At 32.7% G+C, this 72,089-nt stretch overlaps 3 protein-coding genes across 3 annotated transcripts in view; 2 read left to right on the top strand and 1 right to left on the bottom strand.

Moving 5' to 3' along the window:
• LOC110092719 (chloride conductance regulatory protein ICln) overlaps positions 1 to 136 on the bottom strand; it is a 30,271-nt gene extending 30,135 nt beyond the window's left edge. Inside the window, exon 1 of the mRNA XM_028697361.1 lies at positions 1 to 136. This exon is cut by the window's left edge and continues 234 nt beyond it. The gene's annotated coding sequence lies outside the window, so the exon portion shown is untranslated.
• Positions 137 to 10,513: 10,377 nt separating this feature from the next.
• On the top strand, positions 10,514 to 13,677 carry LOC110092712. Its single transcript, XM_020817372.1, has 3 exons — positions 10,514 to 10,723; positions 10,808 to 11,009; positions 11,267 to 13,677. The coding sequence occupies exons 1-3, from the start codon at positions 10,514 to 10,516 to the stop codon at positions 13,675 to 13,677; spliced, it is 2,823 nt and encodes a 940-aa protein (XP_020673031.1).
• A 19,110-nt stretch (positions 13,678 to 32,787) lies between these two features.
• On the top strand, positions 32,788 to 44,559 carry LOC110092705. Its single transcript, XM_020817363.1, has 5 exons — positions 32,788 to 33,290; positions 33,375 to 33,911; positions 34,080 to 35,478; positions 35,599 to 36,000; positions 44,260 to 44,559. Exons 1-5 carry the CDS (start codon positions 32,788 to 32,790, stop codon positions 44,557 to 44,559), a joined length of 3,141 nt encoding a protein of 1,046 aa, XP_020673022.1.
• The last annotated feature ends 27,530 nt before the right edge of the window (positions 44,560 to 72,089 follow it).

The following is a 72,089-nucleotide window of genomic DNA, read 5'->3' on the forward strand; positions in this document are numbered from 1 at the left end:
AAAAGCCCGTATTCTCACTCCAATTAAAGAACTGAGGCATTTAGCAACTATTAAAGAGGTTCCTAAAAAAGATCAACTATTGGTGGGGCATCCCCCTTATTTAAATGATGCAATCAATGCTATAATGAAATTGCTGAGAAGCCCGCAAGAAGCAAGGGGCTATCAATCAGATTTGGTTCTGAATGTAGGGTGCTATTGCAGTTATTTGGCTGCCTTTGTGTGGATCATTCAAGGATGCTAGTTTGGTACTTCCTAGATGTTTTATTGTTGGCTTGATAGTGGGATCCCATCCCATCAAAGCTAATGGATGGTAGTGTTTTGTTCTTTGAAGTTCAAGTCTTATGTGTAGTAGTAGATTTGAAGAGAGTGGATATTTCAGGTACATGAGCAATAAAATTGAGAAGTTTCTATGTTTTCAAATGGCTGAAGAATTAGATTTTTAGGTTATTGTAATCTTTATGAATAATTGTTGTTCTTCTTTGAGCAAGGTTTTATCTATTAAGGGGAAGCCCAGTTTAACAAGCATTGAGCTCTATCTCTTAAGGGCTATTGAAGACTTATCTAGGATAAGTGATAAAGTGGTTGTGTTGGTTAGAATGTTGACTTCGATGAGGAGTATCAATATATGTGGTCCTAATAGGGAAGAAGTGGCAATATGGCTGCTAGGATTGGATGGTTTCAACTTATTTTTTAATTTGCATTATGAAATTAGAGTAAGAGAATTTGGGAATCTTCCTAGTTTTCACTTTTCACATAACTGAAAACTCTGAGATACTAGCCAACATATTTGGTTGTTTAAAATTTGGTGTTCCCAACATCTAAATTGGTTCAAAGTGATGAGTAGTGGATCTTATTTCAATTATGATATTTTCATTTTTGCTAATACTTTTTTATGCTTAGTTTGCTCTTCAATAATGTATCATTTCCCAATGTTAAGATAGGAAAGCCTTTTAGCTTTATGTATTTTTTAGTTTGTAATAGTTTTTTCCTTATCTTAATGCAATTTACATTTCTTCAAAAAATAATAATAATATTAGAAACTTGCGAAGGCAAGTGAATTTTTTTAATTGGATTTATTTTTTTTTTATGTCTTTTCAGTCATGTCGATCTGACCCAACTCATATTTTTATACATTTTTAAAGAGGGGTTAGGGTTGGTGCTCCATTTTAAGAAAAAACCTATGAAATCTCCCAAATTCAAATATTTAGGAATTCTGATACTTTTTAGAAAGAAAAAAAATGAGGTCCAACATTTCTATATTCGTAGAGATGGAATGCAAATGACATGAAGGATGAAAGGGGGTTTGGAAACATTCAGTAATCGTAAGTTAATTTGGCTAGAACTGCTGAGTGTTTCAACTTATCAGTAAAATTCTACATCATCCCAAGTTATTTTAAGGGTTTCCAAAGCTTTTATAAATTTATAGAGTTCTAAAACAAAGATGTGTAGAAAAAGGTACATTAATGCTCAGTACAAGTGTATACAAGTGCGTAGAAAAAGTAAAATAACACTATGCTTTTGCTACTGCACTTTCTTTGTGGAAGCGTGTTTATCGTACGCTTTCCCGGCTCCTTCTATGTGCTTTTGTTTCTCTTAGGCTACGCTTTTTGGGTGCTTTTGTTGAGCTTTTGATATTTCACTACACCTTCATTATGATTTAAATATATTTTCACTGCACTTTTTAACTAAGAAATGTGCATAGCAAAATTGCAGTAAAAGCACAGCAAAATGCATCAAAAGTGTAGTGAGAGCGCAGTAAGAGCCCACTAAAACTCAGTGAAAGCCCACTGAAAGCGCAGCAAAATCAGTCATTTTTAATAAAATTTACCTTAATTTTTTATTAATAAAGAAAATTTTCTAGAAAATTATTATAACATATTTCAATAATCGTGCTTTCATTGCACTTTCTGGGTGCTTGCAATACTCTTTTAAGTGCACTTTCACTGCACTTTACTTCGTATTACATACTGCTCTTTTGATGTGGTTTTGTTGTGCTTTTTCAACCATTTTGTTAACTTTCATTGTGCTTTTGTTGCATTTTGGTTGTGTTGTCACTACACTTTACTTCATATTACATGTTGTCTATAAAGATGAGAAAGAAGCATATGATGCTTATTATCGTTATGGCATAATACTGGCTTTAGTGTATGCAAGGATCATAACAATTACTGGCCAAATTCTATTAAGATTAAATCTACAGACTTTGTATGTTCAAAAGTTGGTTTCAAAAAGAGATTTGAATTGAATTCCTATGTGAAGTATCAAAAATCAGAGACAAGAATAGGTTTTCCATCTTTAGTTTGGTTTGTGATTAATAAAGTAGGAAATTGGAATATGAAAAATTTTATTGAATCACACAATCATGATATATCTAGGCCAGAAGATTTACACCTCCAGAGATCATGTAGGAATATTGATGATGAGAAAGCTTCAGTTCTAAAATCAAAGATAAAAGTCGGGATAAGAACGTTGTTTCATTTTCCTACCTTGTAGAGGAATTTAAAGGTATTGAGAATGATGGATTCTCTAAGAGGGATGCATATAACTTTATTCAGAAGAAGAAAAGAGTAAAGATTGAATTTAGAGACATGAATTCTTTGATTCAATTATTTAAAGATCATCAAGTGGATGACATCATGTTTGTAAGGGATGTCTAAATTAATGAATTTGATATATTATTAAAATTTTCAGGTTGAATGGATGGGTAGGATAGATTATGACTATTCTGAAAATATTATGATTTTTTATATTTACTATAGACTAAATAAATACATTTAGTTTATGCAAAATTTGTCGGTGCTAATAATTATTAACAAAACATTTTGCTAGAGATGGCCTTTTTAGTCAAAGAAAAAATTGAATCATTTATATGATTGTTTAGAATATTTTTATGAATAATGGATGATAAACATCTAATGACTATATTTATTAATCATGACTAAGCAATGACTAGGGCCATAGAAGTTTTATTACCTTACACTCATCATAGACTATACCAATGACACATCTCCAAAAAAGATCCATCAAAAGTTGAAAGCTTCAATAACAATAACAAAATTAGAGGATTCTTCTATAAGTGTTTGAGCAAGTGTGACTCTACTGAGGAATTTGAAAAAACATGGGCTGAAATGATTATGGAAGGGAACCTCCATAATTATGATTGGTTGGAGGATCTTTATAGGATAAGGAATAAGTGATCAATAACATTCAACGAGGACTATTTCAATATGGGTATTATATCCATGCAGTATAGCTAGTATACTAATAATGTGTGTCATGACATTTTAAAGCCAACAAGTTCTATAACTAATTATTTTCTAGACTTAGAAAAGGTGATGATGACTTGGTGCTGGAATGAATAGGATGAGTACTTCAAATACAGTCAGTCAAAAATAGTTCATGTAATAAAAAGCCGCTCAATATTAAAATAAGCTACTATATTTCACTTAAAAAAACTATATTTATTTTTTGAGGAATAATTTTGACTAAGTGTGGGTGAAATGAGTATAGACCTCGTCTTAAGTGATTCTTTGAAGTTTTTAGTCAAGTACATAAAGAATAAGGACCAATATATCCCTTAGGTTGTTGATTTTGATGACACAAAAGGTATCATTTAATGCATTTATATGAAGTTTGAGATGATAGGTTTGTTATCCTCTCACTACATGAGAGTTTTAAGGGAGCTGGATATGTGAAAATCCTTGAGAAGTACCTAATGTTGTGATGGTTAGCAAGAGCTCAAAAATATATATATTTAGATCACAATGGCATAGATATATAAAACAATAATTCTTAAGTAGGAAGTGGATTCATATTCAAAAATCATCTTATAGTAGATTTACATATCAAATTAGTACACGAGCGCGAGGAAATGAGGAGGCTGAGTAGTACATTTTGGCTGCAATAAAGGATATGGCTATAAATATAGACTTCATTCTTGATGGCAAGATAGAAAATGATAAGTTTGTTAGAAATAAATAAGGTGGTAGTGCAAATTGAAAGATCTACTAAAGCGTAGGCCTAAAGGCATATCTAATACAAGATTGAATGGCAATCAAGAAAAGAAGAAGAAGCTTAAGAATAAGATTTAACATCCTCACAATTTTCTTTACATTATATTTTATGCGATAATATATGTTTTATTAAGTCTAATTTTTTCAACAGAGAAACATTGCATCACTGAAAAAATAACATAAATTGATAATCCTTCAAAACAGATGAATTTATCTAGCATGCTTGAATACTTTGGTGAGTAATTCGTAATCGGGGCAATAACCATATAGCTAGGGCCTGAGTACATGAGCATGAGGATTGATATTATTTCTTCAGCTAATTATATTAAAATTTAATTGTAATAATTAATTATTATTTATTAAATAAAAAATAAACTTGTATTAAACTCAGTATTTCTATTAAATTTAGAATAATAAAATTAGATTTAATTTTTAATTCAATTCATGCTAGTAATATTTTTATAATATATATTCATTTAGTTCATGCTAGAATTTTTTTAACAATATACTTTTGATTAATGTATAAAATATTAACACTAGTAAAGAAGTGAAAGCATAGTAAAAGCATAATAAAAGTGCAGTTAAAGCTTAGTTAAAGCATAGTTAATCTATACTATCATTGAACTACATTTTTATTGTGCTTTTACTATGCTTTTGATGCACTTCAACTACACTTTTGCTCCTTTTTTATGCACTTTATTTCAACTAAGTGCGCTTTGGCTGTGCTATAGTGAAAAGGCTGTAAAATTAATTAACTGTGCTTTGGTTGCTTTATAGTGAAAACACAATTAATATAAATTAAAGTAATTTTCTAAAAAAATTTCCTTAATTTTAAAAAATTAAGGAATATTTTATAAAAAATTAATTAACTGCAATTTTTGTGATTTAGCTACACTTTTGTTGTAATTTAATAGTAACTATTAAATATAATTTAATTTTATTTAGAGGAAAAGCTTAGCAAAAGTTTAGTGAAAGCCCAATTAATTGTAGTTCTATCATTGAATTACGCTTTTGATGCACTTTCAATGTGCTTTTACTATGCTTATCTGGTGCTTTCAATGCGCTTATGTTATGCTTTTGATACGCTTTTGCAATGAAATTCCATCAAGAGTGTGGTAAAAATGCCTTTAATGACCACCTTAAGTGCAGTTAATATAAATTATAATAGTTCTTGGATGTGCTTTAGGTTGCTCTTTCACTGTGCTTTTACTACACATTAATTGCTCTTTTGTTGCACTTTCACTGTGCTTTTGCAAGTAGATATAATTTTATTAAAGAAGAAATCAATCAATACAAAATAGAATGAATAATTGATTCATCATAATAAAAGAATTCAAAATGTACAAAATTTATCAAGGAATATCAAGTATATACAATATTATTTACTATTTATTTCTTAGTTGAAAGGAAGAGAGCGTAAGCAAATTTGTCCTTAAATTTTAGCATTTCATCTTGCCAATTTTTCTATTCTACCCAATCCACTTTCCTTTTGAAAATAACTTTTTCCATATATTTGTAGAGGAACATTCTGCAATCAACACTATTCGTCTAGCTTGGAACTCCATGAACAGATTGTGTTTTTCATTTTGTTATATTTGAATCAAAGGACCCTTTCCTATCCTCATATATGTTTTTTATTTGAACAAAGTAAAGAACAAAAATTACTTCACTAGCCACATCGAGAAAAGAATTAAACATACTATAATGTTTTAACTTATGCCTGTTTGAAGAATTTTCTTCTGTTGTAGATTGGGAAAGGAATCATAAAATTTCCCAACTTTTTCCTTAAACCTACCTACAAGAAAGTTCCAGTGCTTATTGTGGAGGATGGGTTGAATTAGAAGATTACTTTCCTTCACCGAACCCTTATTAATATGTTGGAAGTATAATTAAGCAGAGTGATGGTATTCTTTGTATACATGTAAGAAGTCAATAAGGATAATGCTAACATATGAGAAAATAATATTATATATAATATTAATACTAATAATGTGCATCAGAGAGATGTATAAGAAGGGTTGTAATAAGTCAGTTCTAAGCTTAGTCTTTTCAGAGAACAACAAAGCAAAAACATCCACATGGTTGCTATATAAGAATTTATTAATAATTAATTTATCAAGATCAGCTTTCCATATCACAATGTTACTATTGACCTCATTTTTATACAAGGTTATTAGAACCAACCCAAATATTTACCCATTGATCTAATGGTTGACAAGCATTTAGTTGTCAATTATCCAGAGCATCAGTTCAATCTCAACAAAGGTGGATGAGATATTTTGCTAAACCTTTTAATGAAGAATGTGAAAATATGATTGGCTGTAGTGATCTTAACACCCTAAATGAAAATAAAGATTTCTATTTTTATTAGCGTATTAGTAAAATCAAAGATAGAAAGGCTTTAAAGAAAATGAAGGGTGAAAAAGTTGTTGGACCTGATGATGTTCTAATAGAGGAGTGGAAATGCTTAGGAGATGAAGGAATTTCTTGGATTAATAAACTCTTTAATATTGTTTTGAAGACTAAAAAGATGCCAGATGAGCGGAGAATGAGTGTGTTAATTCCTATTTTTAAGAATAAAGGTGATGCACATGTATGTGCCAATTATAGAGGAATTAAGTTAATGTTGTTGAAACTTGATTAGGTTGTTAAACCTAAACTAATGTCCCAAGGCTAACCAAGAGGGGGGTGAATTGGTAATTTTAAAAATTTCTCTGGGATTTAAAATTTGAAAGTTGTTGATTCTCGAAGAAAGTTAATTAAAGTTTCAAATAACTTTTCAACCACAAAAAAAACTTACAGTAAATAAATGTGGAAATTTAAAAGATACAAAAATGTATAGTGGTTCAGTCAAACACGACCTGCATCCACTCCCTGAAGACACCATCTTCAGGTATTATATTTTTACCAAAGTGTCTCTCCTTCTGCCTCCACAGCAAGGTGGAGAAATCTTTATAAAACCTCTCTTACACCAATTCCTGGTGCGGTAGAGACCCGTCGTCCTTTCACACTCTCCAAGTGTTGGCAGAGAATCATCATCCTTTCACACTCTCTAAGTGTCAGCAGAGAACCTTCATTCTTTTACACTCTCCAAGTGCCGGTAGAGAACCATCATTCTTTCACACTCTCTAAGTGTCAGCAAAGAACCGTCATCCTTTTCACACGCCCTCCATGTGTCGACAAAGAACTGTCATCCTTTCACACTCTCTAAGTGTTAACAAAGAACTGTCATCCTTTCACACCCTCTAAGTGTTAGGAAAGAACCGGATCTTCTTCAAAGATTTTCTCCCGAATAATCTAGAAAGATAAGAGGAAGAGTGAGAACAAAAATCACACAGAGATCCTTAACTTTGAGTAACTTTGTGAACCCTTCACACTCTATTTGCAAGAAATCTCTCTCAAACACTCTCTCACACTCTCTCTTTCAATTGCCCTTTAAAAATCATGAAGACAAGACTTTTCATGTCAGTTTTAGTGGACCTTTTATACTAAAGACACAAAAAATTATCCAGAAAACTAAAATTTTTAATTTTGAACATACACAATCGTACAGTACAATCGGAGTTCGTACGTACGAACAATTCAAAAATTATTGCGTACGAACATGTTGTGAAACAGTACGAATCAGTTCATATATGATCATCATCCAGTATAAAACTAGTTCATCTAGTATGAATAGTTAGAAAAGTTTCATATTCATCGGGATGAAAAGGGACCTCATAATTTCATATTCTGGAAGGCATGTACGAATGGTGATCATATAGTATGATCCATACTTAGAATAAATATTTTTTGGTCGAACAGGGACTCGTCCATTGTGTACTCCAAAAGGCATGTAAGAATTGGGTTCGTACAGTACGATCCATACTTAAAAAAAATATTTTTGAGCAAACAGGGACCCGTCCATTTCATACTCTGGAAGACATGTACAAATTGGGTTCGTATAGTACGATCCATACTTAGAAAAAAATATTTTTGTGCGAAAAGGGACCCATCCATTTCTTACTCTGGAAGGCATGTATGAACTGGGTCCATACAGTACGATCCATAGTAAAATTTTTAGTTATGTTCGTTTGACTGCTCGTTAGAAAAATAATTGAACAAATCATTCCATACAAAGTTCATTCATACAATACAAATAGTTTAAAAATGGTGAATTTAAGCTCTCCCCCGATGTGTGTGTACTCAATTACAATCACACTCTCTCAGGCCCAAGAAAAATAAAAAATATAGACGTCAATTACAATAAATTCTAAATTGATCTTGATTTTATGTCTTCAACAATTCAGAGTATGATTTCCCTGAAATGTTTGTACACACAAGAGCAATACAATTCTACCAAAATATATTAGGAGAAATAATAATCAAAGTAATAATATTTAGAATCATCAAATGCATACAAGTTGCAAGAATATGACTAAACAAGAATTAAATAGCAACTAACTCAATAATATCCCCCTTTTTTATGATCCCAAAATAATTATTATTTGAATAAAATTAAATACCTTAAATTTCTCCTTAACTCCCCCTAAATGAATAAACTGTGAATATAAGGGAATTTCTTTAAAAACAAATCATTTTTTTTAATTTTTCATAAATGACAATGACAAAACATAAAAGAATAAATAACCAAAAAATAATCAAACACAGATAATATTTCTCTCCCTTTTGACAACAACAAAAAAAGGAAGAAGGGAATTTTGAAATGAAAGAAGTCATAAAACCTTTAATAATTGATCTTGAAAGAGATTGAACAGTCTGATGATAGAATTGTGGTTAAACTCAATCCAGTTTTGGAAGCTAAGAATTCAGATGTGCTAAAACATTCGGTCGTGATCAAAGTCCTAGGAAGCAATGTGCCTTTCTCTGTCTGCAGCATTGAATTGAGAAGGCAATAGAATAAGTTCGGTGGATTCCATATGACTTCAATTGGCATGAATTGGATTGTCTGCTTCTTCAAGACAAATGAGGCTGTGGAAGAAGTTTTGAATGGGGGGCCATGGTATGTAAATGGATACATTGTCCGTATGGATAGGTGGTCTCCAGCCTTTGATCCGTATTCGTTTAAAGGGATTTCAGCTCTTGTTTGGATCAGACTCTCATGCTTGCCTCTGTATTGCTGGGACGAGGATAATCATGTGAGAATTGCCTCTCGTTTTGGCACACCTATGTATCTTGATGGAAATACTTTTAGGTGGGGAAAAAGAGAATACGCCCACATCTGTGTTAAGATCGACCTAGAGAAAAAACTTCCTAATGGAGTTTGGATTGATGGTCTTGCTGGTAGATTCTTCCAACTGGTGGAGTACGAGAAGATTAATTTGCTTTGCTATCAATGTGGTCGAGCGGGACATGGTGTGATTGAATGTCCTGAGAAGGTGGTTCTAGGTATCAAAGATCAGATGCTGGAAAAAATTGAAGTTGTAACAGGGAATGCGGAGAATGCTGAAGGTGATGCCAAGCCTTATGTGAATAATTCTGAATATGGGCCTTGGATACATGTCAAGTTTAAGAACAGACGTGTATATAGAGGAGGAGCAGTTAATAAAAGTAAAATCTATAAAAATGTGAACCGGCCTATAAACAGGGGAAGTATGAATCAGGAGAATGTTATGCAAGAGCAAACTATAAGTGGGAAGGAGATTGCTGATAACATGGAGAAATTAGTTTCGTGTCCAGAGATTAATCCAGATAAAGGAACAGCTGCTGAAAATAGTAGACCAGATATTTGTTTGAACAACTCATTTGCCGTTTTGAATGAAGATAGTGATGTAGACTATTTGGGGAAGCCTGAAGAGTCTGTTAAACAGCTGGACAAGGATAAGGAAGTTCAGAATGTTGATGCTGTGAATTATGCTAATTCCTATCTTAGTGGTTCTGCTAGAGTTAGACTTGCTAAGGAGTTGAAATCTTTGGGGACGTGTGATCCTGAGTATAAGAAGAAGAAAAGAGATGGAAGGATGACTTCCTTAATTGGGGTGAGTTCCCCTACACTTGCTTAATGTCTTCACTTTTATTTTGGAATTGCAGAGGGGCTAGGAAGAAAGAGTCTGCTCTATATTTGAAAGAAGCGGTAAGAGATCATGATATTTTCTTCATTGGGCTAATGGAGACTAAGATGACAAGTATTAGTATGAAGGATAATGATGGCCTTATTGTGACGGATTGGGAGTATTTTCATTTTCCTGCTGTTGGCCTTTCAGGTGGGATCTTAGTGCCTTGGAATATGAAGGTTGGGAATTTTGTGGTCAGAGAGACTTCTTCTCAGATGATCACCGGAGATCTCTCTATCCCTCAATTGGGGATGTGGAGGATTGGTACTGTTTATGGTAGTAGATGCTGCAAGGAGAGGGAGAGTCTTTAGAGCTTGTTGGGAAGCTGTATGGAGAGTTCTACTTCTATCATTGGTGGGGATTTCAATTGTGTGTTAAGCAAAGAGGAGAAGAGAGGTGGAAAAAGGTTCCTTTTTTTCTAAAGGATCTAGAGATATGAAGTGTTTTATGACTAATTTTGATTTTCATGATGTGGGAAGTATTAGACCAAGGCTCACTTGGTGCAATAATAAGGAAGGAGCATCCAGGATATGGGAAAAGCTGGATAGGTGTCTTCTGAATTCAGCTACTCTCCAATTGCTTCCTTCGACTGCTATTAGACATCTAGCAAGGGTGGCTTCGAATCATAGTCCTATTGCCTTCAAGTTGGATGACAAGGTGCGTATAAAATTGAGAACCATTAGATTTGAGGATACTTGGAGGTCTTATCCTGCAGCTAAAAGCATTGTTTATCATTCTTAGATGAAGAATGATTTTGGAGATAAAGGTATGGTTCTTCAAAGGAAGATTAATAGAACTTTAAAAGCTCTATTTTTCTGGAGTAAAAACAAATGTAAAGACTTGAATGAGTTAATGGAAAGGCTGAAAAAGGATATTATGGAGCTTCAGCATAAGGAAGCCATGGGAGTTAATTGGTCAGCTCATGATCTTCTTTTACTTAGAAGTAAAACCATGATCTTAATGTAACCTTGAAAAGGTTATCCACTTGGTGGAACCAAAGGGCTAAAGCTAAATGGCATGAGGAAGGTGACACTAACTCAAAAATGTTTCACAATTTTACTACGGCTAGAAGGAATGGCAATAGAGTGAATCAAATCAAAGATACACATAATGTGGTGTAAGTAGAAGATGAGGAGATTGAAAAGGTCTTCATTCAACACTTTGAAGCAAAGTGGAAATTTAGAAATTGTGAATTAACAGGTTGGCCTGAAACTTTGGCACATCAGAAGCTGATTCCTGAGGAAATCACGGCCCTTAGCACTGATTTTTCGTTGATGGAGTTACAGCATTCAGTCTTCCAGCAAGGGAATAATCGATCTCCAGGTATGGATGGTCTCACTTCTTCTTTCTACAAGTATTATTTGGATATTGTGTGGAAAGATTTATGGAATGCTATCAATAGCTTTTTTACATCTGGTTGTATGAGAAAGGATTGGAAGGATACTTTAATAGTGCTGATTGATAAGGTGAAAAATCCCTTGCTTCCATCCAACTATTGTCCTATAAGCCTTTGTCTGACTAATTACAAGATTGTAGCTACAATGCTTGTGAACAGTTTGAAGACTTGTATTCCCAAGTTGATTACTGAAGAGCAAATGGCTTTTATCCCAGGGAGATCGATTTCAGAACATTGCCTTTTGGCTCAGGAGATTTTTCACATGTTCAAAGTTTCCAAAAATAGAAAGGGGCTGATGGCTTTGAAGTTGGATATGGAGCAAGCATACGATAGCATGGGGTGGCCAACTCTTGATCATGTTCTTAAATGGTATGGCTTCCCTTCTATATATGCTAACCTTATTATGGAATGTATTGTTGATGTGAGATTTTCCATTATTATTAATGGGAAGAATTCCAAGTGGATCATTGCTCATAGTGGTTTCCGTCAAGGGTGTCCACTATCCCCTTATCTTTACATCATGTGCTCTCAATTGATGTCTAATTCCATAGAACAAAGGGGTCAAAATATTGGCATCCAAATCTCCCCTAGAGGACCAAGGATCACTCACCTTTTGTATGCTGATGATGTGCTTATCTTCTCACATGTTTCCAAGGAAATAGCAAAGGAGGTGAAGGGTATTGTTGAAGACTTTTGCAATTGGACAGGGCAGAGGATCAATGTCAATAAATCTCATATTATATTCGGCCATGGTGTTAGCAATCCTAGGAGAAATAAGATTGCTAAAGTTTTTGGCTTCAAAGTAGTCAAGGAAATGAATTATCTTGGGATAAAGATATCTCTTAACAGGTTGAAGGCTGATGACCTTCAGGATCTTTTAACCAGTGTTATGGATAGGCTTAATGCTTGGGGTAAGAAGTTTCTTTCCATGGGTGGTAAGATTACTCTTATCACTAGTTCTCTTTTTTCTATGCCTAATTTTCTAGTTACACATTCTTTGATCCCAAAGAGAGTGTTGGTTACATTGGAAAAGCTTTGTAGAGATTTCATTTGGCATAAACCAGATGGCAGCCATAGTATTCACTATGTTGCTTGGGATGATCTTTGCAAGACGAGAAGTATGGGAGGGCTGGGTTTGCAGTCTCCTGTGATGAAAGCTGGGTCGTTGAGATCAAATTTGGCATGGAATTTTTTACAAAAGCCTGATACCCTTTTTCACATAACAATGAAAGCCAAATATGGGAAGAATTTTATGAATGGTACTCATAATAAGATCACTTCTAAGGCTTGGCAGATTATATTAGATGGTGAAAGACACCTCAAAAATATTACCAGATGGAAAGTAGGCAATGGTGAGGAGATAAATGTATTGAATGATTTCTGGATTTTAGACAGATGTTTAAAACAATGGCCAACCTTTGTTGATTGTGTTGCTTTGGAGGGAACCTGTGTTCAGCAGCTTATTCTGGAGTATGGTCATTGGAATTTTCCCTTGCTTCAGGAGGTTTTTCATCCAGAACTTATTATGTTGATAAATCAAATTCAGTTTGATTCCAGCAGGGAAGATCGGTTGGAAATGCAGAAATTTTGTTCTAAAAAGACTATTTTTGCCATGTCTTTTGATCATGTGATAAGATGTAGGTTCAACTTAAGAGATGATGATTACTGTAAGTGGCTAAATAAACTCATGCTCAACAAGAAGGTGGAGATGTTTTGGCAAAGACTTGGGAAATCTTCTATTCCTACGAACCTCTTCCTTAGGAACCATAAGATATCGGGGATTGATTCCTGTGCTAGAGGTTGTCAAATGGTGGGGAGCTATGAACATATTATAGTTCAATGCAAGTATTTGATTGAAATCATTATGCAGGTGATTGAATGGGGTATCTCCATTCCTGTCTTTCATTCCTTGGACAATTACTTAAAGGAACTTAGGAGAATATCAACAAGTAATCTGGGCATAGTGAAAATTTATTGCACCATCATTTACTTATCTTGGAAAAATAGAAATGATGTTAAGCACAGCAAAGCTGCACTTCCTTGCTATGTGGTTGCAGCAAATGCTCTCTCCATGGCTATTACCAAGACCTGTCCTTATCTTTCTAACTGGGGCACTAATCTCCTTAGGGAGTCTCAAAACACTTGGTGCCCTCCACCGAAAGACTGGATGAAAATTAACGTTGATGCTTCTTTAATTAGTTCAGGCCATGCTTGAATTGGTGGTGTATTCATGGATTACAAAGGCAGATTCATCCTTGCATTTAGGAAGAACATGGTTCATTGGGACATAACTCAGCTTGAGTTGGAAGCTATTCTCTCAGTGAAGGAATATGTTAGAAGCTGAATGGTTGAATATAAAGGGGTGATTGTGGAGAGTGATAACATCAATGTTATTACTTACATCCAAAATTCTTTAAAGCAAAATAAAGGGCTTATGGACATCAACTCGGTAAGAGATTCCTTCTTTTTGAATGATTTCAATAAAGTTGTTTTTCTTCATGCTTATAGAAATTGTAATAAGGTAGCCAACTTGTGTGCTACTTTGGCTTTAGAAAGTGGTTTTTACTTTGATAGTTTTTCTTTTGATGATATTCCTTCCTTGATGTCTAATTTAATCAAGGAGGAATGTCATTCTTATGATTTTTGTAATTAGTTCTTTTTTCTTCTTAATGCAATTTGCACTTCTTCAAAAAAAAACAGAAGAAGAGATTGAACTATAATTACAATAATAGGATTAATGTCCATTAGATAAAAATAAAGATTCAAAATATTTAAATTAAAATATAACATAGACAAAAAAATAGATTAAGGTCATGAAGCATTATAGACAATGAGATAAAGATAATTATTGCAAAAGTGATGAAATAAAGATTAGATAATTTCAATTTTCACTATAAAATATAATTAAAAATTAGATTTATTTGAATTTTAAGATTAAAAGGTAAAGGAAAGAGCATCTTGAATTGTCAATATTGCGCATCTTTTCAAATATTTTTGACACACTTTATGCATCTTTTTTAATTTTAGCTAATTTTGTTCCTCTTTTCTTTGCGAACCATTGCACATTCTTTTGATTTTTTGTACACATTATACATTTCCTTTTGAAACCCCCTTTTTTTGAAATGATCTTTCCAAAATCAATAATCTATTAACTCAATTTTCTCTAATTACAAAAATAATTATATTTTTTTTGAAAGAAATGCTGAATTTACATTTAAAAAACCAAAGAACTACAAATCAAACCAATCCTAAAGCATCACATTCCTCCTTCAAGCAATATAAGAAAGAAGGAGGAATCATAACATCATGAAGATCTTCCCATAAAAAAGATCTCACAAGAGCCAAATTAGCACAAATATCCGCTAATTTGTTCCCATTCCTAAAAGAATGGGAAAAATACAATTTGCTTAAACTCAAGTAAGAAAGCCAAATTCTCATCAATTTTTCTACTAACCTTCCAATCTTTGACCGATTTTTTTAGTATTTTGATGATATTTAAGTTGTCTCCTTCAATGATCACTCCTTGAGCCTCCAACATCCAACATTTGACCACATTCTTCAGATCGAGAACAGCCATTAACTCCAAATGTGAAATGTCCCAATGCAAGGAATTGTTGCCAAAAGCCATCAAAAACCTCCCCTTTTCATCTCTGACAACGCCACCTATACCTGCCAAGTGATTCCTTTTAAGAGCTGCATCTATATTTATTTTAATCCATCTGGGAGGAGGAGAATGCCAAGGAGAATTCAGCAAAAGCCGGTTAGCACCCTAGTTTTCCGGTTGGATATTAATAAAGTTGCTTCTCACGGCAAAAGAAATATCATTAGCAGCAATGTAGTTTTCTGAATCCTCACAATTAACATGAATAAACTTGCACCTGCTCTTCCAAACCAAAAAAACCGTATTACAAAAAATATTTCCCGAAAGCAGATTTTTCCGCACGTCATTTTGTTGGCTGTGTAAATAGTCTTCAAAGCAGTGAAATATAGGGATGTTAAAGCCCCAACAATTCAGTAAATCAATTACTTTCCTGATTTTGGAGCAATTCCCAACTAAGTGATTATTGTCTTCTTCTTCCCCACATCCTCTAGGACACCCAGAAAAATTACTTGACTTTCTTTTGACCAAAAAAGCGTTAGAAGGAATAGCATCATAACAAAGTCTCCACCAAAAAAGTTCAATTTTCGGCTTCAACTTTAATTTTTTAAACCACTTACAGTGAACAAACTCCTCCTTATGATTCAAAGTAGCTTCATATGCCAATGCTATAATCGATTTCCCAGAGAATTTATCATTTAAAACAACAGAATCAGAATTTCTATCAGTCCAGATAGGGATTTTAAGTATAAGATTTAATAGATGTTCACCAAAAGCAATCTTCAATTTGTCCGTATCCCAATGGCAATTGGAAATAAAAGATTTAAGAAGTAATTCAGAATTATCCTGAGTGTTGATAAATGTCAGCCAAGAAGCAAGACTTCTATCTAAAATCCAAGTGTCCTGCAGCCAGTTGATAGATTTACCGTTGGATACCTCCCATCTAACAATTTTTTTAAGGAAAAAAGCACCCATCGTTATAATTTTCCAAGTCGGAGAGCAGCATTGCTTCACTGTATCCGACCACATATCTCCACCATATTTAGCTTTGAGAATGAGATTCAATAGAGAATTAGGCTTGATTAAGAAATTCCAAGCAAACTTGGCACGTAATGGACCAACCATTAAGGTAGCTGAGAATAATCCTCTACCCCCCTCAATTTTTGGTTTGCATAATAGATCCCAAGAAGCATAGTGATGACCGGCTATACCATTATTTTTACTCCATAGAAACCCTCTACACATCTTGTCAAATTCTCTAAGAATACTCAAAGGAACCAGCGAAAGAGTACACAAAAATAGAGGAAGAGAAAGGAAAGCTGATTTAGCTAAAATCAGTTTACCCTCCAAAGGAATACACCTTTTACCCCATGTGTTCAATCTACTGGCTGCAGCTTCCAATAAAGGCTGAAAATCTGATGCCACCATTCTTCTTAGAGTCATTTTAATTCCAAGATAGTTAATCTCCATAACAACAGTGAATTTAAGTAGATTAACAATTTTACCTTGGGTTCTTCTCCTTGTATTCTTTCCAAAAAGAATCATAGATTTAGAAGAGTTAACCTTTTGCCCCGTCCAACTACAATAGTTAGAAATAATTTTCTTCAAATCTTTCACCACTTTCATCCTTGCCTCCGCAAAAATTAATATGTCATCCACATAAAGTAAGTGGGAAACTCTCGGAGCTGAAGCATAAATCGAAATTCCCCTTCCATTCCGTCTTAAAAATAAAGCGTCAGACAAAATTTGAGAACACAATATGAATAAAAATGGAGATAAAGGGCAACCTTGCCTAAATCCACATTTCCCTTCTGTCCAATTCGTCTTCTTACCATTAATCAAAATGCAATATTTGGGATCTAGCACACATTGTAATAAAAGCTCCATAAATCTATTAGGAAAATTAAAATGAATGAGAAGTTGCCTAAGTGTTTGCCATCCCATGCTATCATAAGCTTGCTCCATGTCAAGCTTAATTGCTAACATCCCTCTTCTAGATTTAAACCATCTGAATTTGTTAAAAATTTCTTGAGCAATCAGCACATGATCCGATAAAGAACAACCTCTAATAAAATCTGCTTGGTCCACCGTGATTATTTTAGGAATGACTCTTTCTAGTCTGTTTAGCAACATTTTGAAAGTTCGTTCGGGATGTTAAGCCCTATGAACTTAGTCCCAAGCTAACCAAGAGGGGGGGGGGTGAATTGGTATTTTAAAAAATTCTTAAGACAAAGAAATAAATTCTCAAACCAAATCACACCACAAAAAAAAAATGCGGAATTTAAAAGTGCGGAAGCAAAAATAAGAACACAAGATTTATAGTGGTTCGGTCGACTAGACCTACGTCCACTCCTTGGAGGCACCCTCCAAGTATTGCACTACCAAACGTGACTCTCCTTTATCCCCCACAGCTAGGCGGAGAAGCCCTTACAAGAAACTCCTTTTTGCCACCCCGGCAAGGCAGAGAACCTACCTCCTTTTGCTTCCTCCTGAAGCTGGCAGAGAACCACAACCAAAAGAAAAAAAGAATCCTTAATTTAGACTATCTGTTTTAAGCCGATCGTCCCGGACGATATAAATATTGGCCGGGCCGATGTGGGCAAAAACAGAGTTTCTAAGCCTCTCAAGTGTGTGTGTGAAGGGTTACTTAGCATCAGTCTTTTTGATTATTACAAGTAGACTCAAAAGATGAAAAATAAAATTACAGACTGACTCAACCCTAAACTTATGCGATCCTGGACTTGGCTTCCTCTTGATTGTCCGATCTTCGATTCCTGAAAAGTTAGAAGCAACAAGTAGTCCAAGAGAGATAGTGTTTGTCAATCATCAAAACATAAGCCATAAAAATAGTTTGCAACACATTTTTGCTATGATTTTATAGATGGACATACACAAGCTGATAGGACGGAAGTGAGTAGGCTCAAGAGGACTTTTTATTTTTGGGATCAAAACAGTCAAGGTCTCTTTCCAAGATCGATCCATTGCACCAAAAATTAGAAAATGATTAACTGCAAGACACACATCCTCATTAAAAATTTCCCAAAAATCTTTAAAGAAAGAGAAAGTAATCCCGTCCAATCCTGGAGAGATGCTTCTAGCAGAATTTTCCACAACCATCTGAAGATCCTCTTTAGTGAATTCAGCATCAAGCAAAGTTTTGTCAACATTACTAATGACATTAGAAGAGTTCGGCCACCCCTCCAATGAGCACTTTCTTTATTGCCATTTCAACTTGAAAAAATCTGAGAAAGTTTTTTGGATCAAATCAACATCTTCCGAAATAACACCATCCTTAGTCTTGATATGACTAATCCAATTGGTGTTCCTTCTAGCATTGGCAAAAGTATGTAAGAAAGACAAATTACAATCACCTTCATCCATCTATCTAGCTTTAGCCCCTTTGTCTCCACCATGTGTTGAGTCTTGCCAAGGTCACATTGAGTTCATTAATTTTAAACCTCAATAGCTGTCGAACTCAGTTCATGAAGATCATTAACAATCATGAAATTACTGAAATCCTTCAATCCTTGAGTTAAGCAGAACTTCTTACCTCCTCTTTTCTCATCTTGGGATAACACACAATTGAAATCTCCTCCCACTATCATAGGAAGATCATTAGAACAAGGCCTTTCAATATCAATCCAAAGTCTTCTTCTTTCTTGGGCATCAGTACTGCCATAAATGGAAGCAACAATCCAATTTCCTTTGCCGTGAACTTCTAGTTTACCCAAGATCATCTGAGACGTAGCTTCAATAACCAAAAAATTAGCTAAGTCATTTCTCCATAACACCATGATTCCACCCAATAAGCCAACCGAAGGAACAGCAAAAGAATTCCAATTTGTGCCCAGAAACTTCATCAGGTGACTATTATCCTGAGAGTTAATTTTTGTCTCCAATAAACTTATAAAGAACACTCTATAATCCTTGACCATCTCCTTGAGATATAGAGCATCCTCCACCTTTTTGGCTCCTCTACAATTCCAAAATAGCAACGAAGTCATTGCTTGGTAATGGGGTAAGGCCCCCCCACCTTTTTAGTTCTTCCACTTCCCACCTTTCTGTTATGAGGAATAACGTTACCATATCCAAGGGATCTAAGTTCTTTAAAAAGTTTAGACTTTTTCTCAGAAGATTGATTTCCTCCCACAGATGGGTTAATAACAGGTAAATCCCTGTTTTCATTCCTAGAGACTTCAGGTTGCTGAATTAAGCCATTATCAGATCTATATTAAAAAGAGAAATAAAAAATAACAAGACATCAAAATTGTAATAATAATATTTAAATTATGTATGCCTAGAAAGAACTTGGGATTGATAGTCTTAACTTGATCGAGTTATAAATTAACTTAAATTTTTAAAAAATTAGATTTCATAATGAAATTAATTTTTGTACTGTAGTTTTAATTTATAATACTTTTTAGATCAATTAAAACATGATTAATATATAGGCAAACTAACATTTCACACAATGAATAAAAGCAACTAATGAAAATAAGACATATTTTATTAATATCAATTTAAAGATGAAATACATTGAAGCACAATTGATATCAAATCATAACACAATGATAACAAAACATCAACACAAAAATTAAATAAAGATAAGTACATAAAGCATCAAAAACATCACTAAGATTAACATATCTCAAAAGGCTAGCAAAGACAACACACAAGAAGTACATCTAGAAATTTGAAGGGCCCTGATTTGGAGGATGTGTTTGGTTGTAGATTCGAACTATCCTTGAATGCAACCCATGTTGTGCTGGTGCTGTACATCCTACTGGTTAAGGTAAGTCTGAATTTGATCAAAACATTGATTAAAATGACTCTCTAATTGGTCAAAGTGCTAGATCATCTCCTAAAAGTCAGATCCCTGAGCAGGTGTAGGTGCTAGTGCTGGTGCTCCCCCTTCTCCCTTAGTATCCTCACTTATATTGTCATTTTTTCCAAAAAGTTCTCAAAATGAAGCATCGATGAAGTAGATTGGCATTTCAAGTTGAGGCTCTGTGTGAACAAGATTGTACTTCTTCTCTAAGATATAGGTCACTAGATATCCTAAAGCAATATTCTTCTTCCTCTTATGATATGCATGCCCAATTTTAGAAAGGCCATGAATATAATCAAGAGTATGTTGGGCTTCATCTATTGGTTATGTAGTCATGATAAGATAGGTAATAGTGGACAAAAGAGGAGTAATGTTAATGTGATCACCAACCTTATGAATTATCAAAGTTCTAAAGACATGCTGAATGATCCTTACATTTTGGTGTAAGGTATATACCCTATGCAAATGACCTACTTGAGCAACCCCTCTAAGAACTATTTATTCGTACCAGTCAATATCAGATTTAGAGGTCAATGTGTGTGCTCTAATTCCTTATATTCTTAAATGAAGAAAGATTCCCAAATGTTCCTTAGTGATTTTTACCTTTTTCTTTAGGACATAAGATCTTATCCTACTCTCATCAGAACTAAAAGACATATTTGTTAGAAAATAGTGAAAGGTTTCTTTATTATAGGCATGAATCAAAGTCGGGATGAAGGCAAATTGAGTTGTGACGAAAGAGGCATTACTTGAAAGTGAATGTCTTATTGGAGTAAGAGTCTAGAAGGAGTAATTTTAGCAGAGACAAACCTAAGAAAAGAATCTTCATTTGCTATAGATAAAACATTTTTGTCTCCACTCCTAGAAGGCGATCCCTTAGTGACTCTACCATGCTTGCTAGAACTGGACATTACTAAGAAGTGAATGATTGAAAGAGGCTATTGAAGTGAATGAAAATGAATTCTAAAACCTTCCTATTTAAATAAAAATGACTATTCGTACGTACGAAAAAAGGTTTCATATAATATAAAAGTGTGTGCTCTAATTTCTTGACTTTTTAAGTGAAGAAAGGTTCCCAAATCTTCCTTAGTGATTTCTACCTTTTTCTTTAGGACATAAGATCTTATCCTACTCTCATCAGAACTAAAAGACATATTTTCCAGAAAATAGTGAAAGGTTTCTTTGTTGTAGGCATGAATCAAAGTCAGGATGAAGACAAATTGAGTGGTGGCAAAAAGAGTCATTACTTGAAAGTGAATGTCTTCTTGGAGTAAGAGTCTAGAAGGAGTAATTTTAGTAGACACAACCCTAAGGAAAGAATCCTCATTTGCTCTAGATAGAAAGTTTTTATCTCCACTCCTAGAAGACGATCCCTTAGTGACTCTACCACGCTTGCTAAAACTGGCCATTACTAAGAAGTGAAGGATTAAAAAAGGATATTAAAGTGAATGAAAATGAATTTTAAGGCCTTCCTATTTAAAGAAAAATGACCATTCATACATACGAAAAAAGGTTTCGTACAGGATAGTTAGTTCGTACATACGAAATAAAATTTTAAGATTGTTTTAAAGACAGTTTGGTTTGTGCCCCATATCAAATGACATGTGTTTCATATATATAAAATATAATTTTGTATGTAAAATCATTTATAGTAACTGATTTTGCCCATATAACCATCTATGTGTGTACAAACGAAGTAATACAAATCATTCGGGATGATATAAATATCATACATTATGATATATATTGGAAAAAAAAATTTATGCATTCAGTCCAAAATAATGATTGACATGCTACAGAATTCATACAGGATGAAAAAATTTTGTAAAGTACAAATAGAACACTTAGAAAAATTCACACAATCATTCAAAAAATAAAAATTTCGATGTGAAAATATGTCTAAAACATACAAGATACATAAAAAGAAAAAATAAAAACATACACACAAAAATAAAACATTAATAATCGAAAAACATAAAAAAACAGAAAAACATATCAAGTTTGCAGAAGATTTTGTTTAAGCATTAATATCGATCACACCTAGCTTTGTTCTTAATGTGCTAAAAGTATCAAAAGTTAGTGGTTTTGTAAAAATGTTTGCAAGTTGATTTTCAATAGAAACATGGTTCAATTCAATTTCTCCTATGGATATATGATTCCTAATGAAATGATGCCTTATATCTATATATTTGGTTCTAGAATATTGAATAAGATTTTCTAAAGTGCAAATGGCACTAGTGTTATCACAATAAATTAGAATTATGCCTATTAAAAATTCTAAATCAATCAAATATTATTTCAACCAAAGAATTTGTGCCACACAACTTCCCAAGATAATGAATTTAGCTTCTGTAGTAGATAGGGCTACGTAATTCTATTTTCTACTGAGTATGAAACTAAAGAATTTCCTTATAAATTGACAAGTTCCAGATGTACTCTTTTGATTAACCCTTCAACTTGTAAAGTTCAAATCTGAATATTCAATTATTTTAAATGAAGACCTAAACTTAAGATATCAAATCCCTAAGTTTTGAGTTCCGAAGAGATATCTCAAAATCCTTTTTATTATTATCTAATGTGATTCTTTTGGATTTGATAGAAATCTAGCACACAAATAAAGAGTGAACTTAATATCGAGTCTGCTAGCAGTCAAGTAAAGCAATGATCTAATAATTACTCAAAATTTCTTTTGATCGACAGATTTTCCCTTAGGGTCCTTATCCAACTGAACTGAGAAACTCATAGGTGTACTAACAGGTTTAGCATTATCCATTTCATACTTTTTGAGGATGTCCTTAATATACTTGACTGACTAAGAAATGTTCCTTCCTTAATTTGCTTAATTCTAAAACCTAAAAGTAACTAGGATCTCTCATTAGTCTCATCTCAAATTCACTACTCATTATTTTAGAAAAATCATCACAAAAATTTTTATTTGTAGATCCAAAGATGATATCATCAACATAAATTTGTACAATGAGTATATTGTCTCCGAATTTCTTCAAAAAGAGAGTGGTGTCTACACTTCCTTTTTCAAAATATCTCTCCAATAGGAAAGTGATTAAGCTCTCTTACCAAGCCCTAGGTGCATGTTTCAATCCATATAATACCTTTTTAAATTTTAATATATGATTTGGGTATTTAGAATTTTCAAAATCTGGAGGTTGTTCAACATAAACATCCTCTTGTATCACCCCATTCAAAAAGATACTTTGAACATCCATTTGAAACAATTTGAATAATCTAAAATAACAAAGTCTAATAAAACCCTAATTGCTTCAAGTCTCGCTATACGGGCAAAAGTCTCTTCAAAATTAGTCCCTTCAATCTGATTATACCCCTTTGCCACTAATCTAGCCTTATTTCTAACAACAACTCCTTAGTCATTCATTGTATTTTAAAACACCTACTTAGTTCCAACTACACTTTGATCCTTTGGCCTTGCAATTAATTCCCAATCATTATTTCACACAAACTCATTTAATTCTTCTTGCATTGCCAAAATCTAAAATTCATCTGAAAGTGCTTGATTTATATTTATGAGTTTTATCATTGAACTAAAGGTATAATGATTAACTTTCTTGCTTAGTCTACGCCTAGTCCTAACACCCTCGCTAGGTTCACCTAAAATCAATTTCTTAGGACTATTTTTAGAAAACCTTAAATCTCTAGACAATGGGTTTTCTATCTTCAATTTTTCTTCCAAATTAATTTTCTCAATCTTTTGGGATTTATTTTCTATTTCATCCTCTTCCAAATTTGGCTCTTCCAAAATTCCAAATTCATCAGAAACAACATGTATGGTCTCCTTAACTATCAAAGTTATTTTGTTAAATACTCTATAAGATTTTCTAACACTAGAGTATCCAAGAAAAAAATTTTAATCTAATTTTGGATCAAATTTTCTTAAGGTAGATTTTCTATTATTATGTATCAACACCTTACATCCAAAAATATGTAAATGTGACAAATTAGGTGTTCTCCCCTTTAGAATCTCATAGGGTGTTTTATTCAATTTTGACCTAATGTCACCCTATTCGAAACATAACATGCATTGCTAACCGCTTCAATCCAAAAATATTTAGGAAGTGAATAGTAAACCAACATGGCTCTAGCGGCTTCAATTAATATTCTATTCTTTCTTTCGACTATCCCATTCTACTGAGGGGTTCTAGGTGCAAAAAATTTTGATCAATCCCTTTTTCTTTACAAAAATCCTTAAAATTTTCATTTTCAAATTCACCACCATGATCACTTTGAATAGTTAAAATCTCACACCCTAATTTCCTCTAAATCCAAGCCAAAAAATTTCTAAATTCCTCAAATGATTCACTTTTATGAAATAAAAATTTAACCCACATAAATCTTGAGAAATAATCTACAATCACAAATTCATATACTTTTCGTCCTAGAATAATAGTACTAACTGGTCCACAAAGATCCATATAAATAATCTACAAAGGTTTACTAGTTCTAAGATCCTCATTAGACTGAAAAGAGGGCTTCACCTATTTTCATAATTGATATGCATCGCAAAGGTGATCCTTAATAAAGTCTAGTTTTGATATACCTCTAACGAAATCCTTTTGGGTAATTTTCTTAAAGCTTTTCATGCTAGCATGACAGAGTCTCCTTTGCCATAACCATGAATCATCTGAAATAATTTTTAAATAAAAAGTATTAGGAGTTTTAATATAATTCAAATCTAAATTATAAATGTTGTTTACCCTAATTCCATGCAAAATATCATTTCCTTTTATGCTTATTATGCACCTAGTGGGAAAAAGTTTTACACAATATCTTTTATCACATAGCTGGCTTATACTTAACAAATTATGCTTTAAGCCTTCTACAAGCAATATATTTTCTATTAAAATGTTTTTCAAGTTTTCGATCATACTAGTTCCAACCACTTTCCTAGTGGTGTTATCTCCAATTGTAACCTTGCCTCAGGCTTCCAACGATATAAATTGCTTAGTTTCTCCAATCTTATACTTTGAGCAACTACTATGCAGGTACCAAATACTCTCATGATGCCTTGTATGAGAGCATTCCTGCAAAACAATCAAATATTAGACTTGGGAATCCAAACAAGTTTTTGTTCTTCTTTTGGCAAAATAAAAATAGATACATGTATGATATGACTAGGTTTATGCATCTTAGGTCTCCACACTAAATGAGTTTTTTTATATGAAGTATAAGTGTGTGCAATATGTCCATTAATCCCACAAGAAAAACATTTGACACCCGAAAATGAATTTCTCAATCTTCTATAATTACTCTATCTCTTCCTGGGTTCTAAAATTTTGGATCTCAAAATAGGATTCATAAAATATTCAAGTGTTAGGGGATTTCCTATTTTCTTTAAGAGCTTTTACTGTTATTCTAAGAAATAAATTTTCATCCTTTAACATAGTGTTATTGAATTTCAAATAGTGCTCTCTATTTTTTGATTCATCCTTAAAATTTTTAAAATCTTTTTCCAATTTCATATAGGATGAATTTAAAAGATCATTCTTTTTGTTCAAGTCATTAAATTCATCAAGTAAGCTCATGTGGTTGTTATCTATCATGCGTGATCTTTCCTACGAATTTCATGCTCTCTTTGCAATTCTAACATTTCAAGATTTAAACTATCTTACATTTTTTTAAGTTTTCTATACGCATCATGAATTCTTTTAGAAACTTCTAACAATTCAGCATAAGTCAAGTCACATACCTCTTCTTGATCTGACTAATCAAGATTATCAGCCATTAAATATAGGTTGGTGAATTCCTTCTCCTTTTCTATTTCTACAAATCTGAAGCTGAGTCCGCCCAAAAAGCTCTCTAAAATCTCTTCTTGCCCTTCTTCAAACTTGCTTTCTCCTTTATCTTCTCCTTTATAGGAGTGACTTTGAGATTAGGGTAGTACAATTTTGTATGTTCAGGTTTCCTACATTCATAGCAAATCACACATTAGAAACCTTAATATTTTTGTTAAACTTACCTCTGTTCCACTGTTTATGTCTCTTTTGCTTTCTTTTTAGAAAACTTCTGAATTGCCTAGTCATTAAGCCAATGTTATCCTCATCCTTAGCTTGTGATAAATCACTCTCTAACTCCTCCACTTTCAGTGCAATGTTCTTCTCCTTTCGTTGTTCACATGTATCAATCTTCCTTTGACTTACTCCTGGATCGTAAGTAATTAGTGATCCAAGAAGATTATCAATTAAGTAAACATTTAAATCTTTAGAATATGTGATAATAGTTATTTTAGAATCATAAATAATAGACAAACAATAAATAATTTTAATAATCATTTAAGCACTCGTTAGTTGCCTACCTAATGCATATAAAGAAGTGATTATTTGAGTGAATCTTGTGTACATGTTAAAGATAGATTCATTGGGTTTCATGCGAAGTAATTCATACTCATGTAACAAGATGTTTAATTTAGATTGCTTTACTTTATTAGTCCCTTCGTAAGTAATACAAAGTCTATCCCATATGTCCTTTCCACTTTTGCAAGTGGAAACCAACATATAATCTTTTGACTTAAGTGCACAAAAGAAACTATTTAAATATTTTGTATTTAGTTATGCTAAGTCATGTTCTTCTATAGTCCAATCAATAAAGGGTGTTTCAACTCTAATACAATCAACTAATCTAGTTGGCCTAGTATACCCTTCTTGAATTAGGATCCACAGGCGATAATTAAGTGACTGCTAAAATGTAGACATGTGTGCTTTCCAAAAATTGAAAGAGATATTATCAAATAAAGGAGGTCTAGTGATTGAGTAATCTTCTAGTGTGTTTCAGTTTCCAAAAGTAGCCATTCTCTTTTTTCAAAAAGTAGCCTAAACTGATGATTTTGAAACAAAGCTCTAATACCACTTATTAAAACTTGATTAGATTGTTAAACCTAAACTAATTTCCCAAGGCTAACAAAGAGGGGGGGGGGTATGAATTAGTAATTTTAAAAATTTCTCTTGGATTGAAAATTTGAATGTTGTTGATTCTCAAAGCAAGTTAATTAAAGTTTTAAAATAACTTTTGAACCACAAAAAATAACTTGCAGTAAATATATGCAAAAATTTAAAAGACACAAAGGTTTATAATGGTTCTGTCAAATAAGACCTACATCCACTCCGTGAGGACTTCCTCTTTAGGTATTGCACTATTACCAAAGTGTCTCTCCTTTTGCCCCCACTGCAAGGCGGAGAAGCCTTTACAGAACCTCACTTCCACCAATCCCCAGTGCGGTAGAGAACCATCATCCTTTCATACTCTCCAAGTGTCGGCAAAGAACCATCATCCTTTCACACTCTCCAAGTGTCAGCAAAGAACCATCATCCTTTTACACTCTCCAAGTGTTTGTAGAGAACCGTCATCCTTTCACACTCTCCAAGTGTCAGCAGAGAACCATCGTCCTTTCACACCCACCAAGTGTAGGCAAAGAACCATCGTCATTTTACACTCTCCAAGTATCGGCAGAGCTGTTGTCCTTTCACACGCACCAAGTATCAACTGAGAATTAGATCTTCTTCAAAGATATTCTCACAAGCAATCTAGAAAGACAAGAGGAAGAGTGAAAATAAAAATCACATAGAAATTCTTATCTTTGAGTAACTTTGTGAACCCTTCACACTCCACTTGCAAGAAATCTATCTCAAACACTCTCTCACACACTCTCTTTCAATTTTCCTTGAAAAATCTTAAAGAAAGGGCTTTTTCACATCAGTTTTAGTGGACCTTTTATATTAAAGACACAAAAAATCATCCAGAAAACTAAAATTTTCAATTTTAAACGTACACGATCGTACAATACGATTGGAGTTCGTACGTATAAACAGTTCAAAAACTATTGCGTACGAACATGTTATGAATTCATACAAATTAGTTGGTATACGATCATCATCTGGTACAAAACCATTTCATCTGGTACGAAAAATTATAAAATTTTTATATTCATCAGGACAAAAATGGATCTCATAATTTTGTACTCTGGAAGGCATGTATGAATAGTGATCATACAGTATAATCAATACTTAGAAAAAATATTATTTGAGCAAATAAGGACCTTCCATTTCATACTCTGGAAGGCATGTACGAATTGGGTTCATACAGTATGATCCATACTTAGAAAAAATATTTTTTTGAGCGAACAGGGACCCGTCCATTTCATACTCTAGAAGGCATATATGAACTAGGTTCGTATAGTTCGATTCATACTTATTAAAATTATTTTTTAGCTAAAGGGGACCCATCCATTTTGTACTATGGAAGGCATATAGAAATAGGTTAATACAATACAATCCATACTTAGAAAAATTTTCATTTATGTTCATTTGACTACATGTTGATAAAATAACTGAACAAATCTTCTCGTATGAAGTTCATTCATACAGTATGATTAGTTTAAAAATTGTGAATTTTAAACTCTCCCCCGGTGTGTGCTCAGTTACTCAATTACAATCACACTCTCTCATACTCAAGATTTTTGTAAAATATAGACTTCAATTACAATAAACTTTAAACTGATCTTGATTTAAAGTTTTCAGCAATCCGGAGTATGATTTCCATGAAATTTTTGTACACACAAGAGCAATATAATTCTACCAAAATATGTTAGGAGAAAAAATAATCAAAGTAATTTTATTTGGAATCATCAAAAGCATACAAGTTGCAAGAATATGAATAAACAAGAATTAAATAGCAACTAACTCAACAAATGTGTCATACTTTAAAACTGTGAGAGTGAGTTATGGAGCATAGGTTGCGGCTTGATACTAATATTTCTCAAAATTAATTTGGATTCATGCCGGGTAGGTCTACGCTTATACATTTATTAAGAGGTTTGATGGAGAAATATAGAGAGAATAAGGAGGATCTACATATAATATTTATTGATTTAGAGAAAGCATATGATAAAGTTCCAAGAGAAGTGCCATGGAGAGTTCTTAAAAAGAAAGGAGTTAATAATGCTTATTATCACATCATTAAAAATATATATGCATGAGCTATTACTTGTGTTCAAACACAAGGTGTTTTGACCGAGTATTTTCCTATTTCTGTTGGATTACATCAAGGATCAGCCTTAAGTCCATATATTTTTGCTTTAGTCATGGATGTTCTCACTACACATTTGTAAGAGGTTGTACCTTGGTGTCTACTTTTTGTTGATGATATTCTTCTTGTTGATAAGACTAGAGAAGGAGTTAAAGGTAAACTTGAATTATGGAGGTCAACCTTTGAGTCTAAAGGTTTTCGCTTGAGCATATCTAAAATTTAATATATGGAGTGTAATTTTATTAGCAATAAACTTAATGAGGGGATTGTGACTTTGGGAAATCAAGTCATTAGTAAGAGTTCATGTTTTAAATATCTTAGATCTATTATTCAGAGTGATGGTGAAATAGATAGGGATATTATTAGCAAAATTCAAGTTGGTTGGTTGAAGTGGAGGAATGCATTGGGCTTATTTTGTGATAGAAACGTTACCCTCAAAATTAAGGGAAAAGTTTATAAGATGGAGGTGAGACCTGCAATGCTTTATGGTGCCGAATTTTGGCCATTAAAAGAGAAGCATAATACTAAGTTAAGTGTTACAAAAATGAAGATTCTTAGGAGGATGAGTGGCTTTACCCTTAGAGATAAGATATGAAATGAGCATATACGGGAAAAGGTTGGAGTAGCTCTAATGGAAGATAAGATTAGAGAGAGTCTCCTAAGATGGTTTGGTCATATAAAATGGAGGCCTTCTGATGACCCAATTAGGAAAGTTAAGGTATTAGATTTGCTTTATATTACGAAAGGTAGAGTTCTACCTAAAAAAACTTGATTAGAAAATATTAGAAATGTTTTTTCTTTATTAGATTTAAATGAGAATTTAACTTTTAACAGGACACAATGGCAATAAAGGATTTAGGTAGTTGACCCCACATAGTGGGACAAAGGCTTGATGTTGTTGTTATTGTTGTTGTATCAATTCAATCTCAATCCACAATTCCAGTTCAATTCAAAATCTAAACTTCAATTCAACTTTAAATTTAGATCAACCCAGACCTTTATTCAATGGCTTTTTAGAGAGTTCGTTTTCAAGAAAGAGAAGCTCACGGATTCTAGAGAGAGAAAGTGTTCGTTTTCAAATTTTTTTTTCCCGGGCTTGGTTCCGTTCTTTGTGAAATTGGATAATGGAAGGTCAATGGATGGCCGTCGGCCATCTTCGGCGGTGGGAGATGTAGGAATTGCTAAAGGAAGAAGATCAGTTTTGTCAAGAGAGAAGGATAGTCATCGTTCTTCTGCGGTATTGAGAGATAATAAGTTTGATGATGGGGTTTCTGGTGATCAAGATTTGGGAGGAATTGTTCGTAAGAAGCATATAGATGGTGCTTTCGTTCGGCCTTTAGGACCGTTGATGATTAAGGAGAATGGTTTGGAATCGGTCTAGAAGGTTTCGTTCATTACTGGTAAGGGGAAGGCAATTGTCGAAGAAGAGAAATTTGTTTCTCCTGTTACTGTTAGTAATGTTTTTGATCAGTTTTATATTGATCCTGCGGCGTCTTCTGCAGAAATGAATATTTATGTTAATAGGTTCGGCAATTCAAATGTAATCTCTGGTTTAGGCCATGGGATAAATGTGAATGTTTGTAATCCTGTTAACAAAGATGTTCAATTCTTTTCTAGTTCTGTTTTTTGAATTTTCCAAGGAGGCGGATAAGGTTACTGATGGAATGTCTATGAAGAAATTGGATGGGGTGGATTATAATCCGTGGAAGAGGAAGCCATATATTATGTTGGATTTTAAAGAGGAGGTTATGGTCTTCTCGGAAGACGGCAAATCTGTGAAATTGATAGAAGAAAGAGAGGTTTCTAATTCTCAGAAGCTAAGGAATTCTTTGGTGATTAAGGTTTTTGGGAAGGAAATTCCCCCTCATGTTGTTTCTTGGGAAATAAGGAGGCAGTGGAAAATGTTTGGTAGTTTTCATTTTACAACATTGGGGAAAGGATGGTTTCTTTATTCATTTGAGTCTAATGAGATGATGGAAGGTGTTTTATCGGGAGGGCCGTGGTTTTTCATTGGCTTTATTGTGGGGATGGAGAAATGGTCTTTGGAGTTTTCCACTCTTTCATTTAAAGGTTTAACTTCACCAATCTGGATCAGAATGCCTCACTTGCCCTTACAGTGTTGGGATGAAGTGAATGTGGCTCGTATTGCTTCAGCAATTAGTAAACTGTTGATGATGGATGGTAATATGTTCCAATGGGGTATAAGAGAATTTGCCAGAGTTTGTGTTAGAGTTAAGTTGGATCAGTGTCTTCCTCTAGGTGTTTGGGTTGATAGTATCTCTAGAAAGTTTTTTAAGAGATTTGAGTACGAGAAGATCTCGACTCTTTGCTATGGATGTGGAATGGTGGGACATCTTAAAAATGATTGTAAAGTGAAGGCTGATGGAAAATCTGGTAAGGAGTTGTATGAAAGTGAATATAAAAAAGCCAAGGAGGTAGTAAAAATTTATGAAGAGGTTGCTGGTCACTCTTATGGTCCTTGGATCATGGTGAAGAAAAAATTTAATAGAAGAACTATTGCTCTGAAGGATAAAATGAAACTTGCAAAGAAACAATGGTTGAAAGTGGGCTGTATCCAGGAGGAAGTGGCTGAAAAAGCTATTCAAGGTGTTGATTTTGTTGATAAGGTGGTTGAAATTGCTGTCAATAATCATTTAGAAGAAGGAGAGATACCTGATGTAGATGTTGAGGGAGATGCTGTATCAGGGAGCGACTTCGGCCGTACTCTGGAGGCTGTTGTTTCTTCTAAGGATACTTTAATGAATGATGGTATGGATTCTAATGTTAATACTCCTATTTTTCCTATCATTTTGAATAATTTTGATGTGTTGAATGAGATGGAGGATGATGGAAGAGGGAGTGTTTGCATTAAAACCAATTATGGTGGGGATGGGTATGTTAACAGTGAAAGGTGTCTTCTTAATGTTGATAGTCTAGTTGGTATGGGATATGATAAAGGCTGTGAAGGTAATAAGTATGCTGTGAATAGTGAGAAGGAGATTGTTTCTAGTGGAGACCTGGTGAAGTGTAAGCTTGCTAAAGAACTTAGAGCTTTGGGCCCTATCAAGAGCAGTTCTAAAGGTAGAAATGTGGAGGGAGGAATGAAGAAAAGAGGCGGGGGCTCTTCCCCTAGAGTTTCTTAATGAATTCAATTATTTTTTGGAACTGTAGGGGGGCCAAAAAAAGGGAGGCCTCTCTTTTTTTAAAGGAGATTATCAAAGATTACAATGTCTTCTTTGTTGGTTTGATTGAAACTAAGATTTCTTCTATGGATAGAGACTCGTTTGTAAGGATGATGGGGCAGGGTTGGGACTTTTTTCTGCTTCCTTCTGTAGGTCTTTTTGGTGGTATTATGGTGTTGTGGAGATCAGATATGGCGTCTTTTATGTTTTGAAAACTTCTGACCAATGTGTTATTGGTGAGCTCAATGTTTTCAATAAAGGAGATTGGATGATTACTACTGTTTATGCTAGTAAGGAGATTCTTAAAAGGAGGTGTCCATGGGATCTTGTACAGGAGGCTTCTCAGAGAGATATCCCTTCTATTATTGGAGGGGATTTCAATTGCATTTTGGCTAAAGAAGATAAAAAAGGAGGTAGGAGATTCAAGTTCAATCAAGGATCTTTGGATATGGTGAAGTTTATGAATGATAATGATTATCATGAAGCTGGGTTTGTTGGACCAAGATTCACTTGGTGTAACAACAAAGGGGAGGAGATCGGATTCTTGAAAGACTTGATAGGTGTATTCTTAATACCTTGGCCATCAACAAAATCTAAATTACTTTGGTTAGACACCTTTCCAGAGTTGCTTCGGATCATTGTCCGATTGTTCTGAAGATATTTGAGATGGTTTGTAAAGGTAGAAGTGGATTCAAGTTTGAAGACACTTGGTTGTCCTTCAAGACAGCGGAACATATTGTTTCTAGTAGATGGAAGAGAACTTTCTTGGGAGATGATATGGAGGTTCTTAACAAAAAGAGCAAAAGAACTATAAAAGATTTATTTTACTGGAGTAAGGCTAGACTGAAGGATTTCTCCTTGGAGAAAGACATACTGAAAGCCGAGATTATAAATTTGCAAGAAGAAGAATCTAAATGTGGTTGGTTGACTGATGAGAAGCTTTGGTTACTTAAAGCTAAGGATAAAGAACTTAATGTGGTTCTTAATAATCTTAACACGTGGTGGAAGCAAAGGGCAAAAGCTAAGTGGATCAAAGATGGTGATGCAAATACCAAATTCTTCCATTCCTTTGCCAATTCTAGGAGGAATGTTAATCGGATTTCCCAAGTTAAGGACTCTAATGGGATAATGACTGAAGACCCGAAAGAGATTGAGGAGGTTTTCAGGAAGTTTTTTCAGTGGAAGTGGAAATCAAGAGACTGCAGCTTTTCTAGATGGCCATAACCGTGGACATTGCTGGAAGACCGTGACAGGGAAGTGTTGAACAAAGATTTGGAAGTTGCTGAAATTAAAGTTGTTATAATCAATCTGGGTAGTAATAAATCTCCAGGCTATGATGGAATTACTAATTCCTTCTTTAAAGCTTTTTGGAATACTATTCGAATGGATGTGGTGAGAGCTGTACAACAATTTTTTGCCACTGGTTTAATGAATAAAGATTGGAAAGACACCTTAGTTGTGCTCATTCCTAAATCTCCTAATCCCAGTACTCCTTCGACTTACCGTCCTATAAGCTTATGCAATTTAATTTATAAAATTATTGCTAAAGTTTTATTGAACATAATGTTGGGAGTCATGCGCAGGATCATTTCTGAGGAGCAAGCGACTTTCGTAAGAGGAAGGGCAATCTCTGATCATCTTCTTCTGGCTCAGAAGGTTTTTAACAAAATGAGATTTTCCAAGGCTTGCAATGGTTTCTTGGCTTTTAAAGTGGATATGGAGCAAGCATATGATAGCATGTGCTGGTCTACTTTGGAGAAAATAATGCTTGAATTGGGATTCCCTTCAAGGTTTGTTCATTTAGTGTTGGAGTGTATTACAACTCCAAGGTTTTCTATTAAGATCAATGGTATGAATTCTAGTTGGATTCAGGGAAAGAGTGGCTTTCGTTAGGGATGCCCTCTATCACAATTTCTTTTTGTTCTTTGCTCCCAATTGCTTTCTAATGCCTTTCATAGGAGGGGTTCTGATGTGGGTATTAGGATCTCTTCTAATACCCATAAGATTTCTCACCTCTTATTTGCAGATGATATTCTAGTGTTTTTGGAAGCCAAATTGAATGTCATGAAAAAGGTTAGAGAGATTATGAAGAATTACTGTAAGTGGACTGGTCAAAATATCAATTACCACAAATCTTCCTTGGTTTGTGGTAGCTCGGTGGATAGAAGGAGAAGAATACAGATTTCCAAATTTATGGGTATCAAGTTGGTTAATGAATTTGAGTATGTGGGCATCAAATTGGCATTGAGACAGTTAAGGAAGGAGGACTTTCAGGTTTTATTGGACAAGTCCAGTAAAAGAATTAATGCTTGGGGGAATAAATTTGTTTCCTTAGCCGGTAGACTGGTTTTAATTAAATCAGTTACTCTTTCTCTTTCATTTTTTGTTATGTCTCATTCTATGATTCCAATGAAGATGCTGATGGAATTTGAGAAAATATGTAGAGATTTCATCTGGAACAAATTTGATGGCAAAAGGGGTATTCATTATGTAGCATGGGAACAAATTTGTAAGCCTAAACAGTTTGGTGGCTGGGATGTACATTCTGTTGTGGCTAGGAGGAATGCCATGAGAGCAAAGTTTGCTTGGAAATTAATTGATAAACATGAGTCACTGTTGAGCAGTCATCTTATTGCTAAATATGGTGTTAATTGGTGGAGCTATGGGCTGAGTAGGAGCAGTTCCTCTACGTGGAAGATAATGTCATCAGGATGGAATGCACTCAAGGATCATGTTAGATGGAGAATTGGTGATGGTTCCAAAATTAAAGTGTTGAAGGATACCTGGATTTTAGATAAGTACTTACTCAAATGGCTAACGTTTGTGGGTTGTTTTGAAGATGAGGATGTTTCTCTGGACAGTTTCATTTCAGATGGCTACTGGGACAGTGAAAAACTGTTTATGTTCTTTAGGACAGATCTTATTAATCTCATTTGTGAAGTTAAGATTGATCCTTATTTGCAGGAGGATTGTATGGAATTGAAACATAAGATGTCTGGTAAGTCATTATCTGCATTAATTATGCAAGATAACTTCAAAAACCTTGAAGAAGTGATGCCATTAAGATGGGTTTATAAATTGGGCTTAAATGCAAGAGTGGAGGTCTTTATTTGGAGAATGTTTACGGATGCTCTTCCATCAGGTGATTTCTTATTTAGGATGAAACTTGCTGATGATTCTTGTTGCCCAATGGGATATGGAATTGTGGAGGATGTCAATCATATTTCATCCAGATGCTATAAACTCAGGAAAGTGCTGTATGTGAAGAGAGGATGGGGATTCCAGGTTCAAGTTTTTAATGGATGGGAGGACTCCTGGAATAGTCTTCAGAAGGTCAAAGATGGGAATATGATGATGGTAAAATTGTATTTTACTGCTATTTGATTTGTTTGGAATCATAGAAATAAGTTTAAGCATGGGAATCCGGAAGTTAGTGAAGTGTTTATTGCTACTTCAATTCTTAGTTTTTTCAGCCAGGATAAACAGCATCTTGTTCAATCAAAGAACTGGGTTGTCAATCAGTCCCTTGGACTGTCTTTAAGTAAATGGCAACCTCCTCCACTTGATTGGATTAAGATTAACCTTGATGCTTCACTTAAAGGGAATTATGAGGCAGGTATTGGCGGTATTGTAAGGGATTGTAAAGGAAGGTTTCTTCTTGCTTTTGGGAGAAAGAAAATGCATTGGGACATTGCCCAGCTGGAGTTATCCGCTGTTTTAGCTCTAACAGATAATATACGTGACAGATTTGATGATGTTGGAGGCATTATAGTAGAAGGGGACAATAAAAATGTTATAGAAATTCATCACAAAATGCACAGTATACCGAAGAATGTGGATAGGAGATTGGATCTTGAAGATTCTTCATTTCTTAACAAGGTAAATAATGTGATTTTTCATTGGGTTAATCGTAGTTGTAATAGATTAGCTGATTTTTGTGCTAATCATGCTCTTTTTTTTTTTATTTTCTTTGGGATTTATTTTGTGATAGTGAACTACCTTCTTCAATTTGTGCTATATTAAAGGAAGAGTGTGTTAGTGCTATACACTATCAGTAGTTTGTACCTAGGTTTTTGCCTTATTTTTTCTTCTATGCAATATTAGCATTTTTAAAAAAAAAAAAAAAAGACCTTTATTCAAAACTCAATCTATACCTCAATTCAAGTCCCAATCATATTCAATGAAGCTTTAATTCAATCCTCAATCAAGCCTTAATTCAATCTTTAATTAAGTGTAAATCAACCTCCAATCAAACTTCAAATCAAACTTTAATCACATCAAATTAATCATAATTATTAATTTGATTTTGATTTTATGTTGGTAATTCAAACTCAATAAATCAAATTCAAAAACCCAACTCAATCCTTGAAATCCATACCAAAATCTAGAGTTAAAGGATTATATCATGAAAGTCTTTTTGAGTAAATTTTTAGCCTCTTCAAGACTCAGTCAAATGACCTTTAACTCATGATCTGCTAATTATATATTGATTAAGCATTTTCCTAGGTTCTGCCCTCCAACTTTGAGCTTAATCTAAATGAATATATTTCCAAGGGCGATAAAACCTTCAAATATTTGCAACTTATGCCACTATACCTGCCACTTTGTGGGATTTGACCTTGAGACCTTCCCCAAGAGCATTGTTCATGTCCATAGCTTCTTTTATGATAATGTTGAACATTAAATTGAATTTTTGTGGACTTAGTTTGACATATAGTTGACCAAGGTTCAAAATGACCAAAGTGCCCCTTAAGGGTAAAATTGAAGTTTTCTTTAATCTTTAATATGAACCAATCAAATCAAATCCTGAAACCTCCTCTAATGCATCCAAAACACCATTAGGAATGCATTGGACTCAAACCTAGACCTTCGTCAAGTCTGGTTAACCAAGTCAACCTAATTTAACCAAAAAACCCTATAATGATTTAATTGGTTATTTCAAACCAAATTCCCTCACCTTTTCATGATAGCACCTCCATTCAACTCAAAACATAATTTCAAACTTGTTGAGCCCAATCCCTGACCCTGGTCCAACTTGGTTGACCAAGTTAACTTGGGTTGACCAAATGTCCCCTTAAGGGTCTAGATGTTCATTTTCATTCAAATGATCACCCTGACCTTGAAATCATATACGTTAATCTCTAATGATCAAACCAAATTTATTGAGTCTAAACCCAACATCTGGGTTGACTTGGTCAAGTCAACCAGGGTTGATAAAATCAACCTATAAGACTTTTCTACATTAGATCAAGCCTCAATTATACTAAAACCTTATAAAAACACTTGATCACATTCCCTAATTATTTGGGGTTGACTGTTCACCATAACCCAATCAATAGTTGACCTAGTCAAATAGTTCCAAGTCTGGTCAAACTAGATCAAATTTAGCCAGATCATTGTATGTGACTCAATCAAAGTTCTCAACCACTCATACTCATTCCAATCTATGGTCCAAGAAAACCCAAACTAATCATGAGTCACATTAATATAAGTTTATCAAAGTCAATAACCTTGAGCTTGGTTAAACTTCCACATTTTGGTCAAACCACTACATGCATTCAATCAAATCCTATCAAGCCCATGATCTTATTCCATTCTATAATTTAAATTTATCCAAATTTCATACAAGTCAAATTTTAGTGAATTTAACAAAAGTAAACTTTGACATTTGATAAAATTCCCATATCTTTACTCAAATCTCTAATCTATCTATTTAAACCACTTGAAGCCACCTCAATAACAACTCAACTATTCCCTTGAGACCACCTAGGTCACCCTTCACCTATTGATCGGTCAAACCAATCAATAAAGACTTAAGACAACACTAAATTATCATTATAATTTCTTAAGCTATTTCCACTCAACTTCAAATCATCCCACCCATTTAATCACCTTATAGAGTCTTCCTAAATTGGTCCTCAGCCTTAGGTTCAAGCTTAAACCAAGCCTAACCCTCCACATGTACATATAGGGCCAAAATCACCTTTCCACCTAATATGCTTTGGTTCTTTGATTCCCTATCACCCTAAAAACTCCATGACACTTGGCATCCATATGAGAGTCTAGCCAAATGATCCCACCCATGCATTCAGCCTGGGGATGTTTGAATTGGGAAAAATACTTAAAATAAGGGATATTCTACACTTAGAACTCCTTATTACTCCATATCCCTCAAGCCTCAAAATCTTTTTGTTTGAGCTCTGAATATCCTACTTTATATTCCCTTAGTTCAAATCCACCACTCAAACCCCACTGAAGCTAATTCTCTGGTGAACTGAAACATATTCTATTTAAGAGCTTAGATAGTTCGATCCAGGTGTTTCTAGCTCATGGAGTCTTCTACAAAAGTTATACATAAACAATCATCAAATTTAGAGGGTTCAAAATTACCCAAATCCATTGGTTGGATTAAGTAAAATCTTAAACGCTAGTTTAGGACACATATATTTAAATAACTTTGTTAAAAGTGCATCTTAAATCATCAAATCATCCCCCCATAAATTTCTGTTCACTAGTACAATCCCTATTTAAAATTTTAACCAAAATGATCAAGCCATTTTTAAGAACGACTTAATTTTTATTTCAGGGTATCAGTTTAATGTATCAATGAGCTAAATATTTTATGGGACACTGACCTTGCAGACAACAGCCTAGATTACGTTAATTCATGGTTTATCAGAACAGTGTGTTTTGCTTGTTCGATCTAATCCCTATTTGGCTCAATAAGAGCCATCCATTCAAAATGCTAGAGGTTTGAATAGTGTCTACACTATGTTGACATGTTTAAGTGAAACCATGTGGGTCTACTGCCATACTAATCATTAAGCAATGATTGCGCCATCATGCAATCATTACTAATGATTGGCCTGTCACCACTGTGTAATCAATGCCAATGATTGGCCCATCACCTCTGATGTTTGGAATGACCAATCAGGGGCCATTACACATCCCTTCTAGCATCGCTAGAGCAATTAATTGGTCTAAATTATTTTTAAATCATTTTAATTAAAAGAAACTTTAAAAAATCATTAAAAAATTCATTTTAAATCCTAAAATTTAGTGCAATATAATAAATTACACAAAATTTTAAGCACTTCCATTTAAAATTAAAATTATTTTAAAATATTTATATATTTAAATAATTTCAAATATTAAATGTTTGCTATTTTCTTAAATATAAATCTAAATATTTACAAATTTTGAGGAAAATCATTTTCATACATTTATAATTTTATATAATTTTCTCCAAAATTATTTGAATTATATTTTTTATATTACTTTACATTCATAAAATTCAAGATTTATATTTCAATTTGTAATTTTAAAAAATTGCTTTTATTATATATTTTAAATCTTTTTTAGTACATTGAGCTTGGATTTGAAATTTTGAATAGAAATTATCATAATTAAATGTATTAATTGTGGATGGATTGATGGGTCATTAGGTTTTAATTTTTTTTATTATCCAAATTTCCAAATTATTTAAGTTGTCTTGATTTTGATTGCTAAGATTACACTTGCACCTAGTTTAAGTCTCTCCTTGCTCTAGGACATATGATTATGATATTATGTGATGCATTTGTGTTTTTTTAAGGGTTAGCAACATTGATTTTTAATCCTACGCAACCAAGTGTCACTTAAGGTCAATAATTAAGGGCTCATTTTAGTAATATAGATTAATTTTAGAAAATTAAATTGACATGTAGTAGGCATGAAACTTGAGACACTTAAACTTAGTGACACCCTCTACCCTAGTATAAATTCCCATTGAATTTTAAATCTTCAAGTCCATTATTTAACTAATTCAAAATTAAACCCTTAGTTAAGCTCAAAACTTCTAAAAATTACATTAAATTTAAATTAAATCATAAAATTTCAAGTAATATATCAGATTAACTAGAATTAAACCCTTATTCAGAGACAATTAAATATCCCCTTAATCGGACTTAAATTTTGAGCTTAATTTAATTTTGAATGAAAATTAATAATTAATTAAAAATAATTAAAATTTCAAAAATTTTAAAACACTTGAGAACACTCAATTTAGCTATTACTAACCTTTGGGAGTGATTTCAAGAAGCTTGGAATCAGTTTGATTCAAATCATTAAAAACCATTTAATTAAATAAATTAAATAATTCAATTAAACATCAAAACTTTGAAAATTCATAACTAATTATAGAAAGTTCCAAATTAAACAAATTCAAAGGCATTAGACTCCATTTAAGGTCTAGTATTTATTGAAAATGTCAGCCCTCGAAAAATCTTTTAAAGTCAAAATATTAACTTTTTAGTCAACACAAATTCAAATTTCAACTCAAACTTAAATAATTCATAACTTAATCCAGAAAAATCCAATTCTAGTAAACTTAGTGTTTAATTACTTATTTTAGGACCTAGTATTTTAGAAAATTATTAAAATTTCAGAACTTAATTTAAAAGTCAAATTTAACCCCTTTAATTAATATATTTACATTTTTTTAAATACCATAATCAACTTAATTTTCAGAACACATTAATGTTAATTTTTTAAATCGACAAATAATAAATTTAATTAAAAAATTATCAACCTTTAATATTCAATCAATTAAGTCATTTAATTAATACTGATTACTACTAGGTAACCCATGCCTATGAGGCTATTAACTTATCTCTAAGGAAGGTGAAATAAACTATATGTTTTTGATATAAACAAAGATAGTAATCATTTAACTCTTAAAATACTTTTTAATTTGACTTCAAAATATTAAAACTTAAATTCAAGATAAAACCCCTTAAGCCTTTCAACCAATCAAAATCTCAGAAAACTTTAACTAATTACCCAGTATAGGATATATCCAAGCCACTTAACCTTCTCTACACAATTTAGATGATTTATTAGGATAGCTAACTCTAGTTTTAGGCTAGGTCCGTGTTTACTTTTTTTACAGTGTGTGCTAGATTTTCATGATTTTCATGGCGTACTGGTTGCTAGAATTAGTTGATGTGATTATTTATGAAATTTTAATGTAATCTATGAATTTATGTAGGCATTAGATTACCCTTAGGTTAGGAAATATCTAATTTCTCACAATTTTTTTTAGATGGCCAAGCTCATACAGGGCTATAAAAAATGGGGGCAAAAATTAAGCTTTTAATTAACAAGTTTACTATAGGTGCTATAATTGCTAAGCCCCTCTTTAAATTAAAAGAGCATGGCTAAGCATGGCTATCATTGAGATTTAAATATTTTAATATATATAGCTTCTTGAGATGTTGATTTAAATTTTAATTACTTAGGATAACCTTGCAGGTTGTATTTAAGTCTAGATTTTCTTTATTTCATGCATATATAATTTAATAAATTTGAATTTAAGTTTGAATTAACTTATGTTAAAATGATATTTGAGATGAGATACACATCCAATTTGGAATCCTGAGAGGAGAAAACATCCTTTCAGGAAGAGTTCTTTTCCATTTGGAGATCCAAATTAGGATAATTTTGAGTATCTAAGGAGAAAAGAAAACACCCCTTCAGGGAGGAGTTTCTTTTCACTTGGATATACGAACCTAACAAATCTAAACAGCTTGCAAAAACATGAAGAAGTGAAGATAGAGAAGAATTCCATTCTCAAAGTCACTTGTAATTGTCTTAGGTGTAGAATTCTGGTTCTTATCATTGGTACTAGACTACTTTTAAATTCTACAGACCGTGAGCTGTAATATTATGTGGTATTTACCACACGGATATTCTACTTGATTTAATTGATTTGATTTGATTTATTTAAATTGATTACATTATAGAAATGACATATTTTTCTAGCTTTACTTATTTTATGTTGATCTTTGATTTAGCCTTGAATAGATTGGAGGCTCATGAGGTATGATTCAAAAATTTTTATTTTAATTAAATTAAAAATTTTAAGCTCACACAAACATTGAATGGCTTTAGGAAGTAAGTCTAGGAATGACTCGAGAGTTTGCATGTATCATTTTAAACTTTTTCTTCCTTATTAGGTACTTCCCTACCAATGGGTTCTGGCAGACCACCTAACCTTTTAAGGTGTTGTTCTATCAAGGGAATTTTTTGCAATCTTTAGGGAAAAAAAATATATTTTTAAGCTTTTTTAAAATTGCTTCATATTCAATTTTTGTATTCATTGTGTCAATTAGCATGCATTGTATTAGAAATAAACTAACAAGTTAAAAAATTTTTAATTATATTTTATTTCAAGCATCAAATCACCCTACATGTATTAAGAGGCCAATTAGGATCTACTTTAGATATCGACCTTGATTGCTAAAACTTAATTAATCAACTTCCCTACTACTCTTTCATAAAAGATCAGACTCATGGATTTTTAGCACTTAGGTGGTTGCCTAGCTCCCCAATTCGGGCCGGGGTAACTCCAGATTTGTACTATATTAACTAAGTTTGGACCATTATTGTCCAGTGCCTAATTTAGATTTAGGTTTTGAGGTAGATTTCGAATCTTAATTCCTCACCCTTCGAGAATCTAATCCTATTATTCTAATAAATTGACTAATTCAAATTAAAACCTCTCAAATAAAAACTTAAAGTTTAACATATCGGATAAATTAGGTGTTTTTGAATCCTAAAATAAGTGGCCCAATTTGATCCATTACCATTTAAAATTATAGTTTTAATCCTTTGATATCATTCTTTTAAAAATCTAAAAATGAAAATTCTGTGATTATTTTAATAGAGAGTCATCATAAGAAACTTAACTTTCCTATGATGTAATTAACTACAAGCTTGTGTTCATAGGAGATTTAAAGAACCTAGATAAATTTTTAAAATTAATTTTTTCAAAAACTCATTTAAATTTCTTTGATAAAATTAAATTTAATGATGATCATTATCATAATATTCAAATAATTGATAGTGAATGATATCTTCTTTCTTCAAAAAGATTTATTATTTTATTATCATAACTTTTATTATGAAATAATTATTCTTTATCTAGATTATCACAATCAAACACTAGATCAAACATCATTTTGAACTTTTGGGGTCATATGTGGTTATTCCCTTAATTTGACTATGATGATCATGATTAACCTATAATTTTATAATTTAAATCCATATGGGATTAATATTTTTGCCTCTCGAGGTGATATATCATTTATAATGATGTTTTCAATTTCAAAACTAAAATTTAAGAAATTAAATTCTCCCAAAGAAAATTAACTTTCAATACTCTTATTTTTAATCAAACAAGAAAATGGTGACTTTGTTGGGGATAATTCTCTCTCGCTCTCTCTCTCTCTCTCTCTCTCTCTCTCTCTCTCTCTCTCTCTCTCTCCATCTTTAATAATCATAGAATATTTATTGCATTGGTTATTTTGATTGTCTTTCTTCCTTTAGTCCCTCTACCCATTTTTATATTGGATGAGTGTAGCCAACATCAATAAGGCTTGTCAAAAGAGATGTGAGTGAGGAAACCTTTTTCAAACTTAGGCTTTAACATTTTTACCTTCAAGTTAATTGGTGGATCAAAATAGTTAAGCCAAACCTTTTCAGATCTTTGTGTAAATTTTGTAAGCATACATATATGAGTTAATCTTAATATGCTGAGTTTGAGAATTTATAGAAGATTTGTGAACTCTAATTTCAAAATTCAAAATTTTAAAGCTCAAACCTAAGCTTTAACATTTCACCTTCAAGGCAATTGGTAGAGTGAAAGAGTGAGGCCAAATCTCTATATTTTCTTATTAATTTTGTAAACCCTCATATTGGGTGAAACTTAATAAGTCGAGTTTCAAAATTTGAAGAAAATCTATCAATTTTTTAATATTAAAAATTCTTTTTAAAATTCATCAAATCAATTCCAGATTATCTTTGCCATATGTTTTTCTACGATATCTCCTTGTAGTCTAGCATATGCAATAAGAATTCATTTTTTTTCAAATCATAATCAACATATATATTTTGTCATAGTATACTTGACTATATCTTCTTTAATCTAGTATATGTGATAAAATATAAGATATTTTTCAAATTCAATTTCAAAATTCTAATTCAAATATTTTCTCTTCAAATTCCAAATAATCTAATTTTTGAAATGTTTCAAAAGGTAATCTTCTTAATTGACCATGATTTATATGTTAAGGAACTGTATGCAATAATTCAATCTAGTTTGGAATGGGTTTCAAAACCCTCAAGGTGTTTGTTAATGGGGAAATAAATGTTAACCTCATCACTAAGGGCGATAATGGCATCATTCTAGTTGAGATAATAGTCAGGGTGGGGACTGACCCCCCTTTTCCAAAAAAGGAGGTTACTGTCGCCCATATACCTATTGTATCCTTTAGGGAGGATGAGCAGTTGAAGTCTATTATAGATCATGCAGTCAAGTCTGTGTTCGAGAAGGGGTCAAGTTCTGAGATCCCCTTCACAAACCAAGAATCAACGGAAGAATTACCTAAGAAGAGTTAGAAAGAAGATAATAAAGTCTAAGAAGATTATTAAGTTGAAGGCTTTAAGCCAGGTAGAGCCTAAAGCTATTAAGGAGCTACCTATTCTTGCCTCCTCTCCACTTCTTAAAGGGAGTCATTTTTATTCCGTCACTGCTGCTGTAGGGGAGGGGATGGTCTCTTGGATAGTCAGGTCTCCACCATACTTGGTGGACTACTATGTCAGGAAGACCCCAAATAAGAAGAAAACGTTAAAAACTTGTATGTTAAAGCAGGTGAGACTAAATAATACTGTATAAGAAACCTAAAGGGTGTGATATCACACAAATTTAAGAAGGAAGTATTGAAGGAAGACAAACATGAAGTTGGGAACTTGAATTATAAGATGGTAAGGAGAAACAAGAAATTTGTCAAGTAACTGGTATCCTCTATTTTGGAGGATAGATACCACTAGGTGCCTCACCTCCTATTTATAGAGCTGAAGGAGATAGTTCTAGTTGGATATGGAAAGATCCACCCTTATAAAGATAGACCGCCAATCCCTATGTCAAGATTATCAAAGTTGGGCCTAGTTATAACTAAGTCTAAACAAGCCATTGAGATTAAAAATTATTTTAAGAAGTTAAGGGTAAGATGCCCATGTCGCCAAAGAAATAGTAGGTACCGAAGAAGTTCATTAAGAGTGATTATATTGAACCACCAGTAGATGTCCCTAGACTCCCCATTGAGGGATGTGAGGACTCCACCCTCCATGATGTAGGAGATACCACCTCTCAAGCTCCTTCATCACCTATTAAGGTGGATGCCCCTCATCCTATGGAGGATATGCCATGCTTACGACTACCGACCTCGAGTCAATTGGAGGGGAGTGGATTATTATAAACACATATGAGGAGATGCTTGAATAATTAGTAGTAGAGAATCTAACTAATGAAGATCTTAAGATCTATGATATCTTTTCCAAGTTAGAGGAAAAGGAGTTTGATGAAAGATTTGAATATAAAGGGTACTTATAAATCAACTCTAAATCAATTGATGGTAGATTAATTGATGAAGTTGTCTAGGATATTTGGAATATATTTAAGAAGAAAGTAATATAAGCATTTGATTCACATTCTGATGATTTGTTAATGGATGAAGATACAATCGCAACATATATATTATCAAAACTAGAGCGTCAGCTAAGGATGCTTAACTTAGTAAGCATCAATCTGACAAAGGGTAAGAGTTGGTAGGAGTTAATTCATATTCAGTTGGCTTTGTCATGTAGAGAGAGTTACTATTTGCATGTTTTACATTCTTGCAACTTGTATTATTTTGATGATTTCAAATATTATTATTTTTATATATCTCCTAACATTTTGGAAGTTTTATTTTTGCTCTAGTGTGTATTAACATTTTAGAAAAATCAACTCCAAGCGATGAAGACTTCAAACTATTCATTTGTAAATCATAAGTTTTTAAATGAAAGGAAGTGATTGTAATTGAGTGAAAAATCACAACACACACTCTTATCGGACAATTTTTGTGAACTGATCGTACGGGACGAACTGGTTCGTACGGGACGATCATGTCAATTAACCCCTCAGAAGAGCAATGGATTGAACATGCGAGGAGAAAATTTTCTAAGTCCTAATCATCCAGGACAAATTTAATATTCATCCCGGGATGAACTTCTCAGGATTCTTACGTGCACTGTTCATCCAGATGAAAAATAAGATTCATATTGAGACGAAACTCTCTGTATGAGATAATACAAGATGAAATTAATTTTTGTCCTTGGATGAAACTCTGTGTTTAAAATCGTCCCAGGACGAAACCTATTCGTCCTAGGACGAATTGAACCGACTTACGTCAGTCCTGTAGAATTTTTAGGAATCGACCTATGTAATAACCGTTTCGTACCGAACGAACATAGTTTGTACGGGATGATGATAGTATACGAACATAGTTCATACCAATATACATTAGGTTCGTTTCTGACACTTAAAGTAAAATTGTCCAGGATGATCCACGATCATACGGGACTATCCACTACGTACATAATTGAAAACTTGCAGTTTTTGGGCAGTTTTTCTTGTCTTTTGTATATATAGTTCAAATTAGACTGCCACCCAATCTTTTTGCCATTTGATCTTCATGCCTATTGAAATAAAAGTCAAGGAGAGAGTGTGAGAGAGCATTCAAAGGAGGATTTCTACCATTGGAGCGTGAGGGCTTCACTTGGTGTTCAAAGGTAAGAATCTCTACTTGTAATTTGGGATTACTTCACTCTTTTCTTTCTTCCTTCTAGATTTCTTGTGAGAAGATTTGTCAAGGAGATCCGGTTCTCTGCAGACACTAGGAGAGTGTGAAAGGACGAAGGGTTCTCTGCCCTCACTAGGAGAGTGTAAAAAGATGACGGTTCTCTGCCAACGCTAGGGAAAGTGTAAAAGGATGACGGTTCTCTGCCAACACTAGGGAAAGTGTAAAAGGATGACGGTTCTCTACCGCACCGGGTAGTGGTGAAAAGAGTGGTTGTAAATGCTTCTCGGCCTTGCTGTGAGTGCAAAAGGAGAGACACTATTGGTATTAGTGCAATACTCAGAGGGTGCCTCTAGGGAGTGGATGTAGGTCTGGTTTAGACCGGACCACTATAAATCGTGTGTCCTTTTATTTCACTGCTTTTTATTTTCCGCATTTAATTTAGTGTTTTAAAATTGTGGTTGAAAAACTTTTTATAAAAATTCATTAAATTTTAATTTCGGTTAAACTTATCAAAAGAGGGAAAATTTTTAAATACAAATTCACCCCCCTTCTTGGTAGCTTTGGGACACTAACTTAGGTCTAACAACCTATTTACTAGAGTCAATAGGTCAGATTGAGAGAAAAAGATATGTACATGAAGAGTCTTGAAAGAAAAGTTGAGGAGATGATGTTAAGGGTTGAACAAATATAGAGTCATCTTATGGCACAACAGTTTTATCCCGAGTAGTTGTAACCTATTATACACACTATAGGTGAGCAGAGTAAAAGATGATATTCAAGTCCCAGATTTCCAAAGTCTACACCAATAGTTCCTCTTGTAGCACCAGTGATTTCTCTAATCATTCCTGCTACACCAACGGATAAAAAGATGGATGATTGAAAACAGATAAGGGAGGCCCTAACACTTTCTCAAGGGATCATACATATTCTGAAGGATATGCCCTACCCTGAAGAAAAATATTTAGTCCCTTACCCAAAGGGCTTTATGCCACCTTCTTTTAAAGTCTTCAGTGGTCTTAAAAATCAAAGACAACATCTGACCCATTTCTGAGCAAGGTGTTGCAACGTAGGAGGGTTCGATGCTATACCATTTTTCCAATTTATTAGTATTTTATCTAGGATTATTTTTGAGTGGTACACAAATTTGTCAAATGGTTTAATGAGAACCTTCGCTGAGCTGGAGGGTCTATTCTTAGAGAGAATCTTTGGAGCCCAAAAATGTTTAAATGTGGGCAATCTCATTATCAAAAAACAAAAATTGAGAAAGTCTTTGGTTGAATACATCTTCTGGTGGCAAAACTTTTCGATGAAGTGCAAACCCCTGCTATATGAGTAATATGTAGTGGAGATTCTTCTAAAGAATATATATGTGCCTATTATTTTTCTACTAAAAGGGTTAACAATTATAACTTTTAAGAAACTTCTCAACAAAATGAATAACCTGCAAGAAGAGTCTTCTTGGATGCCATTCTTGAAGGATTCATTTGATGAGAAGAAGCCGAACAAACCACTTAAGTCTCTTAAGAAAAGGACAGCTATAGTCTCTGCAATTGACAAAGGAAATAAACCAGCTAGTGTTTAGTCTAGTGGTCCTAATAAGGAGCCTTAGCTAATTTATTTTAAAGAGATATAGCTCATCCTTATCTATTTAAAGGGGAATTAGTAAGGAAAATCTTTGAGAGTCTTTTAAAGAAATACCAGAGGCCAAGAAGTAGGTATAGGAAAAAAAAGGGATGACTCCAATTTTTTCCCTTATCACCACATGTTGAGCCACACAATTGAAGACTGTATGGTCTTTAAGGACTAGCTTGAAAAGATCTTCCATCAGGGTAACATCATAATTCTAAATAAGTAATTGGTAGATCTAGACCAGGGGTCAGTCAAATCAATCTTAGGTACAAGCTCTAACATTTATCTATCATTGAATATGGTTGGGATATTACTTGATCTCAGGCATTTAAAAAGTTAATAAACACATCTTTTCATCTTTCTCAATAGTTTTTTATGAGTGCCTGAGGCTTGATCTAGGAGGTTGACCTAGTGGCTTCATAGGAGGACTTTAAGATAATGTCCTCTCCAGTAGTTATAGGAACTACTATAAATTATAAAAATGTAAAGAGAGATATTTAGATAGAGAGGAAATGTGTTGATGAGTGATGTATCCGAGCGATAGATAGTGGCATAAACCCCCTATCTCCATTAATGTTATATGATTTTTAATTTTCCCCATTAAAGCTAAAGGGTCAAAAATCAATAAAAAATATCCTTTTATAAATATTTTAATTATTAATATCCATAATATAATTCAAAGTGTTATTTTTAATGAAGTTAATCAAAATTCAATTGATGTCATTCAAGATTTTCAAAAGCTTAACTTTGCAGATTTGACCCTTCAAGAGGGAACTAAATATGAGATCTTACTTGTTAGTGATAACCCTAAAATTAACTTTCAAGGGAGTCCTATCATGATAGAAGTTTTTAGATTCAGATTCAACCTCATAAAATAACTTTTAATCCCCTAAGGAGAGCATACTATTGTAATTTAGATTTCAAGATTAAGTTTTATATCATGTGATTTTTTGATGATACCAAAATATTATTATTATGATTACTATTTCTCCTAACATACAGTGGATATATGTTCTTTATGTTGTTTGTGTGTACTAAGATTTTAGAGAAATTATACTCCAAAATGCCAAAGACTTCAAGACAAATTAGATTAGGATTTCTTGTAATGAATTATATAATTTTTTATTTTTCTTGAGTTTGAATGAGTGTGATTGTAATTGGGTAACCTTGTATACACAGACTGAGGGAGTGAACAAAACTTTATATTTTAAATTTGATTGTACTATAAAATTTTCAAATCATGCTGGATGATGTGTCATGGTAGCTCCCTCTAAAATTAAGTTAATCAGTCATGCCCTAAAATATTTTTGTACTATTCATACTATACGATAATGTTTCATACAAAGAACTTATAGAGTACAAAATGTGTGCATACCAGTTCGTCCCAAATGAAACCATCATTTTTTGAATTGTTCATACTACACGATGATGGGTTTGTACAGACAACTCAAAGTATAGGAAATGGGTTCGTACATAATTATACTAGACGAACTTGTTCAGTTTTGAACTGTTCGTACAACACGATGTCAGTTTGTACAGGCGACTAACAGAGTATGAAATCTGGTTCGTATAGGATTGAATATAAAATTTGTAATTATTTGTATAAATAATGTACGATCATATTATATGATCTAAGTGCATTCAAATTGAAATTCAATTATTTGAATAATTCTTCTCGTCTGTCATATATAAGTGCCCTAAAAATGGACACTCCATTAATCTTGCTGTGAATTTCTTTTGAGAGTGGGAAAGGAAAGTATTTGGGAGAGAGTTTTACGAGTAAAGAGTGAGAGATCTTTTGAGTGAAAATTGTGAGGGGATTCACAAGGTTGCCCAAAGGTAAGGATCTCTTTATGTGTAAGTCACAACATATCAAATATGCATCTAGTTTTTATTTGTCAAGAGGTGAACCCAAATTCATTTGGGTTCCCAAGTCTAACGTTTGATAATTTTATAGAAATGCTCTCATACAAGTCCTCATAAGAGCATTTGGTACCTGAACAGTGGATGTTTGGAGCACATGATTGGATATACAACTAAATTCATATCGCTGAAAGCCAGAAATATAGGCAAAGTCACTGTAGAAGACCATACACTATAAAAGTGGTATGTACATGTATTATTGATAATAAGAACAATTTTTTTTATTGAGAATGTATTATTGGTTGAAGGGTTAAAATATAACTTATTGAGTATTAGTCAGATTTGTGATAAGGGTTATAGTGTAATTTTTTTCCTACATGTTACATTATAAGCCAAAATGGAATTATTATGGTGTATGGAAATAGGGTAACTAACGTATACATGCTTGATTTAAACTTTATTAAATATTTTAATGCTTTTTACCTTAACATAATCATTGATGAATCATGGTTATGATATAGAAGACTTTGTCATGCAAGCATGAAAATCTTAAGAAGATTACCCAAAATGAGTTGGTTAGAGGGATGCCTAAACTATACTTCGTTAATGATCACCTGTGTTTTGTATGTCAATTAGGAAAATAGGTGAAGTCATCCTTTCATTCAATTAGAGATCTAAGAACTAGCAAACCACTAGAAGTCTTACACATGGATCTTTTTGGATGGGTTTAAAAGTTTGTTTGGGTTGTTAAGCCCTTGTGAACTAGCCCGAGCCTAACCAAAGGGGGGGGGGGGGGGGGGAAAGGGGGGGGGGGGAGGGGAGTTAAGTGGCAGTTTTAAAAATTCTTAAATAAAAAGTAAGATATTTTGAAACCTTTTTAAATATTTTTTAAAACAAACATGATTAATCTTTAGTATTGAGGCGATTAACAAAACAAATTAAAGACTTTAACTATACGATCATCCACATGAAATTAAAGTGCAAAAATTAAAATGTGAAAGAATAATAAAAAATAATACACTAAATTTTATAATGGTTCAATCAACTTGACCTAAGAACACTCCTTAGAGCCTCTCCTCCAAGTATTGCACTAAAACTACTGTGACTCTCCTTTTGCTCTCATAGTAAGGCAAAGAAGCCTTTACAAACTCCTTTTTACTGACCCAATGAGGCAGAGAACTCAGACTCCTTTTACTTATTCTTGAAGTGGGCAGAGAACCTTGATCTCATGCTGATGAAGACATCCCTAGAGCAACCAAGGAACCAGGGATGATGACTGGAGAAGATGACTCAAATCCTTGCTTGGAGCAACCTTAGTGAACACCTCATAATCTCCCCCTCACGAGTCCTCTCCCTCTCTCTCTCTCTCTCAAGCTCTTCCTATCCTTCTCTAAGCTCTCTTAGGTCAAGAAAATAGCAAAAGATCTGTACATTAACAAATAGGAGATCTTATAATAAAGGCCTTAAAATTTGTCCTAATTTGTAACTTGCCATCAAAGATCATCCAGGACGATGGACCTATAGTCCTATATGTTTAGTTTATTTTAACCCTTGTGTGGTGGATGATTAAAAAACATTATTTATTCTGGACATCATCATGTACGATTAGTTCAAAATCATACATATCGTCTAGCACATTATTCAGGTTGCCCAAGAGATACATATCGGATGATGAAGAAATATAACTTATCATCTAGGATGATTCTTGGATCATCCTGTATGATTAGTTCAAAATCAATGATTATCATCAAGAAAATCATTTGGGTCATCCTGGAGATACATTTGGATGATGAAGAATTTTAACTAATCATCCAACATATCGTTCGGGTGATTTAAGAGAAAATAAAGGTTTTTCTTATTGATTGTCCAGGACCAGGATGATATGATCGTTTAATCTAACCTTAATTACTTAATCACCTAACTAATTTATACTTGATTGTAATGAATTATATAGGATGATATGGTATCGTCCTCTATGATTAAATCAAAATTCTAAAAATAAAAACTTACCTAAATGAATTTGCTAGCTGATCATTTCTAATTTTAGCATATTGTCTAGGATGATGTGATTATCATCCAAGATGATTTGCTTAATCTAACTGACTTAACATAGATGCCTAATTAGGGTTTCTATTTTTAACTGATTGTCCAAGATGATTATGGATCGTCCTATACAATATGATAAAAAAAAAAACTCTTAAACTTATAGAGTTTCTCCCCTTAGTGTGTGTCTGAAAGGTTACTTAGAATCAAGATCTATCTTATTATATTTGACTCAAGAAAAGGTAAAAACCACTAGAATTATAATTACAGAGTGAATTAATCCTAATCTATCAAATCTTGAGTTGGCTTGAATTACAATTGATCTTATGAACCTAAGAGGTTAGTAGACAGGGTAACCAAAATAGATGTGCAGTGGTAACAATAGTAGAAAAATAGGAATACTAGGAATGCTTGCTATCATCAAAATTATAATCCTTGAATTCAGATTTTCAACATGGTTTACACTGTAAGTCTAGGAGGTAAAATTTTTGGGTTTGCAATCATTGATTATTTTTTAAGATTCTCTTGGGTGAAATTCTTTTCTCGTAAGAGTTAATCATTTGATGAATTTAGAAAATTTTCTACTTGGATTCAGAGAAAGCTATGGTGTGAAATTTTATTAATTCAAAGTGATCATGGAAGAGAGTTTAAAAATGAAAAAAAATTAAATTTTTTTATAAAGAACATGGAATTTATCAAAAATTTTTAGCTCATATAACCCCTCAATAAAATATGGTTGTTGAAAGAAAGAACAAAACTTTGATAGAGGATGTTAGAGCCATGTTGGTTAAATATTCACTTCCAAAATAGTTTTGGGCTGAAGCGGTTAGTATAGGTTATTATATTCTGAATAGGATGAATATTAGATGAAAGTTGGATAAGACACCCTATGAACTTCTTAAGGGGAAAACACCTATTCTTTCATATTTGTATATTTTTGGATGTAAGGTGTTCATTTATAATAATGGTAAAATGTCTTTAGAAAAATTTGATCATAAATCTAATAAAGAAAATTTTCTAGGATACTCTAGTATTGGCAAATCCTATAGAGTTTTTAACAAGAGAACTTTTGTAGTTGAAGAGATCTTTCATGAAGTTTTTGATGACTCTAGTATGTTTGAAAAGCCAAGGTTGGAAGAAGAACATTTTGAAGAGAATTCCCAAGGAATTGAAAATAAGACAAATATTGAAGAGAATGTTAAAATAGAAAATAAATTGCCTAGAGAATGGGAATATTCTTAAAGTCATCCTAAAGAGTTGATTTTAGATGAGCCAATTGAAGGTGTAAGGACTAGGAATGGAATTAGCAAATAAGTGAACCATTCAGCCTTTTTTTTAATGATTGCACCTACTAATATAAATCAAGCGCTTTTTTATGAATTTTGAATTTTGGCCATGTAGAAATAATTTAATTAATTTGTTAGAATGATGTCTGAAAATTGATTGGAAGGCCTAAAAATTAAAGTGTGGTTGGAACTATGTGGGTGTTAAAAAATAAGATGAATGATTCATGTGTAGTGAGTAAAAATAAGGCATGATTGGTGGCCAAGGGGAATATTTAAATAGAAGGAATTAATTTTGAAGAAACTTATTCCCCTGTAACTAGACTTGAAGCAATAAGGGTATTACTAGCCTTTGCATGTTTTAATGGTTTTATATAATTTCAAATGGATATTAAGAGCCTTTCTTAATGGGATGATACAAGAGGATGTTTATATCAAGCAACCTTTAGATTTTGAAAATTCAAAATTCCCTAATCATGTGCTTAAATTGAAAAAAAACATTGTATGGACTAAAACATGCACCAAGGGCTTGGTATGAAGGCTAAGCACTTTCTTACTAGAAAGGTCATTTATTAAAGGAAGTGTGGACTCCACTCTCTTCTTAAAAAGGGTAGGAGATGACATACTCATTGTTTAAATATATATTTATGATATCTTGTTTGGATCCACAAATAAAAATCTTTATGCTGATTTTTTAAAATTAATGAGTAGTGATTTTGAAATGAGTTTGATGGTAGACTTAAGATTTTTTCTTGGTTTTAGCATAAAATAGAATGAGTATGAATTATTTTTTAGTTAATTAAAGTATATTAAGGACATGCTCAAGAAATATGAAATGGATAGTGCTAAACTAGTGAGTACACCAATGAGTTTCTCAATGCAGTTAGGTAAGGACTGAGGGGAAATATGTTGATCAAAAGAATTTTAGAATAATAATTGGATCATTACTTTACTTAATTGCTAGTAGACCAGATATCATATGTAGTGTTTGTTTATATACTTGATTTCAAGCTTATCTAAATGAATCACTTCTAATTACTGTTAAGAGAATTCTAAGATATCTTCTAGGAATTCAAAACTTAGGGATTTGGTATCCTAAGCACAATTCTTCATTTGAAATCATTAAATATTCTGATTCAGATTTTGCTAGATGTAGGGTTGATAAAAAAGTACTTCCAAAACTTATCAATTCATAGGAAACTCTTTAGTTTTTTGGTCTAGCAAAAAATAGAATTCAGTAGCCCTTTATACTATTGAAGCATAATACATTGCCTTAGGTAGTTGTGTGGCATAAGTTCTTTGGTTAAAAAAATAACTAATTAATTTAGGATTTTCTATTGGAACCATTCCAATTTTCTTTGATAATACAATTGGCATATGCATTTTGAAGAATCATATTCAACATTCAAGAACCAAGCATATAGTTATAAGACATCACTTCATTAGAGATAATGTGGCTAAAGAAGAAGTTGAATTACACCATGTTACTACTAAGAATCAACTTGCAGATATTTTCATAAAATCATTGGATTTTAAAACATTTAGCACCTTAAGAACCAGATTAGGTGTGATTGATATTAATTCTTAAAATTGTAATTCTTTAAATTTGGTTTCAAATGTACCTAATGTTTGTTGACATGTTTGGTTTGTTTCTTTGTTTGTGTGTTAGTACTTGTTTATTTTTCTAGTTTGTGCTTATTTTTCTTTTATTAGTATTATTTTTGTTTTTTTTTTTTCATTATTGCATGTCATGGCTCTTGGGGATTTATTTTTTAATAGAGTTTTTTTTTTAATTTTTTTATCATTCTTGATTTTCATTGTCTTTCTTACGGTATGAACCATTTTCATTTTGTACAAATTCTATGGTCTATACATGATGTTTTCCTGTGTTGAATAGATGAAATTGAATTTTTTTATAAGTCTATCATATTATACAATACATCTTCGTACTATGTAATATTTTATTTTTTTCATCTGTATGATTGAAGACGATTTTGCTAATGGCATTTATTTTTCACAAATCATACGTACAAAATTATATTTCATATGTACGATCATATTATCAGTTTTTTATATGGATAAACCTAACCGTTAGAAATGATCCTTATTATTTTGATCATCCTAGATGAGCGGGTGTTCTTCTATATAACTGTATGGTATGATAGGTATACAAAACAACTCCTCAGGAAAGGTAGTTTACAAAAAGTCATTTCATTTTTAGCAGTTTTTATTAGTATGTATGAAATTAATTTTGTCCCATAGAATTTTAAAATTGTATGTACGACCAAATTTTTATACTGCATGATAGGACATTTTTATTTAAATTGAAAGGTATTCACCAGTTTTTTCTTCAAAATCTTCTTTAATCTCAAACCATCTCGTGCCCTAACTCTAAAAATGGCTATCACCAGTAAGCACCCATGAACTTCTAAGGCCTCTTCCTCTTGTTCGGGTAGACTCTATAACAACTTTATCTCAAAAGGTAACGAGGAAGCCTATGGTCGTTACTTTGAAGCTAAGATTACCCCATCTCATCTCTTAATCAAAAGAGACATTAACTTTCCTGTTATGCCTCTTTTTGCTTCAAATCAAATTTCTTTCATCCTCACTTTGATTTATGCCTATCATCTTAACACATTTCATTTTTTCCTTGCAAACATGAGAGTGAATGAAGATCACATGCACTAAGATGAATTCATATGTCTTTAAGAAGTGAGTAGACATAACCATGGAAGATTTAGGCACCTTCTTACACCTTAAGACTGAAGGGGTTAGGGAGTACATAAGGACCTCTAGATCTAATTTTGACTGGTATGAAATTAATTAAACTCTTAGAGGTGTTTCTTAAGTCAATCATCTTTTCCATGTGTACACCTTGAACAAAAATGTTTGGATCATCCAGTATATTTTGATAACTTCTATTATACCTAAAGCTGGTGATCATGTCAACCTAACTCCTTTATTATCTACAGTCACATAGCTCATTGTGACCAACACTCCTATAGATGAAGCCCAACTAATTATGGAATATATCCATAAATGTTTTGATATTGGATTTCCTCATAATAGGAGAAAGAAAATATGGCTTTAGGACATTTGGTAGTCTAAATTCTAGAAAAGAAGCACAACCTAATCCATCTTGATCCTCCTACTCAACTTCCTATCTACTTTACCGATGCTTCTTTCTGTACACTTTTTAACTGAGATCAAGAAACTGAGGGAGAAGAATCTGATGAAGGAGGAGCAGTTGCTCCAGCACCTGCACCTACTTCTGGACTTAATCAGCATTTCTATCAAGAAATGGTCCAACATTTTGATAAACTGGAATCTCATTTTGATCAACACTTTGATCAAATTGAGACTCACCTAAACTGGTAGGATGTGAGGTATAATGAAGACATGGGGTAAATTATAGGACAATTTAACTCTATCAACACGCAAGTAGCTACTATAAATAGCTATTTTATGATGTTCTTCCCTCAGCCACCTCCAAATCAAGGTCCCTCAAGATTTTAGTTGATACTTCTCTGTTGTACTTATTGTTAGCTTTTCCATTTGATCTCATGTATTGGATCTGCTATGTTGTGGTTCTTCCTTTTTTTTTGGGATGATGTATTGGTTGTATGTGTTTTAAGTGTTTAATAAAATAATGTTATGTCTTGTGTTGAAATTATTCTTCTTGAATTGGTTTAAGTTCTTATAGACTAATCAAATGTAGTTGATATCTATAATGAAATTTTAAAATACTTTGCTTTACAAATTAAATTTTTTGCAAAATTTAATTTCTCAAAATTTTAAATTAAATTATGGTTAAGTGTAGATTAAAAGATCATCTTCATGTTCTTATAGATAAATTTTATTTAGTTATAATTATTGTAAAATATGTTTTTTATTTTTATATTTATTTTTTTTCAATGTGTTTATTTTTCTTAATTATTGGATTTCATTTTAAGACTTATTAATAATGGAAAGATAAAATATGTGAGAATATGCACAAAGCGTGCTAGGCTTGAAAAGATGCACAAACTATGCCACAAGTTTAAAAAGATATGTAATGTTTGCTAGAGTGAAAAGAGGCACAAAATAAGCCCAAACTGAAAGATGCACAAAGTGTGCTAAAAATTAAAAAGATGCATAATATTGCCAATTGAAAGTTTCATATGATTCTTTCCTTTATCTTTCTATCTCATATATAAATCCATATAATCATCAATAATCTGCACTATTGAATTAAAAACTAATTAAATTTTATTTCATCATTTTTTGCAATAATTATTTTTATTTGATATGTCTAGAATGAATAATAAACTTGGTTGAGTTTTCTTATCTTAATTATTCTTTAATTTAAAATATGAGACTTTCCTTTTCACATTAGAATGTTAATGTTTTATTTGCAAATTGTTTAAAATCTTTTTCTTAATCATATATTTGATTTACCAATACAAACTTATCTTTTCAAGAAGTACTTCCTTTTTTTTATTGTCAAAAGGGGGAGTCAATGTTTATTATTTAACTGTCATTTTTTTGTTGATTGTTATGTCTTGTGTATATGTATGTTATTTTTGTTTGTTTTTTAAATCTTGTGATTGTACTATTGTTATATTTTTGCGTGTATTGATTTATTTGTTTAGGCTTTTTTTAGGGTTTGTTTTGTTATTTGTTGTTATTTTGATTTTCATTAGAATTCTTTATTTTTAATTGAGTATTCTTTGAGGGGGAGCTTAGGAGAAAAATTGGCTTTAGTTTTAACTCAAACAAAAATTGTTTTTCCATCATAAAAAATGAGGAGATTGTTGCAACTTAGATTTCAAGTTTAAGTCTTATATCATGTAATTTTTTGATAATACCAAAATATTATTATTATGATTTCTGTTTCTCCTAACAAACTTTGGTTATATTTTCTTTATATTGTTTGTGTGTGTTAACGTTTCAGGAAAATTATACTCCAGACTACCGAAGACTTAAAGACATATTAGATTAGGGTTTCTTATAATGAAGTATGTAATTTTTCTATTTTTCTTGAGTCTAAGGGAGTGTGATTGTAATTGAGTAACTGTGGACACACACACTAGGGGAGTGAGTCTAAACTTTATATTTTAAAACTAATCATACTGTACGATTTCAAATCATACTACACTATTTTTCATGGTAGTTCCTCCAAAACAACGTTAATCAAATCATGCCCAAAAAATTTTTTGTACTGTTTTTACTATACGATAGTGTTTTGTGCATATGACTCATAGAGTATAAAATGGGTGCACACTAGTTCATCCCAAAAGAAACCATAATTTTTTTGACTTGCTTGTATTGTATGATGCTGGGTTCGTACTGTTGACTCATATTGTATGAAATGGGTTCATACATAATCGTATAGGATGAACTTGTTCAATTTTGTACTGTTTGTAAAGTATGATGTCAGTTCATACAAATGACTGACAGAGTATGAAATCAGGTTCATACATGAATTGTTAAACTATTCATAAAGATGAAGTATGATGGTATTGTACTATCTGAGTACATTCAAGTTGAAATTTTTAGTTTTCTGAATGATTTTTCTTGTCTATCATATATAAGTGTCCTAAAAATTAAAACTCAATTGATCTTGCTATGAATTTCTTTTTAATGTGGGAAAGGAGAGTGTTTGAGAGAGAGTTTTATTAGTGAAGAGTGAGATATCTTTTGAGTGAAAATTGTGAGGGGATTCACAAGGTTACCCAAAGGTATTTATTCTTCAAGATTCGCCCTACTTCCTTGACATAAACCTTGCTGCAATTTGCGCTCCAAAGGAGATTGTGGAGGTGTAACTGTGAGGCAATAAAGTCTTACCTCCTAGGCTTCCTCGTTAGGAAAAAGGAAAGCAAGTTACCTCTAGTGATCCAATTCAAGTTCCCACTCAATAATCAAATCCACTTTCCAATCCATTGGGTCCCAGTCCTGATGTTCTCAAGGTTTATTTTAATATCTTAGCTCATCTTAGGAAGTTATCTACTAAGTTGAGCATCTATGATGCCCTTATCCACTCAATGGAGAAGAGGGAATCTTTAATTAAAACACTTCTCGAATAAGAGATTTGCCTAGCTCAGTTAGCTTCAACTTCTCAATAAGAAGCTTTGTAGTTTAAAAAAATCTCAGGAGTAACCTTCTCTAACAAAGTTTTACTTTTGGGTAATGCTGATCATAATCACCCACTTTACATTATTATAAAGATGGGAAACTTCAAGGTATCTAAAATTTTGGTTGATCTGAGTGTATCAATCAACATAATGAACATAAAGACTCTCATATACCTTAGAGTTGATACCCATAAGCTCTCCAGTGATAAGTTGGTAGTATGTGGGTTCAATGAATAGGGAGAGAAGACTTTAGGTTCAATAACCTCCTTCCAGAGAAAAGAGAGTTAAAAATAGAAGAAAACTTTCATATAATCAATTAGATAATATCCTTCAAAAAAGTCCTCGGTAGGCCATGGATCCATGAATATTGGATGGTTCCATCTACCGTACACCAATACATCAAGTACGAATGAGATGATATTGAGTATGAAATCATGGGTGATCTATAACCATTCTATTTATGAGATCAGGATCTACGACGATGCCATTTGCTATGCACCTAAATGGTCCACTACCTATTCTAAGGGAGAGATCAATTTTAAAGAGTAGTAAATAGATGATCAAAGCTCAAAAGTAATTCAAAAGTAAAAGAAGAAAAAGTTAATAATAAAAAAAAAAACCAAAATGAAGTAGTGAAGATGACGTCGAGGGCGCGATATTTAGGCTTCCAAATAATTTACCTCAAAGAGGTTGGAGGATGGCCTAATGAGCTTATGGTAAAGGCTGTACTTCAGTTGAAAAAATAATACCCTTAATGTATATAGATCTAGAATTAAGTTTTGATGAAGAATCAAAAGTACGTGGTGGTAGAATTTCATTTAATTTTCCAAAAATAAATTCTCCTCCAAAATTTAATCTAACTTTAAAGCAAGATAGGTACCTAGAGGGTGACAATTCAAAAGTTCAAAGTGACAAGTCTGAATTGACTCATTATGAAAAGCTTAATAAGGCTTTTGAAGACTTAACCTTAACCCCACTGTCTACTGATAATGTCTCAGGGAAAGTGATTAAGGATGCTACTAACTTAGATGGTGAAGTAAGGAAAGTCAAGAAGTTCTTCCCTGGCTCCTCTTCCTTAAAGAATGAAGATGATTTAATCCATAAGGGGCAAATTTTAATGAATTAATTAATTTTCCTTTTGGCTACTTTCTTATTAGTGAAAATATCTTATCTCTAAATGTATCAAGATGTATCGATGAAATAAGGTTCAAGCTAGATACCATAAGAACATTTGGCATTCAAAATACTAAAAAAATTGAAAAAGTGATATCATCTTTGGTATCGTTAGTTAATTTGATGATGATGAATATTGCTTAATGATAATGAGTTGTCCTGAATCTAAGAATGTCTCTATAGAAGTCATTGATTCCCTCGATAGCCTTTATTTGGAAACTTCAAATGACTCTAATAAACTTAAAGTTTGGGATGCGCCCCTTGAATTTGAAGAAGAGATTAAATCAATAATTGATGATCTTAATGAAATTAACCCTGGTACATAGGATGACTATCGCCCCAATTTCATAAGTTTTTAATTGAATGAGCATGAGTCTAAGGATCTAATTCAACTTCTTACTGAGTTTAAGGATTACGTCATATGGACATATAATGAAATACCAAGCTTGTCCATTGACGTAGAAGTTCATAAATTTTGTATTCTAGATAATGCCATTCATATAAGGCGAGATCCTAGTCCCATGCATTTGGAGGTTGAGCAAAAAGTCTTTTTTGAAGTAAAGAAATTGGTTGAGGCCAAATTAATTTGAGAGGAACAATATCCCTTTTGGGTAGCTAATGTCATGCCAGTTTGAAAGATGATTGGTCAAATTTGGGTCTATGTTGAGAATAGGGATCTAAATAAGGCATGTCCCAAAGTTGAATTTCCTTTACCTATAACTGAACTAATGATGGATATTTCCTCTTGGCATTTTTTCTCCTTTATAGATGGCTAATCTAATTATAACCATATCAAGATGTCCCAAAACATAAGAGAAACACTGCTTTCAAAACCCCATATGAGAAACTTTTGTTATAAAGTGATGCCATTCAGCCTTAAAAATGTCAATGTAACATATCATCGGGCCATAACTCAAATTTTTTACTACTTAATCCATAACTAAGTTGAATGTTACATCGATAATTTAGTTTTTAAGAGAAAATTCAAAGTGGCTCAGCTTTATGACTTAAGAATAGTCTTCAAGCAGTTATGCCACTACAACCTTAAGATGAATCCCTTGAATTGCTCTTTAAGCATCATGTCAGGGGAATTTTTAGGTTTTGTAGTTAGGCACCATAAAATTAAAATTGATCCTACCAAAATTGAAGCTATCTTAAATATGCCACCTTTTAATAGCCTTATGCAATTAAGCTCTCTTTATAGAAGAATGATGTATTCAAGAAGAATCATTTATAACCTCTCTAGAAGATGTTAACTTTTCTCTGTACTAGCTGAAAAGGATGAAAAATTCATATGGGATGAGATATGTCAATATGCTTTTAAAAATATTATGCAATACCTCTCAAATATGCTAGTTTTGACAGCCCTCAGCCCTCGATGAGTCTCATGGTGCTGTGCTAGCTCAAGTCAATAATGAAGGGAAAGAGAATGCTCTTTAGTACCTGAGCCGAAGACTTATTCCTATAGAAATTTGGTATCCTTCAATTGAGAAATACTATCTTGCTTTAATTTTTGCAGTCCAAAATCTAAAGCATTACATGCTTTTTGACCAGGTAAATCTTATTTCTAGTATTAATCCTTGTAATACCTTACAACCCGGCTTATATATCCAGGATGTTTAGCATGGGGTTCTATGATATTACTTCAATTTGAAATCACTTTTATTCCCCTGTATGCTATGAAAGGATAGGTATTTGCTGACTTCCTTGCAACACACCTGTTGTTGATAAAATCTCCTCTAAATGATGATTTACTTGATGAAGAAATTATGATTTTTGAGGAATCCTATAATCATATCTGATAATTATATTTTGATGGTGCAATGACCTCTTGGTGAGGCAATGCGCTAAAATTTACTATTCCAGGAAATGTTGAAATTAGCATAATTTTCATAATACCAGATAAGGGAATGATGCACTTTTCCTAACACTTATCACAGCCTTGCATGAATAATGAGGCTAAGTATGAAGCTTTGAGAACTGGCTAGGAACTTGTACTCTTGATAGAGGTCAAAGAAATTAAAAACTCTAGTGATTTTTAACTGGTGATCAAATAGATTACAAGAACCTATAAGGTTTTGAATTCTATGGTCATAAAGTACCACCAGTACACCAATCACCTTCACGAACAAATACCTTCTATAAATTTGTATAGGATTTCCTTTAGAAGAAATTATGTCGTGGATGCCCTAGCAAAACTTGCAAAGGAATTTGCCAATTCAAAAGAACACTCCATTCCTATAGAGATTCAGGTTCACCAAGTTCTATCTCCTGTAAATTTTGAGTACATCATCAAGAAATCTTTTTAGGCCCTATCTACCTCTTCAATAATCGATGAAGAAGGTGAATGGAGACAACTATTGATCAATTCAATTCAAGAAGGCAAACTCTAATACGATAGGTCACTTGCCAATCAAATCAAGAAAAGTGCCCAATCATATGCACTAGTGAACAATATGTTATATCATAGATCGTTCTATAAGAAATGGCTCTATTATCTAGACAAATGAGAGGTCCTGAAGATTATAAATGAGGTTCATGCCGAACTATGTATGCTTATTAATTGGGTCCTAATATGAAAATGAAAATCAAAGGACTTGGATATTACTAGCATACGATGATTAAGGATTGCATGAACATTATAAAAATTCAGTTCCAGATACATGGTGTGGTTTTAAATCTACCATTTAATGTGCTGCATCCCACAATAGCTTCGTGGCACTTCAAAAGTTGGGGCATTGATGTTATGGGGCTTATTAATCTTGCTTCTTCAAACGGTCGATGTTAGGGACTAATTACTTTTCAAAGTGGGCAGAAGTAGTTCCCCTACACAATATAACATCACACCATGCATAAAATTCTTTCATGATAATATCATATATTAATTTAGCATACTCCGTAGAATCATATTTGATAATTGCTCTACCTTCAAGTCTACAAAAATAATAATTTTATAAACTTCCATGATATTGAATTGAGATGTTCAATAATTTATTATCCATGGGCTAATAGGTTGGCTAAGGCCTTTGAAAAAACTTTGGTGTAAATCATCAAAAAGACCTTGCATGATAACAAATGTCATTAGGATGAGAGGTTGATGGAAGCCTTGTGGGTTTATTGAACCCCAACTTAATCCACGCTGTTCACATTAGTGTATGGGTACATGGCTGTACTCCAAGAAATATAGATTTATTCACTCAAAATTGAAATCCAAAATCAAATCATGACAAAGAAAAATGATCAACTCTGGTTAGAAGAGCTCAAAGGCCTTGAAGAATGCTGTCTTCAAGCTCAACAGAACTTAGAGTTTTATAAAGCACAAATAGTTTAAGCTTACAATAAGTTAGTGTAACCTTGAACCTTCCAAGTAGGAGACTTGGTCTTGGTTCTTTAAAGTCCTATATTAGCTCGCCAAAAAATTAGTGGGAAGTTTGAACCAACCTAGGAAGGACCGTTCATTGTAGAAATTTTCTATGAAGGTTGCTCGTATTAGCTAGTCAATTATAAAGGAAATCACCCAATGTTTCTAGTCAATGGGCGTTTCCTCAATACTATGCTTGATGTAACTCAAATTTCAAATTAATGAAAAAAATTCTCCAAGTTTTTAATTCAATTACCTCAATTTCTTTTAAGTATCAATTCAAAAATCTAATTTTCTTTTCCTTAAGGATAGATGTGAGTCATCATACCTTCTTTCCTTAGGATTAGATGTTTTAGTGATGTAGTACACCCTCTATTGCACCATCTTAACTTTTAAATTCATCTTTGATCCTTTGTGGGTAGCAATGCTTCCTTCCCTTATGATCTTTTATTTTTCTTTTCCTTAAGAATATATGTGAGTCATCGTTCTTTCTTTTTTTAGGATTAGATGTTCTTGAGATGGATCTCACCGTCTATGTCACCACCTAGCTTTAAAATCTAGTTTTGATCGTCTGTAGGAAGAAATGTTTCCTTCTCATATAACTATATACTTTTTTTTTGGTAATGATAGATGTGAGTCGTTGTTCTTTCTCTCCTTAGGATTAGATCTACTAGTCATGGAGGATGTCCTCTATGGCACAATCCTAATTTCATTGCCTTGGAATTAATTCCCCATTTAATTTCAAATCCATTAGTGATGGAGCATGCACTCTATGGTACCATCCTAATTTGGAACACCATATTTGATCCTTTATCAGAAGCAATGCTTCATTCCCACATGATCTCCCCATTTTGTTTTCCTTAAGGATAAATGTTAGTCATCATGCTTTCTTTCTTTAGGAGTATATATTTTTGTGATGGAGTATGCCCTCTATTGCACTATCCTAACTTCAAAATCTAGCTTTGACCATCTATGGGAAGCTTTGCTTCCTTTCCACATGATCTTTTTATTTTCTTTTCCTTAAGGGAAGATATGAGTCATTGTGTTTTTTTTCCTTAGGATTAGATGTTCTAGAGATGGAGCAACATCCTAGTTTCAACTTTAATTCTAGAATCTAGTCTTCCCTTCCTTAAGGATAGGTATAAGTCTCTATGCTCCCTTCCTTTAGGATTAGATTTACTAGTGGTAGAGTACTCCCTTAGTGTCATCACCATAGTATCAATTAAAACTCAATCAGTTAGGGTTAGATTTTTATTTCCCTTAGGATTAAAAAACCCCAGATTTGCCTTTATATTTGGTTAACACAAATATGTGCAGTTGAAATTCATTCTACTACACATATTGTGGATTCATTTGTTAACAAACTTTTTGTATGAGGTCATCATGACCAACCTAGATTTCTACCCAATGATCTGATGATTGACAAGCATATAATTGTCAATCATCCAAAGCAACAATTCAATTTCAATCCACAATTCAATTCAAAATACAGATTTCAATTCATCTTAAAATCCAAATTAACCCAGACCTCTATTCAAACCTCTATCCATACCTTAATTTAAACCTCAATTCAAGTCCATATCATATTTAATTAAGATTTAATCTCCAATCAAGCCTTAATTTAATCTTCAATTAAGTGTCAATCAAGCTCCAATCAAACTTTAAATCAAACTTTAATCACATCCAATTAATCTCAATCATCCATTTTATTGTGATTGATGTTGTTAATTCGAACTAAATCAATCAAATTCAACACGCAGCTCAAACCCACCATAAATCCAGACCAAAATCTATAGTTAAAAGGCTTATGTCCTAAATGTCATTTTGAGCAATTTTTTAATCTCTTTAAAACCCATTTGAATGACCTTTGATTCATGATATATCAATTATATATTGATTAGGCATGTTCATAGGATTAACCCTCTAAATTTGAGCTTAATCTGAGGTCGCTATCCAAAAAAATATATTTCCAAATGCTGTAAAACATTCAAATATTTATAGCTTATGCCACTAGTCATGGCACTTTTTGGAATTTGACCATGGGACCTTCCCTAAAAACTTTTATGATGTCCATAGCCTTTGTTATGACATTTTTAGCATTAAAATATATATTGGTGGATTCAATTTGACCCCTAGTTTACTAGGCGTCAAAATAATCAAAAGGCCCCTTAAGGGTAAAATTGAAGTTTCCTTAAAAATTTAACTTGACCCAACCAAATCAAGCCTTGAAACCTCTACTAGTATATCCTAAACACCATTAGGAATAAAATAGAATCAAACCCAAACCTTGGTAAAGTCTAGTTGACCAAGTCAACTAACTTTAACCAAAATACTCCTTAAAGGTTTAATTGGTCATTTCAATCCAAATGGCCTCACCTTTGCATGAGACCACATCCATTCAATTCAATAAATCATTTTAAACTTGTTGAGTTCAAACCCTGACACTAGTCTAACTTGGTTGACCAAGTCAACTTTTGTTGACTAAATGGCCCCTTTAAGGGTCTAAATGATCATTTTCACTCAAATGACCACCCTGACCAGTGAAATCACATCCATTGGTCTTGATTAAACAAAATTTGTTGAATCCAAACCCAACCTCTAGTTTGACTTTGTTAACCAAGTCAATCAGGGTTGATGAAATTAACCTTTAAGCCCTTTCTACATCAGATAAAGCCTCGAATGTACTCAAACCTTATCAAAACCCCTTGACCACATTCCTTAATGATTTGGGGTTAACTGGTCACCCTAAAGTTAATAGCTGACTTATTTAATTATTCCTAAGTCTAGTTAAGCTTATAAAGAATATTATTTAAAATTGATATTATTTTATTCTTATCAATGGTAAAAGCCATGATTATTTTAAATCAATTCATAGTCTTAGACAAGGGGATCCACTGAATCCTGCGCTATTTATTAATTCTATTGAAAATCTCTATAGAGGTCTTAATAATTTGTTCATGGTTTATCCTAATTTGCAGTTTAGAACTCATGATGGCTTTCCAATTACTCATTTAAGTTTTGCTAATGATTTTATTTTATTCACAATGGTTCAATAAAAATGCTTTATATCATTTTTAAATTTCTTCATCAATTCCAAAGTGCTATTGGTTTGAAATTTAATCATATGAAGAGCTATTTTATATCCTCCAAATCTATCGCTGGTCAAAGAATTAATATTATTCATGATAAGTTTTATTTTTCTCATAAGAGTTTACCTTTCAAGTATGTAGGATTACCTCTTTTTAGAGGTAGAAAACATCTCATTTATTTAATGAAAGTTTTATTACTATTTAAAATAAGTTATCCATATGGGCTTTTTATTTTATTTCTTTTGGTGGTAAATTGATTTTAATTAGTCATGTTCTTTATGCTATTCCTATCAATCTTTTTCATACTTTATGGCCTAGTGTGAATGTTTTTAGTAGAATGAATAGGTTATTTAATAATGTTTATGGGGTGCTAAGGAGGCTAAGGCTACCGTCATATGGTATTCTTAGACTTAGTTTATGGGGTTAAAGAGGAAGGTGGGTTTGATGTTAAAAACATGGTTGATTTGGCTAAAGCGTTCCCTTATAAACTTTGGTTCTCCTTTAGGACTAAGAAAAGTCTATGGGAAATTTTTTAACTTCTAAATACTATGCTGGTAGAAACCAACTCACTTGTCATTTTAATAAGGGGACTGTTATAATTATAGAAGTCTTTGTTCCATTAAGTGGAACACTGAAAACTTCATTTAATGGGGTATGGGGGCTGGTTTTTTTTTTTTGGAAAGATAAATGGTTGAAGAATTTTTCTATTGATAGCATATTGAATACCCATTCCACTTCTGCTTGTAAAGTAAATCATTTTGTTCATGAGGGGGTCTAGAATTTTGATTTACTTACTGCTACAGTCCCTCAAAATATTTTGAATCTTATTCTCAATATCCTTTTTCAGCTAGATAAGGAGGAGTGCAACATGTTTACTCATGCTAATGATGGTAATTTTTCCTTGAAATAAGTTTAAAATTCCATTAGGTATTCTTCTCCTAATTCTTTGTTGTATTTCTCTATATGGCATCATGCTATTCCTTCCTCTTATTCTATTTTAGTTTGGAGGATCTTATAGGATTATCTTAATCTTGATTCTATTTTAAAGATAAAAGGTTTTTATATAGCTTCTAAATGTTTATGTTGTTATCATGTTGAAAATCATAACCATGTTTTTGCTCAAGGTCTTATATCCCTTAAAGTTTGGTTATATTTTGATAGTTTTTTAATGATCATTTTGCAATAATTACAATTCCATAACTCATATTTTACAAGCTTGGTTTACGCCTTTTAAAGGTCATATCTATAATGTTTTTCCTGTCATTATTTGTATTGAATGGAAACCCCACTTACTACGCGCATAATCTAAATTCAAAGAAGAAAGTAAAGTTTCAATTAATACAAGCATGTCAACATTATGAATCCTATAAAGGTTTCTAACCCTATCCTTAGATAAAGTGTTCCCACCCCCTAATATTCCAAATGAGAGCTTTAACCATTAGAAGTTGAAGTAACATTTGAAGCTTCGATCACCCTCTGATTGCATTCAACCAAAATCTTATTAGTTTTTTTTTTTTTTTGAGAGGCTTTAACGAAAGCCTCTTCATAATTCTTAGCATTATCTTTAAAGTAGGAGGGGATATAAAACAATTATTAAGGCCATCTTGATTACCCAAAAATGATTCAGTGTTATGATCCAAGGTCCCCCTATCCTCAATATTGTCCCCCTCTGTGCGGCAATGATCATTTAATATTTTAGTATCAACTCCATTAGTTTGAGTCATATCACACTCAGCATGAGACAGCTTGTAAATACCATTATCTTTAGTAATGACATCCATAGCAGGATTTCCAACCGATTGAGGCTCATGAGAAATAATTTGTTCTTGAGTATTATTATCACCATGTAATCAACTCAACAAAGGTTGAACCATGTCCATAAACTTATCATCATTTCCCAAGGATTCTTGAATTTCAGCATTGGTTTCTAAACCATTATTACCCTTACTAGTAAAGACTAATTCCTTACTGGATTTATCAGAAGGCCCATGTTCTATGTCATTCTCACAAGCCTAAATGCCATTATTATCCATCAAATACGGTAGAGAACTCAAATCACCATGATCCGTTTGTTCCATATCATTGTTTTTTACCATAACATTGGAACCCTTATTGGTTTTTACTTGAGTATAAGCCATGAAACACTTATTAACTGGATGCACGTGAACTTTGGAATGAGCACTAAAATATAGAATGTTTTTTAAACTCAATTTTTTGCAAGTAACCAGATTTTTCAGGACCAATCCATATTTCCTTTGGGTGTTTTTTGGTAATGTCTAATTCCATAAGGATTCTTGCTACAGATGGACTAAGTTGAGAGGTTGTGGATTGATCAAATTATAGAGGTATACCAAATATTGAACCTAAGACATGTAAAATATGGGAGTTAAAAAATGTAATTGAAGGTTTGGAAAAGAAATCCATATTGGCACAATAAAAAATTCTTCTTTAATATCAAAGTATGGCATCCACTTGAGCAGTCTCATTAGACATATGTTAACATAGTAAGTTTTCCTTGTAAAGACCATACTATAATCCATATCATTTGATAATTGAATGGCAACATGTCTAGCATGAAGTAACCCAATTGAAAAATACAAGATAACTTAATATTTTCAAAAAAAGAGAGAATCACATCAAGATTAGGTCTACGAACCAAAAATTTCCCCACAAAAGTAAATTGATAAGGACTTGCAAGTTTAACAATATCTTCTTTGGACATTAAGATTGCAAGAAATCCTCTAACATAAGACTTAGTAAAAGAAATAATAAGATCATTTGACGAGGAGGGGCCATATTGAACATCATAAAAAGAGCTAGATTTGGAAGAGTTTACATTACCATTCAAATAAAAAAAAAACCTTTATTCAGGAGCACCTTTATAGTAGGAAGGATACTCCAAAGATTTGGTGTCGCAGATGATGGCAACACAACCATGGAGAAAAAAAAAACACCAAAAAACCTAAGGACGAACAGCCTCAGGGAAAGAAAATGAAACATAATCAAGAAAAACCTCTAAAAAATATGACCTAAAAAAGTAAAAAACCATTCCCAATGAATAAGAAAAACCATGAACACCAGAGCACCAAAGCAAAGGAAGTGAGAGAATGTGGACGTTGGAGTTTGTGACATAATATTGAAAATATTAGGCTAATTATACAAGATGAATTGAGGTTCATAATTTTGACAGACCAAATGACCTCAAATTCCCTTAAAATATAAATTATGGTTTATTTAATACCCTAGGTTTAAACCCTAGAAATTTCAATCCATCAAAGTCTTCCTAAGGGTTTTATTTATTTTCCAATGTAAATTTAAACTATGCTTTAGAAATTTAATTTGTACAAATAGACCATGTATTGGGTTGAAATTAGTAACCAACTAACTCTTGGATGCTAAACTAGTACGCCACAAACAACCATGAACTAGTGCTCTATAAAGTTTGATTTAAAAATTTCTAGAGATCTAAGTTAAAAAGATCTATACCCTTGTAAATTTGACCCATACAAATTTACTTTTTAAATAGACCTAGGAAAATTAGGGTAGGTTAAGAATATACCCGAATTTAACCTAGCCAAGTTTGAAGTAAATTGAATAAAGGTTTAGGGAAAATTTTTCAAAAGATAGTGAACAAATAAAGATAAATTACTCTTTATCCACTCATTTTATTGACTTGATTTTATTTTTATACTTATGATGGTTCCATAGAGCCCTTACATGTAATTTTCGCTAAGTGTGTGTTTTATAGTAAATTTTAGAAGTTACAACCAAATTTTCCATTAATTAAATATTTTAGAGCCTAATAATTAGGCCCCTTTATTGTGTCACTAGTTTCATTCCACCACCAGTGCACCATCCTTGAATGTGCCATGTGTATTTGCGTGGTTCACCACTACTAAATTGAAGCCTTCGACCAGTTAACCATTTTAGCACATGATCTATGCCGTTGGATTGTTTGTAGTTTGTGTGGATGGATTGGATTATGTTAGATCGATGGATAATCCATAATGCAGTTTGAGTTAGTAAGATTAATCTCACCATCTTGCTGGATCAGGGCCATCTAATCAAATTCATGTGTGATCAAAGGGTTCAAAAATTAGCTAGTTTATTAAGATTAAATTTAAACATATATAAAAGAGGTATTTAAACATTTTATTTATTAGACCAAATTGGATAAAATTTTAGGCAAGGATTCTAGCCTATTTAATTCGCTATTTATGAAGTTTGGAGGCTCCATGATATAGGAAATTAAAGCTATTTATGAAAGTTCAATTTATGGTTGTTAAACAACTTGAGCTATAAAGGCACACCAAGAAGGGGATGAATCTGTGTTTTAAAAATCTTTTTCAAAGATTCTCTTTTGAGAAATTTAAACAAAATTCATAACTTAAATTCAAAATAAAATTTGTAATGTGAAAGAGAATATTAAATAATTACAATTTTTTGTTTTGATTTTATAGAAAAGTAAATATCTATATTTTTTCTTTTCTAATAGAAGCTAAATCTAGAGCAATTTCAATATTTTTTGTATCGCAAGAATATTAATAGTCGAATCATTTTTTCAAGAAAGTAAAAAGTGCAAGGAAATAAAATGTTAGTTAAAATTATAGTGTAGAAATAAAAGAAATGAGCACACAAAATTATTATAGTGGTTTGATCAAGTTGACGTCCACTCCTTGGAGTCCTCCTTTCCAGTTATTTTAATAAAACTCTTTAGTGTCTCTCATTTTACTCCCATGACATGCTTGAGG

The sequence above is a fragment of the Dendrobium catenatum genome, unplaced genomic scaffold (genome assembly GCF_001605985.2).
Source record: "Dendrobium catenatum unplaced genomic scaffold, ASM160598v2 fragScaff_scaffold_920, whole genome shotgun sequence".
Taxonomy (NCBI): domain Eukaryota; kingdom Viridiplantae; phylum Streptophyta; class Magnoliopsida; order Asparagales; family Orchidaceae; genus Dendrobium; species Dendrobium catenatum.

Coding starts and splice junctions, on each gene's coding strand:
- LOC110092712 (XM_020817372.1), top strand. CDS start 10,514: ATGACTAATTTTGATTTTCATGATGTGGGAAGTATTAGACCAAGGCTC. Junction 10,724..10,807: donor CCTTCAAGTTGGATGACAAG/GTGCGTATAAAA, acceptor TATCATTCTTAG/ATGAAGAATGATTTTGGAGA. Junction 11,010..11,266: donor TGATCTTCTTTTACTTAGAA/GTAAAACCATGA, acceptor GTGAATTAACAG/GTTGGCCTGAAACTTTGGCA.
- LOC110092705 (XM_020817363.1), top strand. CDS start 32,788: ATGGTTTGTAAAGGTAGAAGTGGATTCAAGTTTGAAGACACTTGGTTG. Junction 35,479..35,598: donor AAGATGGGAATATGATGATG/GTAAAATTGTAT, acceptor TTTTTCAGCCAG/GATAAACAGCATCTTGTTCA. Junction 36,001..44,259: donor ATTCTTCATTTCTTAACAAG/GTAAATAATGTG, acceptor AATTCAATCTAG/TTTGGAATGGGTTTCAAAAC.